Source organism: Vicia villosa, linkage group LG1 (assembly GCF_029867415.1).
Source record: "Vicia villosa cultivar HV-30 ecotype Madison, WI linkage group LG1, Vvil1.0, whole genome shotgun sequence".
NCBI classification, from domain to species: domain Eukaryota; kingdom Viridiplantae; phylum Streptophyta; class Magnoliopsida; order Fabales; family Fabaceae; genus Vicia; species Vicia villosa.
The window spans coordinates 213,398,026-213,470,114 of NC_081180.1; the positions used below are offsets into that span (position 1 = coordinate 213,398,026).

General features: G+C 34.3%; 1 protein-coding gene and 1 pseudogene across 1 annotated transcript; both read right to left on the reverse strand.

The window, feature by feature from the left end:
* Positions 1 to 7,952: 7,952 nt before the first annotated feature.
* Positions 7,953 to 22,138, reverse strand: LOC131594581 (uncharacterized; annotated as a pseudogene).
* Positions 22,139 to 40,362: 18,224 nt separating this feature from the next.
* Positions 40,363 to 41,454, reverse strand: LOC131594588 (zinc finger BED domain-containing protein RICESLEEPER 2-like). The gene has a single exon (XM_058866764.1). The coding sequence runs from the start codon at positions 41,452 to 41,454 to the stop codon at positions 40,363 to 40,365; it is 1,092 nt and encodes a 363-aa protein (XP_058722747.1).
* Positions 41,455 to 72,089: the final 30,635 nt, after the last annotated feature.

Consider the following 72,089-nt stretch of genomic DNA (forward strand, 5'->3'; position numbering starts at 1 on the left):
ATTCCAATTTTGGCCCAAATGTTACTAAACATTAATTCTAACTAATTAACACCAAAACATAATAATTACACACATGGAAAGTAATAAGTAAAATATTAGCATAATTAATATTCACCGATTGACTCGACTCAATAACGGTAAAATTTAGGAAAATGTAGCAAACATCACAATTAATCAGAAAAACACATTTACGGGCGTTACAAAAGACGCATTCCCAGCTTGTGGTCTCACAAGTAAATGGAGAGCCCAAACCAAATAGTCTTTATGCGGTAATATGTCATATTGGCTAGAGAAAAGTTTAAAACGTCAGAGATATTGCATGTCTGGATAAAGCAGAACACTCAAGAAGGTGTCTTGTCTAAGCTAGCCAACACCAGATCATCTGGGGTAAACAAACTCTTTCATTGAAGAAACTTTAAGAAGCCATAACATATATAACCAAAGGGTTGTGATGGTGGAAATAAGCGACATCGCACGACCACCTTGGATATCACCAATTGCAACATACATCGAGGAAGAAGTGCTTCTTGTTGGCTCAGCTAATGTCACCCTTATAAAAAGAAAAGTCGACTCGTACTCCTTAATCGAAGGAACATTGTACCAAAGAGAACCACCAACCCCACTATTGAAGTGCCTAGAAAAAGAAGAAGTTGCATACGCTTTTGGTGAAGTACATGAGGGAATAACTAGATAACACTTAGGTGCTCGAGATTTGGTCAAGAAATTCCTCAGAGTTGGGTACCATTGGCCGATCATGGTTCAAGATGTAAAAAAATATGTGAAAAGATGCGACCAATGCCAAAGACAAGAATATATTCACAACGCTCCCATCTGAATTACACATGCTGACGTCACCATGGCCTTTCTCATAGTAGGGGAATACCCTACTAAGAGCAGGTAGGCTGAAGAGGCAAACCGAGCACCCATAAGAGCGTTAAAGCAAAGACTTGAAGCAACTAAAGGAAATTACGTGTATGAGTTCCACGCGTCCTACGTGCTTACCTAACTATGCCTCATTCGACATACGATGAGACTCTCTCTTCGATTCACTTATAAAATTGAAGTTATCATCCACGTAAAAGTAGAAAAGTTAAGCTGAAGGGCCACACACCCTTATTATTAAAGATAACATTGAGGCAATCAGGGAAGTGGTGGATTTCCTAAAATAAAAGAGGACGACCATTACCCTGAAATGGAGAAAAGTTTAACAAGGAAGTTTGATTGTGAGAATTTAAGCCCGAAGACCTTATGTTGAGACGAGCCGACATTGGAGGGAAAGAACTTTAGAGATGGGAAACTCGCAACCAACTGGAAGGACCATACATGATCAAGACCAACACGAGAAGTGGGATATACATATTCACTTTTCAATATACACATCTTGAATCTTGAACTGATTTAAACATCAGTTTGTTAATTTATAAGTTCACCTCGTGCCACCATATCGAATATTAAAACTTCTAGTTCGAAGGTACTTATTTGTCAATTGTATTTAATTCGGGTTTCTGAACTGAAAACATGTAAAATAGTAAAAAAAATGACATATTTTAGCCCCTATAAAATATTTATGCATGCAGTTTTAGTCCATGCTATTTTTTAAAATTTTGAAAACTGTTTAATTACCCTTAGAAATTTAAATTTTTGAATAATTTTTTTCATACGTGTTTAGAATATTATAAAATATTTTTTTACCAAATTATATAATTTTTTAAAATGAGAAGAATTAAATATGAATTTTTTAAATTTCAAACATTAGTAATGTAAATCTTGTCTTAAAAATCAATTTTTGAAAATTTTTTTTCGAGGAACTTTTTCTTAAGTTCAAAACATATAATCATTCAAAAATACACATTAGTTTAACAGTAGGGATTAAAACTACGTGCATAATAATTTTGTGGAGACTAAAATATGTCATTTTTTAATAGAGACTAAAAATAAAGTTAAAAATATTTATAGGGACAAAAACATAGTTAAAGTTATTAATAAAATACGCTATTACAAAATCATCAAAACTTCTGTTTTTCATATAAAATTAAGTAATTATTTTTACTTATTTTAAAACGATCAAAACCACTTATTACTTGAATTCGAAATTGAGCGTAATCAACTACCTAACTAATAATAAGACATACCACTAAACACCCTAAAACACCCTTAATGCAAAATAAAATTTCCCTTAACAATGCCCTTTTTTGTAATTTGCTAAATCAAAGTTTTATTCCAACCAATCACATTTATCCATTCGTCCAAGTGGCACTCTCTTTTCATATTTCTATTGTATGCTTCTTAATATCTATTGGATTTCACATTTTAGTCTTTTAACCAGGCAAACAATTTCCTCTATTCACTTTATTCAAATTTCAATTACCCACTCTTTCCACATTTTCCCCAATTCTCTCTCCCGTTCTCTTTCTTCCCTCTCTTTCTCCTCTCAAACCCTAACACGTTGGTCATCCTCTTTCTCCTTCATATCTATGGCCACCACTACCTCCAATGAAAAACCTATTCCATATTCGTATTCCTCATCTCGTGGGTTTCTTAATGAACCGGTTAGATTTTTGTTTCGTATTGTTCTTTGTTTTATAAATTGAAACGCAAATGAGCTGGAACGGGAAGAAAACAATCGAAAAAAGCTTCTAAGGATCCTAACAAGCCCTCACGCCTTCTTTGTTTTCATGTATGATTTTTATTCTTCTCTGATTCTGGTTTCGTCGAAACTTAGTGGTTGTTTTAATGGTTTTTGATTTATGATTATGATTCAGGGATGGTTTCAAAGAACAGTACATGAAGGGTCATCCGACACAACAAATTTAATGTTGTTGTGAATAATTTATTTTTCATTTTGTATGAGTAAACTATCTTCAATGAACAAGTTTGCTAATATGATTTTTAATATGTTGCTTTTATGAATAATTTGTTGTTGTTGCTTAATTGGTTGTCTTTATCTAATGGTTTCAATTTTAATATTTTCTATCTTAGTTTGTTGAAAACTGTTTCCCATGTTGTTAGATAGAGTTTTAATAATTCAGGTTTTCCTTTTGCCGAAGAAGCTACGGTAGCAGTTGGAGTATGGATCAAAAGAGTACTCACATACTATTGGTGACAAACATCTTCAAAACTTAAGTTACTCAAATTGAGGAGATCAATCACTTTCATCAAATGTAGATTTTGGTGAAGTAACAACTCATAGGGGTGTTATTAGGCATGCTCCAATCTTAGGTAGATAGTGTTGTCGGAACTGATTCATACACAACTATGATAGATGGCTTGGATGTTGTTGGGTGGGGAGCTAGGGGAATTGAAGCTGAAGCTCTTGGGAAGGTAAAAATAATGTGTTACTGAGTTGTTTTCCAAATTAGAGAACTGAATTTATTCATTGCATTAGTATGTCTCTAGAACTTTTAAACTTTATTTTATGCTAATAAGTACTTTTAGAAATGCATTAGTTATTCATAATAATAAATTTAAATTTTTATAGTTTTGGCCTATTATTAGAAAGAGGTGTAGTCTCTTTTGTTCACTCAAAAAATATACTAGAAATAGTTTGCATAGGGTTGTTGCCAAGTTTGTAGAGTTTTATGGCAAATACTAATTTATGCATAATGACATATTCTTCTTTTGTAGCATCCCGCTCCAAGCTGGATAATCTCTCCTCAAATAATAAGTGTGTTTAACTTCCTTTGTACAGGGCAAGGCATGAGTGAATTATCTTTGGCAGATTATGCAACAATTGCAAATATGTCTACCACAAGTTCTTACACGCCTTTCTTGCAAGTTTCTATGATAGAATCTTATTTCTAAGGTAATAATATGTTTGTGGACTATAGTGAGGTATTCTATGCATGTATTGTTTTTGGATGGTTATATCTAAAACGACTGAAAGAACCTGGTCTCATGGAGAGTATGCCCCAAGTGGAGAGAGTGTACTCATCCTATTTTGAGCTCAATCTTGAAGATGTTGAACCATGTGTCTCAGGTCCAAAAAGGTAACGGGTCTTCATGTTTTCCAATTAAAAGTAAGAATGGAGAAAAATCGTCTCGTGCCTTTTATTTTGAACTACTAAGCATATATTCCCTTATTAAAATATTTTAATAAGATTATCACAGTTTAAGATTTTACTAAACCACCACTTTTCTTAAACAGAGAATTTAAATGGAGTGTATTGATATCTTTTGAAATCTTCACTTCCCTCTAAAACACTGAAACATCTAAGTTGATTGTTTTTTAGGGACTACTAATACGTAATTAAATATTTTTTATGACTTTTCATAATGAATTTGACTTTAATAGGGCAATGATTCAATGACCTTTCCCACGGATATCATGTTCTTTTCAAAATATATGAATGGAGTTGTCGGTTTTCAACTTGCTATCTTTCAAAGTTGAACCTATGTTCACAAGGTATCTTCATAACTCACTTTCATGCTTTTTGCACCTGTAAGGATTGTGTCTAACACATAAAGAACTCTACAATATATTATATGCATTTTTAATTGACTGCTTTAAACTACTACTCCTGCAAGGACTCAAAAAACTGCAATTCAACATAGACTGTTGAAATACAACCATGCGCACGATTTGAAAGTTATGTCAACATCAACACAACAACTCCTGGATACTTGTGTATGTAATGTCCTGTCTGCTTTACCTGATTTTTAATCCCAAGTAAAGTTACTTTTAAACTTTTCATACCAATGCTTTTGCAGAGTACAAATCTACATCAATATATCTAGCCAGCTTGCTCCTAAAATAGACTCTGTCAATCAACATTTAATGTATGTCAAACACTTAGTTCCATCTCAATTTTGATTCTCTTAGTTCAATCCAACTTACTATTATTACTAAATATTAAATATGAGTGAGATAATGTCATCAATGCAAATAATGTCTTTTAATTTATCTGCTTGCTTTTTATTTTCTTTTATTTGAGTTGAGATAATGTTAGAGTTGTCATTCAACAATTTGAGAAAACTTTATAAGCATGGTGATTTGGTTGAACTATATAGATAATATCTTTACTGTGTGGTTGTTATTTATCTTCGTATCATATAAATTGATGTTTGTGACTGTTTGTTGCAATATGTTGAGAAAATTTACGAGAATAACATTATTTAAATTTTCATGGCTTTCGGTTTCATGAGACATGTATATTTTTTTTGAGTTCTTTAACATCTGTTTCAATAACAGTTGACTTGGAATAATTTATTTTGAAGGATTGATGGTATAATAGTTTGTTATTATGTAAGATAGTTGTCTATTTCTATTTGTCCGTGACATAATCAATCATAAAAAACCCCATTCACATATTTGAAAGATAAACATAAATATAAGTGAGAATGATAAATATAATTATATAAAACATATTTGAAAGATACATAAATATAAGTGAGAACGATAAATATAATTATATAAAAACATATTATCTTAATACTACATGTGTTTGAGAAGCACATGCAACAAATGTAATTGCAAAAGGTGTTTTAAATTATGCATTAGAATTACTTGATGGCATCTAACGATAATTTTATCAGGTTAATCAATGCCTCTCCTACACATTAATATTTATTGTATTAAATTTTCAACACGAAATTGCGCATAGGCTTAAATGCACATTTGGTCCCTGTAAGTTAGCGAGTTTTTGATTTTCGTTCCTGTAAGTTTTTTTGTTGGTATGAGTCCCTATATCTTACTTTTTGCTTGCGGTTTAGTCCCTAAAGCCAAAATCCGCAGGAAAATCTGCAGGTTTTCCTGCGAATTTTCCTGCGAATTTTAATTTTAAGGACTAAAACAAACGCGAAAGTGAAATATAGGGACTCAGACCCAGAAAAAAAATTTACAAGGACGAAAATCAAAAATTCGCTAACTTACAGGGACCAAGGGTGCATTTAAGCCTTGCGCATAAATTTATATGTTTAATCAAAATTTTGACCAACAATATTTTATTGACAATTATTTTATTGACAATTATATCAAATTATTTAAACTATAAATTTATTTAACAAATACTTATGAAAATTTTGACCAACAATATATTTTCACATGATTCTCTTTTTACTATTGGTTATTTGGTTGAGTTTTTTCTTTGTTATTGTGAATTTTTTTATAATCTAATGAACACTTTTTAATTTTCTTATACCCCGATTTTACCAACTCCTATAATTTTTTTCCTAAAACTCACTATTTTATGGGTCACTGTCACCACAACTTTTACCAACTCCTGTGATTTTTATTACTGAAACTCACTATTTTCACGGGTCACTATCACCATATTATTTTTTTTATTCAATAAAATATTGTACATATTTATGTTTCACATTAACATTTCTAAGTATATTCTTAAGAACCATTAAAGTATATCATTGAAGTATATGTGCTCATTTTATTTGTACTATATTATTCACGTTATATCTCGTGCGGACGCACGGGTCTTCTACTAGTTATTAAAGGAATAAAAGTCACCTAAAAGATATGCATCCTTTATGTATTGTTATAGATGAAAATAACATAAAAAAAAAACAAATCACAGAATAATGAATGATAAATAAAGTTGTGGAAGAGGATAGTATGGAGAACAGCAATAGTAAAATAAACAAAAGAGTACACAGAATGAAAGCGTAATACTGGAAACCGGTTCGTCATTTTTCAATAACGGCGGTGGCGCCGCAGTTAAAATATTAAAACTAAACTGTCAAATATTACCAGCTACACGGGTCATCCGTACCCATTCTCCTTAATTTATTACTCTATAAATAAATATTCAAAACCCAAACAGTCATAAATCATACTAATAACCCATTCATTCCATTACTTGTTGACGAAACGGTTTTATTTTCCAATCGGATTCAAATTCAACCCGACCCGAATCAATTTCAGAGTGAGCGAAGATGATACTGGTGGCGATCATTGCGGAGGTGCTGGAGGAGTACACGGCGTTGTTAGCAAGGGTGGTGGAGCAGATGTTCCGTACTGCCCCTATCCCTCGACGGGTTCGTTTTCTGATCCTCCATAGTCTTCCATTTGTTTCTTCTCAACACAGGAGGATTCAAATTCATTCACATTAGCTTCAGTTATTGTTCATTTTCTTCTTCAGAATTTTATTTTTGTTTTGTGTGCCGTTGAGATTGTGACCTACCCCACCTGTAAAATATTGGGTTTTTTTTTTCTATAACAGAAGGATTGACTTAGCCTCTGACGAATTTTACATTTTTTTTCATTTTATTTTAAAATTGAGGTTTATGCAATGTAAATAGTACTACTGTGTAGGAGTGGCAAAATAGATGAATTGGATGGATATGGATTGGATTGTTAATGGATGGATGAAACCAATCCATTAATCCATTACAATCCACTAAAATCTCTTAATAAAAATCCAATCCAATCCATCCATTAAGAAATAAAATCCATTTAATCCATCCATTAACATATTTCAAATGGATGGATATCCATCCAAACAAATAATTAAAAAAATTCTTAATTGTTTTTTAAATTTCATAAAAAAATTAAATTTCACAAAAAAAAATATTGTTAATTAATTTTTAAATTTCATAAAAAAATATAATTTCACAAAAAAAAGTATTGTTAATTATTTTTTAAATTTCATAAAAAAATTAAATTTCACAAATAAAATATTGTTAATTATTTTTTTAATTTCATAAAAAAATTAAATTTCACAAAAAAAATATTGTTAATTAAATTTCATAAATAAAAATTAATATACCCATTATTTTTAAATCTCTTTCAAAAATTTAAATTTCACAAAAAATAATTTAAATATTCTTAATTGTAAAAAAACTCTCTCTCTCTCTCTATATATATATATATATATATATATATATATATATATATATATATATATATATATATATATATCTTTTAAGGTAATGTAAAAATTCATTGTTTAAGAAGTAAACTAGACATACACTAGTCTGAAATGACATAATTAATGTTAATAAGTTTAGAAAAAGTGATACAAAATTAGTACAAACCTTTCGATTTCAATTACATCAAGTTCTTGAATTACAAAAGAGAATTTCTAAGTGAAACAAGATTCAAATTCGAGATTACATACAGTACTAGACTACTAGCTACATATCCCAAGTTGAAACAAATTGAATTCGAGTTGTATAAAATCAAAGTCCTTAAGCTACAAGAGAATTCCAACTGATTTGAGCCACTCAATTTCTTCACCTTTCGACCTCTTCTTTGCATGCCATTCTCATCATTGCTCATCTTCAAGTTAAAGAACCTGTCATAAAGTAAAATGGTGAAAATAATCCATTAAGTTGAAATGAAGAGAGTAATGATGAAATTTCACATTTCATTCTTATCTCTTACTCCATTGTTCTCTCTACAAACCTGTTTTTCTTCATCATATTCCATTCTTATCTCAAACAAACCCAATTCATTTCACCATGCAAATTATACCTTACACACACTATATTATACTTCTTGTATCACTTCTTATCTTAAACAGACCCAAAGAAAAAGAAAAGCAAAATCTAAAGATAAAGTAAATTATCTCAGACAGTACCAACTTCTTTTCTGCTATATTCTATCGAATAACAAGAAACAATAACACAAGAGAGTATTCACATGAAATTGATATTATGAACAGAGCCATAAGTCTCAAATTTCTTTATCCAGTTCAATTGAAATTAGGCACATTCATTCAAAGTTGTATAAAATAATAGGGAGAAACTTACGTACCATATTTGTATAATGCTCTCCCAAGATAGATGACAACTTCCAGTAACCTCATGTTGTGGAAAAGAATGTTGAAAGGTCCTCAACAAAATCGGGTCCATCAATATCAAATGCAGCTATAAGAGAAAATCAAAGTAGAAAATAATTAAACATACATTAACTATAAAAGAAGATAAATGAAAAGAATATAAATGGAAATGTTGTAGATACTAACCTGGAATTTCACAAAGCCAATCACGTGTACACAACAATGCTTCAACATTATCAGATTTAAGAGCGCTTCGATACTTATCAAGTATACGTCCACCTATACTAAATGTTGATTCTGATGCAACTGTAGTGATTGGAATGCTCAAAAGGTCACGTGCCAATATAGCAAGTTTGGGATATTTACCCTCATTTGCTTTCCAATATTGCAAAACATCCAAATCAGCATATTGCTCATGATCAATTTTTTTTTCATTCAAATAAGCTTCCAAATCAGACTCATCTCTTGACGGTTCACACAATTTACTTGTGTAACTCCCAAAATCTTGCAAGTCATTTGAGGGAATGTTTGGACTACCTCTAATTGATCTTTGTGAAGATGAAGTGCTTTCTTCATTTGAGGACTTGAGATATTCTTGAAAAAAAACTTTCAACTTATCAAAGATCAACTTTGCAACTTGTACTCCCTCATCACCTAACAACCTCACATAGCACCACTCAACAAACTGCAACTTATATCTAGGATCCAAGATGACAGCAAATGATAGAACAACACTATAAGAATTCCAATATTTATCAAACTTTTTCCTCATTCTTCTAGCCATGCAACATAATTAATTTTGTTTTTCAAACTCACTATGAACAACACATGCAACTTCCTTGATTTTCATATGAATTCTCCACACACCACTAAAATAGAGGTTGGCGGTTGGATAAGAACTACCCGAAAATAACACTGTGATATCGTAAAATGGCTTCAAAAAATCAGCTATGGTTTTTACTTCATCCCACTCCTCGTTTGATAAGCAATAATCAAAATAGGGATCAATATCACTTAGGAGCATATAGGATTCTCGTTGACCTATAGCATTCTCAAGCATCAGATAAGTGGAATTCCACCTAGTAGGTAAGTCTTGACGAACTTGCTTAGAAGTCACATTTGAAAGTTGCTTTAAACAAGATGCAAACTTTATCTTTCGAGCTTCTGAGCCCCTTACATATTTCACACACAACCTAATCTTTTCTAAAGATTCATCTATAACCTTTAAACCATCATGAACTATTAAGTTCAAAATGTGTGCTCCACATCTAACATGAAAATATGCTCCCTCAGCTATCAATCCTAATCCTGATGATAAATGTTTTTTTAATATATTCACCATAACATCATTGTTAGATGCATTATCTAAAGTAATCGTGAATACTTTTTTCTCTATACCCCACTCCTTTAACAAACTTATTAACTTCTCAGCCAAATTAAAACCGCTATGAGGTGGTGGACAATGAAGGAAGGACAAAACTTTTTTCTCTAATTCCCAATTCCTATTAACAAAACGTGTCGTCAGAACCATATATTCATCAGTATTTATTGCAGATCATAGATCAGATGTTAAACAAATTTTTCCTGGAATTGACTGCAAATAGGATTTTAAGTTTTCTTTTTCTTTTCTAAACACCTTAAGAACATCAGACTTTGCAGTATTTCTAGTCATGGACTTAACATCAGGGTGCAAAAAACTAAGTAAGTTAACTATCCCTTCATGTTCAACAAAACTAAAAGGATAATTGTGTTTAACAATTACCTCAGAAATTCTTTCCCTATACATTTCTTGATTCAGTGGCGGATAAGATGATCCATTTCCTCTTCCAACACAAATCGCCGCATGTTTTTTCAAATTTGAAGTGCCACCACCATCTCTAGCCATGTAAATTTTATTACAATTTTTGCATTTGGCCTTTGGGAGTCCTTCATCATCAACAAACTTTTCAAAACATTCCCAAGCCGTAGAAGTTTTTGCTCTTTTCGAACTAGGGACTGAACTGTCAACTGAATCCTCAATTTGAATTACGGGTTCATCGTCTTCGATAGACATATTTCCTGCTTGCAAGTAAATAACTTGATCAAACATAGTTTCTTCATAAATCTACAGTTTCTTCACAAAATATACAATTTCTCTATAAATCTAAAAGCATGTTCTTTACAAGATTTCAGTTTCTCCAATTCAATAAATATATAAGGATCTATTAAACCGTTTCTTTTTCTACCATTCTATTACAAGAATTACTACTTCAAAATGAACATAGAAAATAGATTCATTCATAACAAGCAGTCTAAAGGTTCACAAATCATAAAACCTGTTCTAAAGATAATTGACATGAAAGTTCTACCGTAGAAGTATGTCTGACAATTACATAAATTAAAGTGGAGCTGATAGAAACCAACTTATAGAGAAAAGTAAATAGGGAAAATCACTTTGATCACAGAATGATAATTGCAGAACTTCGAGGGTCTGCACCTTCTCAATACCAAAATGACTTCTTTCCAATCAAGGCCCATATCTAACGGGAACCAATTCCAAAATAATTGACATGTTTTATTGGCGACTGTCATGACTCATGAATAACCCACTAAAAAACCCACCTGAGTAAACAATGTTTCTTTAACTAAATAAATTAATAAACAATGTTTACTAAACATTCACCTGAGTAAACAATGTTTCTTTAACTAAATAAATTAATAAACAATGTTTACTAAACATTGGATAATGATTATTATCCTATACATCATCCTTAACCTCAATTTGATAAGCACATTAATTTAAGATAAGAATAAGATGAAGCAATGGAACACTTTTTTTATTGTTATATTTTGTTGCAGTGAAGTCGTTATCCAAACTGGCATATATTAATCTCAGTTTTTTATAGCTTCATGTTTATAAACTATATGATGACATAAATACCTTGTAATTCAGAAGCCTTTGTATGTACTTTATTACCTCAGCATTTGGATAAAAGTTAAGTAGCCAAAAAAACAAAACCATCTAAAGGCAATGGAAGAATACACTTTAAAACAACTAAGAATAGAAAACAAAGTCAGCATCATCAGTCACTATAACAGTTTCCAATATTTCACAAATGCACAAACATTCTATGCTAAACTATTAATTACTTAACAAATCAGTCACTATAACAGAAGCAAATCAGTCACTAAGTAGTGCAGGTGCGAGTTCAAGCTAATGTCTAGCACTTGGGCCCTGTAGCGGTTGTTTCTTAAAACAGCAGCATCAAATGTAGCTCACTGTCCCAAGCCAGTGATCAAGTTGCTTATCTAATCCTACTAGTATGCCATGTGATGCAACCATGATGTATGTCTTCATAAAGTGATAAATGTAGTTCACTTTAATATTTGTTTTACTGATATATAGAAAAGTTGAATATAATATCACGATACAAATTAAGACATAAACCAATTATAATGGCTCTAACTATTTGCATATTTGAATGTCACAAGTTACTTTGAAGATATACATCATGGTTGCATCACATGGCACACTAGTAGGACATGAAGAAGGCATATGCAATTATTTAGCAAGGAACACTCTTAATTTCTAACAGCTACTTTGCTACACTAAATACTTGTTGTTATTGAACATCCATGTAGCCTAACCAATTAACTATTCTAACAGCTCACAAGGTCTGCCTCTCAACTAACAAGGCCTGACTAATTGGTTAAATGCTAAATAACTTCTATAAATTTTATTCATGCAAGTCAGCATTCAGTGCAAAGCAACAATAACATTCAGATGTGGCAATTGGTTTATTTTATACAATGTTGAACTACTATTAAAGACAGAATTGTTTGAGAAGACAAAAGACACCTATCTCAAGTTTAACATAGTTTGAATTTGTTTTTCGGCCCAATCATTTCAGATTCAAGGACAATAACAAATAGTTAAGAATATGTGTGACTAAATTAATTTTATTGAATCTATTTCCGAATCCAAAACAATGAGAGCAGAAACTCATCTGAATAAAGTTTGACTATAAGCTCACCATATAAACAACTCCTAAACCCAACCTATTAACAATTATCTAACACTATACAAGGCAAATAAAGTGATATAATCTAAAACAACAAAACAATTTAGTTGTGAACACAACATATAACACGGGAAATACCAATGATATCGAGTAAGAAGCCATACCAATGATGTATGTTGAAGCTCTCTTGATAAAACTTGATGATTTACACCTGAAGCCACAACCGAAAACCTTGATTCCACCTGAGCAAATCAGCCACAAGAACAACGTTGAAATACGAGTAACTATCAAATATTTTATAGTTGATTGCATACCTACTCATTCATGGGTTTTTCAGAAAATACTATATGTTTACCTTTGAAGTAGAAAACGCGAAAAATAGATCGACAGTCGTCGAAGAGAAATCTTGAAAAGCTAAAGAGAGAATATCCAGCAGAAGAGACAACGATTACGAGAATACGAAAAGTTGAGTTGCGATGCTGATTTGAATTTGCGATGTTGAGATGAATTGCGATTGTAGCACCGAAACGTTGAGTTGAATTGCAATTGTAGCACCAAAACGTTGAGTTGAATTGCTAGCTAAATGGTTTCATCAAGAAATTGGGGAAAAACGAAATTAGGGTTCATCTTTGGAGAGAACGTGATTCGTGAAATTTGGAAATTGAATCTGAAACGTTTTTCTAATTTTCAAATTTTTTTCTTCTTATTGTGTTTTAACTTTTAACAAAAGAAATTAAATGTAATATATTTTTATATTAAAATGTTTAATTTAATAAATGATAAAATAATATCCAATGGATTTATAAAATAAGGTGGATGGATTGAATCCATCCATATGATTTGATGGATGGATTGGATAAATCCATTAAATTATTTTTTTTGTTTAATGGATGGATCGGATGGATAAATTATAGGATGGATCGGATGGATATTGTGTTAATGGATTTTATTGCCACCCCTACTACTGTGTAGTAATTCACGGTGATTGTTGTGATTTATTGGTAGCGTGTAACGACCGATGAGTTGGGTCCGGAATCTTCTTGGTGATTGTTGAAGGATTTTTTTATTAAAAAACCTGTGCAATTCTTAAAATACCTTTAAAAATCGAAAATATATTTCTGGTGTGCACAATTTTTAGATTGTATTTACGTAAAAGGAAATATATTTCCGATTCGGGACAAAGATGTTTATATCACCTTGAAATTTTACCGCCCCACACCAAGAACACTAACCCAGACAGAAATATCAGGAAACCAACCGTATAAACTGGAAAAACTAGATTCAACGAATGATTGATCCAACAATAGAGTCAGAAACAATGAAGAAAGCTAAATGCAATTACTGTGGCTCCTTGATCAAGTATGATAAAGGAACAAGTGCCATGAGAGCTCATTATATCAGATGCAAGGATAAGGATGAACCAAAGAATGATGTTAACAAGAGGCAAAAGTCAGTTTTATACTCAACGGAAAATATGGAGGGAAATATTTGTACTTCTCCTTCAAAGTTCAAACCCCATGTTTGACTAAGAGGGAATCCAAAATGTAGTTGTGAAGATGTTCATAGATATGGATATTTCTCTTAGCGCGTGGAGCGTGCAGGTTTTCACAATTTTATTAGCTTTGTGCTATCAAGATTGTGCTTTTTGAAAGTGTGTTATATCGGAAGTATATTTTTGATTTTATATCAAAAGTATATTTTTGAAATAAATTTAACTTTAAAAGGGGCGAATTTCAAAAACTAATAAATTATATATTTGTGGATGCGTACCGGAAATATATTTTCGATTTTATGGACAATTTTAAAATTTTGCTTGGTGCAATGAAAAAATATGGGATGGAATAAGAAATCATCTTGTTGAAGAAGTGTAGTAGGTAGCGGTAAGAACAACTGTGTAGAAACTTCGTAAATGGGTTCTTTATATCAAAAATTGCATGATTTTCTCTCAAATTTCAATGTAGAAAACAGATTTGGATTCTCTGCAGTAAAAAAAACTGCAAAGTTAACCTAGGCCCTTGATATAAGTAAAGGAACTTCTTTTGATATGTTTTAAGCCATTGGATTATGCAGGAACGATCTAGATTTACCTGAATGCGTGAAAATTTGAATGCATAAAATCAGATTCAAAAGAAAACACGATATAGAATAATGTTTGAGATGCAACAATTGCCTACAAGTGTATTAATCTATTGGCTAAAAGTTAAACTTTTAATATAATTATTCGTATGATTTGTCAATATAATAATATGATTCGTGAATTAAAATATGATGGGTATTTATAATACAATTTTAATTCAAATATACCAATAGTATAAATTTTATTAATCTATTAAAAAAAATACTTTGGCGGGGCGCGGACTCGATTTTTATACTCATTTTTACTTGGCAAACTTGCGTGGCCCGCTCTTTTTTTAGCGGGCATAAGGCAGGGCGAAGCGGGCGGCCTGTTTTGTTACCCCTAATTTCATAAAGTATTTTTTAGTCTATCTAAAATAGAATAGAATATATCGTAGCATATTCCTTATATTATTAATATAATAAGTCGTAAAACTTATTATATAACATAATCTTCGTAGTGTTATACATACACATTGTTTTATTCAATTGCCTCTTATTCTCTCTTATTTCAACATGATATCCAGAGCCTGTTGAGAGACAACCTTTCACCGTGCTTTACCCCGTTGACTGATTGTATCCCAAAGGATTAAAAAAATAGGCAAACCGTGTCCCAACTCATGTTTACCTTCCTTTCACTGTCATGACTCTTTCCAGCATCGATTCCCCGTTCAACACCACACTATCGCCGCCACCACTGTGGTAGAAGACAATGAGCAAGAAATAAAAGGTTGTGATGAGAACTTATCCAACTCAATTGCTCCTCTTGCAAAAAGATTTGGTAAGGTAATGAGAAGACTTGACAAGCGATCAATGAATAATTTTATGAATAATGTGAATGGAAAAATTCATTACAACTCAAGAAGTTCCAACTCCCATCGCAAGTTCAAAGATTTTAACATAGAACAAAGGCAAAAAAAATACAATGTCATTAGTGTGAGGATTTTGGGCACATTCAAGTTGAATAAACCAATTACCTCATAAAATAAAAGAAGGGATACTTTGCCACTTTTTTAGATGAAGAAACTGAAGATGAGAGTGAGGATGAAATGACTAACAATGTAATTGCTTTCACTGCTCGCCTAGGTTACAAGACAAATGATCAACATTAAGATGAATTAAGTGATGAAAAATTTTCAGATGAAGACGTGGTATAAGAATACATGTTGTTGTATGTCAAGTGGAAAGAAGAATGCATGGAAAATGAGAAGCAAAGTCTCAGATAAATTCTTTTCTAAATATTTGATGAATTAATAGAATAAGTCACTCTTCTGAATTCTAAGCTAGAAGGCATGACCAAGTCAGTTAGTATGCTCAACTGTGGTTTAGATACCCTTGACGAAATCCTAGGTGTTGGAAAGATAGCTAAAAATATGAGGGGCATTGGATTTGACTACAGTTCTATGAATGAATGAATAAGAAAACAAATTTATTCCTCCTGAACAAAAAATGGAGTTCAAGATGTCAATTAACTCGTCAAAGAAACTTGCTCGAGTTTATTATCATCACAACAATTCTTTCCATCAAAAAAGCCCATTTATACAAATATGGAAAGTTAAGGAGGTAACGTCAAGCAATATTGATCACACCTTCCTAGGAGCTTTTGTGAAGAATAATATTTTTATGGTGGATGTCCCAGGCATATGACTGGAGAGAAGAATGATCTCAAATAAGTAAATCCATACACTAACATCTATGGTACATTTAGAGATGGTGCTATAGTTGGAAAAGGTAAACTTCTGTACCCAAGTCTTCCAAATCTAGAAGATATTTTTTTGGTTGAAGGACTCACTGCAAACCTTATCAGTATTAGTCAATTGTGTGCTCAGGATCTTTATGTGAATTTCACCAGATCTAAATGCATTTTCACAAACAAGAATTAGAAGGAAACCATGAAAGGGATGAGATCATCTAATAACTGCTACATGTGAAAATCTCATGATCAGCATGCAACTAGTATGCTAACTAAAAAAGATGAGACTAAGCTGTGGAACAAAAATCTTGGACATCTAAACCTAAGAAGCATGAGAAAAATTATTTCTACAAAGTCCATAAAGATTGAGGAAGGGAGAATTTGTGGTGGTTGGCATATTGGAAAAAAAAAACTAAAATACCGCACAAAAAGCTGTAACATCTTACCGCATCAAAGGTTACAAAGTTACTTCACATGGATCTCATGGGACCATGCAAGTTGAAAGCTTATGAGTAAGAAGATACGTGTTTGTGTGTGTTGATGATCACTCAAGATTCACCTGGATTGAGTTCCTTAGAAAAAAAATTTAATTCTCTATTTTATATAGATGGCATTATGTTTGGTAAAACTAACTTATGGGAACATGTTGAACAAGATGTTCTATCAACTTTAACTGAAGAATCATGTCGAGTAAGACGTCTTATGTAGGATTATCTGACACCGTGAGTGTATGCACAACTACATTTGTTGAAGTATGTTATTAAGTTACAGTTGCAGAATATTTTGGAATATTGTGCAATCTTATGTGGCGCTTGATTTAGGGATATAATATCCTCCCTTCTTTCAAGATGTATGATTAGTTTCTAAATATGGGGAATATTTAGGAAACTAATAATTAAGCCATATCTTTATGGAGGAGATTTTGGAGAATATTCAACAGTACCCTGCTGCAATTTGAAAGTCCAATCCAGTCTAGAAGATTGTTTTAAATATAAAGCAATAAACCTAGTTCGAGTACATAACTCATATTATATTTTGTGTTAGGGTTTGTGCAGTTGTGTCAATTGTGAGCCTATATAATATCATCTTGATAGAAAAGTAGGATTGTCTCTTTAGAGTTGTAAGTTTTGTGATCATTCATAAGTTTTTAAGCATCGAGTGATTGTGTGTCTTTGAAGTGTGTCTTCTAAAGTTTTTAAACAGATTATCATGGTTGTGATTGAGGGGGATTGAGAAGGGTCTCATACCTAGGTGAATCTTAGGTAGATGTATAACACGGGTAGTGATTAGATGAGAAGGCTGGAAACTGGAGGTTATTTGCATAGGACTTCAAACTAATACTATCATAGTAGATTTACCTCTGGCTTGGTAGCCCCCTATATTAGGTGTTGTTATACACCGAACTGGGTGAACAATTTCCTGTGTTTATTTAAGTTTCTACACAGTTTTTATTGTAAATCTTGTCATTGTGTGTTGTTAAGAGATCAGTGTCTCGACATCTCTTAGGACATCTAAGATCTTAAATACCAGAATTTCAAAAAATCAGACATAATTGTCACCTTTGAAAGACTATGTCAAAAACTACAACATGAAAAAGGAAGAGAAATCAGGAAAATTGTTAGGATTCGAAGTGTTAGTGGAAGAGAATTTGAAAATTCTAATTTATCGAATTAATGTTCCTCTAAATGAATTTCTCAGCCCTAATTACTCATCAACAAAATGGATTGGTTGAGCGGAAGAATATAACCCTTCAAGGAATGTCAAAGGTTTAGCTTCATGCAAAGAACCTACCCTGCTACATTTGGGATGATGCTATGAACACAACATGTCATATCCATAATCGAGTGACCATTCGTCCAGGCACAAACACTAGTCATTATGAACCATGGAAAGGAAGAAAACTAAATGTCAAACACTTCCATGTGTTTGGTAGTATACATTTCATCCTGTTGATGACATTGTTATCACTGTAGATGATTCAGAGGATATCCAGCATCTCAAAACTTATCTTTTCTAAACTCGTCATACAAAATACTTGGGTCCACTAAGATACTTCTTAGGAATTGAAGTTATCCCATCCTCGTCAGGCATTGCAATCAACCAACGCAACTATACATTATACATCCTCAGTGAAAAGGGTATTCTTGATTGTCGTCCCATTTATACTTCTATGGATCCTAGTGTCAAGCTTCTTTAGGGTCAGGGGGAGCCATTGAAAGACCCGAGAAGATATCGACGACTTGTGAGTAAACTCAACTATTTTACAATCACCATGTCAGACATTAGATTTGCGGAGAGCTAGTTTTTGAACACTTCTTGTGATAGTCATTGGGACGTAGTCATTCGAGTTTTTATATACATAAAAAATGCATCAAGAAGAGAACTATTATATGAAGATAAGGACAATGCTAAAATTATTTGTTATTCAGATGCAAGCTGGGTCAGTTCACCGTCAGACAGAAAATCCACGTCTGGATATTATTTTCTTATTGTAGGTTATATGATCTCATGAAGAAGAAGAAAGAAACAAAATACACTTGTATTATCTAGTGTTGAAGCTGAATATCGTGCTATGGCAGCAACCTTAAAGGAGCTTGCATGACTTAAAAATTTGCTCTCAGAGCTTAGGTTGGGAGATCTTCAAGCCACAAAACTCATATGCGACAATCAAGTGGCACTCCATATTGCATCTAATTTTGTTTTCCATGAACAAACCAAACACATAGAAATAAACTGTCATTATGTAAGGGACAAAGTACTTTAAGGATAAATCATCATAAATTTCTTCAAATCTGAAGACCAATTGACTGATATGTTCACTAAGTCTTTTACAGGTTCTCGATCCGATTACATTTGTAATAAGTTCGGCTCATGTGACATATATGATCCAGCTTGAGGGGGAGTTTTAAAATTCAACATTTGTATATAGAACATTTTTTTAACCTATCTAGAATAAAATAGAATATATTGTAACATGTAATTAATTAATACAATAAACCGTAAATCTCACTATATAATACAACTAGTGTGATTACCCGTGCGAGGCACGGGATAAAATTTATGTTATATTTTTTTTATAATTATTTATGGTTTACAAATAAAACTATGATAACAAAAAAAGAAATAGATAAGTTATTAGTAGTAGATATGAAATAAATAATTTAACTATTTAATAAGCTATGATTATATAATCTCTATTATAAAAAAAAACTTTATTGTATATAAAATACTTGAGTGTTTGAAAATAATGATGTACAATCTTTATTTACATTCATATAATATAAGTACTTTGTTATAAAAAGTATATTTAGTTTATTTTAAATTAGTAATTAAAAAATTAGTGAACGACTGAAAACCTAAATTAAATGTTACTTTATAAAAATAATATTAATTGAACACAGTTTAATATATGGTTAAAACGTAAAAAAATGAACTCTAAAAACTATGCCAATAATGTTAAAAAATTTAATAATTATTTTTAAGATGATTATTTTAATTTTTTCACTTATCACTCCATGTTGGTATTTTTAAGATGATTATTTTAATACACAAAAATATATTTTTTTTATCAAAATAATATATTAAACGGTCATAAATAATTGATAATTAAGATGAGTTATTTAAGTGTATTTAATATAAATAAATATTGTTGTCTAATAATGAATAAAATATATGCACAATTTAAGGAGTATAATGAATTTCGTATGAAAAAAAAGATTGAAATGACATCTAATTTTTAAGAAATCGTCATTTATTTATAACATTAAAAAATTTAAGTAAAAAGTGTAATAAATAGTAAAAACTAAAGAAAACATTGATATAAAACAACTTATAATTTAAAAAGTGTAATATAAAACTTTAATTAGTCACACATACATTCTAACATCTAAGTAAGAAAGAATATCTGAGTGAGGCATATATAATAGTAACCATATATAAAAGGAAAGGACATGAAAGTACAGTAACTATGAAAAGAACATTAAAAATAATAAAATAAATAAAACTCTTTAACTATTAGTTTTTGAAATAGCTTTCCATGTAGGTAACAAAAAGAGTGACATCTATACCACCAGAAGGTATGACGATATTATGAATTGTCTTTGCTATTAGTAGTAACACAGATAAATATAAATCAGTCATGATCGCTTAAAATTGCAATGGATCATGACACTTCTATTGTTCTCTTATCTTTTCATTTTTGATGCTTAAGATAGCAACAGAGTTATGAAAATTGTTATTGAAATTTTTAATTCTCTTATCTTTTCATCTCTGGTGTTCCTGTTAAAATAGGTAAAGTATATATTATTCTCAATTAAAAAATATGATTAGTTTATAGTAGACTAAAACTATATAGGCCACTAAATTGATGGATAAAAAATTATGCTATTTAGCTTTAAACTTTTAAAAAGTTTAATCCATTAAAGTTCAGTAAATTTCCAAATTTTCTAATCAACTTGGAAACCCTGTGGGATGCTTCCTGTGAACTCCATATTAGCAGCAAGTAATAAATCCCGCATAACTACAACAACTGCATCATAAAATTCTACCTAAAAAACGATGTGGATGGGTTTATATAAATCATTACAAATACTACTTGATTTCACCCATGACACAACAATACCAAAGCTAACCTAAGACACACACTAATTCCAATTTCTCTCTTTGACACAACAATACCAAAATCAGATAATATCTTTTTGTTCTTTTTTCTCCCTTTGTAGCAGTGTGTTCCAACAATAAAATCACACATAATTCATGTGTATGTTTTTTACCTGAGGATTAGAACTTTGTTGAAGATTTTCCTTAGCAGAAGAATCTCCACCCTTGCCATAGCCCTTGGTATCATCCTGAAACAAAAAAATTTGCTAAACCATTACAAAGATGTGCATACGAAACAAAAAATTTGCTGTAAAATAAAGGATTTGAAATTACCTCCATCTGCAACATTTCCAATTGACCGACGATAAATTAAAGAAAAAAATTACCATCAGTAAAAAGCACAACAACAATAAAACTTCAAAACAACTCTTTAAACATTATCAGAGGACCTGATACTCATTTATTCTCACCGGGGACCAAAAAAGCGTGTAAAGTAAAATCGCAAAAAATTGAAAAATAGTAAACTGAAATAGAATTGACCTCTTTGTATCTCGAAAGGTAAATCTTAAGAGGATCAATATAATCCTCGAAACCTAGCGTCGTCATCGCCCAAAGCAAATCATCACCGTTAATCGTATTCCTCCTCTCTCTCTCTCTGACACTTATCAGAAGCCCTGCACAATTTCAATACAACCAAATCAAAATCAAAATCACAATCAATTCACTGTACGAATCAAAGAGAAAAAGAAAATCAAACATACTCGTTGATGATGAAGCTGATGAACTTAGAGACACATTCCTAAACCGTCTCTTTAGCATCATTCGCGATTTTACCATTAGCAGTGAGAGTCTTCTTCATGATGCGAATGATATTCGCAATAGGAAGAAACCTATCCTACTTGTGGATGTTAGAGCATATACTCGTGGATGTTAGAGTGTGGACTGTGCTCACCGCTCTCGCGGCTTCCACCACCAGGAATCGTTGGAGCGTCAGTCATATCATCGAAACCCTAACAAACATAGAGAACTAAAACCCTAGAGAGAGTGTGTGTGTGTGTGTTGGGATATAATATTATTTTGATATGTTTTGTTGAAATTGCAGAAACATTTATGCATTGAAAACAAAATGAAACATTTGCATTGAGAGAGCACGGGAAACGAAACGTTTGCATTGAAAACAAATGTTACAATTAATATCCGCTCAAAAAATTAACTAATAGGGTTAACATTCTGCGGTACCTATTTTACCCCTAAAAAATAAGTAATTGATAAATCAGATAAAAGGGTTTTTTTAGATTTACAAAAACATAATTAATTAAATATTAAAAAACAATTAAAGATAATTATAGAAACCTTAATTCAAATAGCAATTTTATAAATATTAAAGAATCTAAAAAGCCGACACTTGGCAAACTTGTGAAAGTACTCATTGTAGCAGTGAAATTGGTGAGACTAAAGCCATGAGAAAGACTTAGCGCATTTGTTTTAAACAGAGTGGTCACCGCGCTTTATTGTTTCCAAAAAGGAATGAGAAAAAGAGTGAATAAAACTCACAAAAGTTTTTAAAATCAAAACTAATAAACTTATCAGAGATTTGGGTGAGGGGTTTGTTATACAAGAGAAAGGTTTTAAGCACCCCTCATATCCATGGTACTCCATGGGAACCTCTTTGAAAATGTTATTATTTTTGTGTACATATATTTTGAAAAGCATATGTGAACTTGTTTAAAAAGAGTGTGGGGATGAGAAAAGAAGTTTTTGAAAGTGAGATCGATAAGACATCGCATCTTAGGCCTACATACCGCTTTTAAAGAAAAGGGAAGTCAGAGCTTTTGTAGTTCCTCTTAAAAGGCAAAATGAAAGGGCCAAAGTGACCAAAATATTTTTGGGTGTTAAGCTTTAACAATACTCAACAAGTATTTTAATAAAAGGGACCAAGCTTTAACAATACAAGGTCAATGGACTAAGAGTAGTTTCACCGAGAATAATTCTCCTCTTAGTACCAAGGTTTTAAAACAAAGGGACCAAGCTTTAACAATACAAGGTCAATGGACTAAGAGTAGTTTCACCGGGAATAATTTTCTTCTTAGTACCAAGGTTTAAAAACAAAAGATTGGTTGAGTTTTAACAATACAAAACCAAGGGTGAATTTTAAAGGTTGAACTTTAACAATACAAAACCATTTTTAAACAAGTGAAAAGCTTTAACAATACTTTAACACAAAATAAAAGAGATTTGGAAAAGAGTTTGAGTACCTTGACAATTTTAGTCAATACCATTCTCATTCCTTCGGATTTTCAACAAACAACTTAAGAAATCAATCAATGGATACCTCAAGTGTGTGTGTGATGATATGTGTCACAAAAGATAAACAAGTGAGTATAACAATCATCAATGATAATGAGCAAGGGTGTGTATACCTTTAAATGGTTTCATATATGGATGAACGATGGATGATGAATGTGAAACTCATGCATGTGGGTTAGGTAAACAAAGTATATACAAATGATAATACAATGGGTAATAAGTATAAGAATACAATGATAAAAATCAACAAGTATATGTGTAACACCCCAAATCTACCCGATAAATTATACAGAAAATCCGAGTATAAATTTCAAACAAGTTCATTTGAGGTATCACATATTCGTCATCTCAAAAACATTTACGGCTTACTTTCCTTCATATAGATACATAGCACAAGAATTTAAAATGATAATCATATCATTACTAAAATTCACTTTGTTTAAATTCAATAATTAACTCGCAGCGGAATTAACAAACTTCATAACTATTCAAATCAAGTCGTAGCATCATTGCACGGTAACTTTAAGTTACAATTTAAACCAAAACCATATAAAAATTCAGCAAAAGAATTAATAATTAAAACAATCGTTTTATCCCCTCGAGTGCTACGTATCAGAGCAAGACACCAACTCGACTAACAGCAACTAAAGACCTCATAAAATCACTTCAAAACTTCCACCGCTATCTTGAGTACCTGTTCCTTTCCCACGGTAAGGGAAACATCATTCAGAAGGGGTGAGATATCGAAAAATATAAACAAAAGTATGATAATTAATATGTTAAAATTAAATCATACAAAATTATCACTTTACAGCTTTCAGACGACAACTATAACAACAATTTAAAACTGTACAGTTATAATAACAAAATCAACAACATAATAATAGTTATAACAACTATTTTTCATCTTCCAGACGATACCTGTCACAACAAGTCATTAGCATAACAACTTATAATTACAACTTCACATTATCACAATTCACTTCACATCGTCGTATTCAACAACAACTCAAGTCACATCACGTCACAATTAAATCACACTCATGCCACATATAATGAGACTCTACAATTGCACATGCATGTGGTACCCAGGGCTTCAGCCCCCATCGCCAATTTCCAGTTAACAAAGGCATCAAGGCATAAGCCTTCGTCATTAATTTGCCAATCCAGGCCGTCGCAAAAAATGCATATGTATATGAATGCAACAAACACACACAACAAACAACATCATCGTCATAAAGGCATAAGCCTACATCGTCGCTATACCAATAATTAGAGGTATACATTGTCAATGAAACATCCTTCAACTTCGCATAAAACAACAACAATTATCACCACAACATCAACTAATTTCATCGAATCAACACGACAGAATCACAACAAATAATTCATGGAAAAATTCATACACCTTAATCCCACATACAATCATCATATTCCTGGTTATATAATTTGAACCCCCACCCTTATCTTGGTAAATATGGACTCTTTCATCATAGCTATAAGTTTTTCTCCAAAAGAAATCCTTTCTAACATCAATTGGAGACACACCTAAACACCAGTTCGGGAATCAGCTTACCAGACAAACTTAAAACCCTCAAAATCAAAATCGCTCCGGTCAGAACTTACGTCTATGAGTCACGAACGTTGTGTCCACGTACCGTAACGACCCAACGGTTGGATTGAGAGATATGCCCTATTTACCAAGGTGACTCTATGCTGAAACTTGCTGCGAAAATTAAGGCTTCCTCCATAATTTTCTTCTTCTTTCAAGTGCTCCTCCCTTGTTTCTCTTTTCTCTTCTATTTTTCCTTTCTCCCCAAAAATGAGTTATGAGATTCCAACTCTAAAACCCTAATTTTTTACTCTTACTATCTCTTTTCTCTTAATGGGCTTAACCCATAATCCATCTATTATGTTTCTACTACTAAGGCTCAATTAACTATATCTCTCATACAACTTAATTAACCCAAATAACACAAACACACATATAATTAAATATTTCAAATAGTTATTATATCACATAATAACTAAATAAATAAATAATTATTAAAAATACCAAATAGTATAATTACTAATATAATTAATAAAAATATTAATAAAATTGGGATGTTACAATATGTACAAAGGATAATGGTTAAGATAAACAAATAAGTACAAAACACAAGGATTGAAATCAACAAGTATATGTACAAAGTAACAAGTTCATGGATAAGCAAAGATCAACATGTTCCTTTTTGGATTAGGGTTTTAAACCTAGGGTTTTTAAAATTAGGGTTTTAGAAATTAACACCTACACCTAATTAGTTTTAATGATTAAATACCAAATTCTAAAGGAGAATTGGTCTAGGGGTACATGAGAAATTAAAAGACATGATTTTTGGTTGATTCACAAAGCTACTTTGAAGAGATATTCAAAATAAAATGATTTTTGGTTGATTTTTTAATACATAAAAAGACATATTTTGATTAAATTTTAAATGATGAAATAACAAATATTTTTGAGTTTTTTTAAGCATGATATAAAAATACACAAGTTAAATAAACTACATAAGAAAGAACAAATTAAAAAAGTTAATTTTCCTATTTTAATGATTTTTCAAAGTTGAAAAAAAACTTGAAATAAATTAGTGATAAAAAAGTAGGTTTGGCCCTTGAAGGACTTGAACCCATGCACCTTGATTCAACTCTCAAAACAAATACTGGGCTAAGCGCTTGGCCAAGTCAGGAAGTGCACTCATGTTATGAAATATCAAAACCAGTTCATAAATGAAATAAAACACAAAAAATAAGATTTCTTGCAAAAGGTGGGGCTCGAACCCACACAATGGGGGGAAGAGGACTAAGGGCGCGCTGGTAACTAAGTGTACTGAAACGATGTAGTCGTTTAAGATACGCTTCCATTTTATTATATTTGAAACTTGATTTTTAAATTGAAGAATGGCACGAAGGCCATCTTCATCTTCTTCGTGAAGCAACAAGAACAACAACCATGGCTGATTTTTGAACTTTATCAAATCTTCATCAAATTAAAAAATGTAAGATACTGGATTGCTTAGAATTTTGTCACGATTTCAACTATGTATCTTTCAAGAATTAATTCAAATTAAAAACACATCAATTTCTGACAAAACCATATGAACCCTAAAACTTACTTTTTAAATTAAACTCTTAAAACGTGAAATCAAACCCTAAAACCTTAGGGCTATTGTTCCCTAAATTTTTGTGAATGGAATAGTGTCAAGCTTTTTTAAAAATGATGCTCAAACAAGAGAGTTCAAAGTTTGAGTTTTACCTCTTAAAGTTGGAGATTGAAACTTGTAATGGAGGTGTTACAAAAATGCTTGCTCAATTTGGATAGCTTGAGTACCTTCCAGAGATGCTATATGGGCACTTAGAATGGACTGATCTCCTTCAAAACCTTCTGTTCATAGTTACCTACAAGACAAGCAAGAAAAAATGGAACTTGAGGTTCCAAGTGTTACAGTCACAAATCAATGGTTCAGATAGCTTCTATATGATATATAGAAGGTATCCAAAATGATAGTTTGGTAGGTTTGTGTTTGGTTTGTAGTTTGGAAGGTTAAGGCTCTCTTTGGCTCTTTAATGGAGGTATGAGAGTGATTTTTGGGTAGGGGTGTTTGGGAAGTGTTTGGAGATGATCAACAGCTTCCAAATGATGTATGGAAGATGTTAGAAAGGTTGGTTTTCACCCAGAACTTCTCTAACTAAAAATTGCTATGAAAATGCAAATGACACAAAAAAGGATTTTGGAATGAAGAGTGACTTTGGGATTTCTTGTGTGCTTGATTCCAAGAGCAATGCTCTCTATTTATAGGCATAAATTAGGGTTTGTGGATGAAGGAATCTCAAAAATTTGAGCTCCCATGTGATAGTTGTACCCTTTTGCTTGTTTATGAAGAAATGTGAAAGTTATGGTTTCAGTGGAAGGTACAAGGCTTCAAGCATGCTTGTGTGACTTTGTTCTGAACATTATAGGTTTGCTTGTGGTGTGTAACTTACTTGTGCTGCAGAGGAGACATGGGAGGGGCTCAAGACAAGTTGACTTAGCATAAAGCAATGCTTTTCTAAAATAGAAGTGGTGACTTTTGTACACAAATGGCATAGAACTTGGATAATTCTTAGAACACATGGACCATAGCTCAAAAGAGAGTGTAATCTTCTGAGTTTGGTGCCTTGAACAAGTTAGAGGGGAGCCATATTGACAAAATCATATCTCCTAGCTCAAGCCATGAAATTTCATGCTATTGATCTCTTTGGAAAGCCCTTGCTACATACTTCAAGTCCCTTGTTAAAAAGTTTCCTCAAACTCTTTTGGGATCATGGAGAAAAATGGCCACAAAGTTAGGAAAAATTCAAGTGAAAACACTTTAAATTTTTTTAAGTTTTTTGAACATAATCTTCATAATTCCATATCTCTTAAAATAATCACTTTGATGAAACCATGAGTAGTGACAAATTTATTTATTTGATTAAGATCTACCACTTTCATGTTGTGAGATTTTTAAGTGTGTAGGTGAAATTTAAAGTTCCAAAATGAGGTCAAAATCACTTAAAAACCTTAATTTTGACTTTTGTTGACTTTTTGATTCTTGATGAATTTTCTTGATTTCTCTAGGTAAAATGTCTTCAATAGTCATATGATGATGATTTGAATCCTTAAAAGTTCATGGTTGACCATTTTTCTCAAAAGTCAAAGGTTGACCCACACGTACAGTTGACTTTTCCAAATGAACTGCAATTTTGTGGATTCCATATGAATCAAGGTCTCCTATTAAAATGAATGATATGAATGGATTATAATGTTGATTTGGATGCCCTTGAATAATAGTTTGAGTCTTGGAGCCATGTCCTGATTAAAAGTCAACCCTCTAGTGAAATTAGGTTAAAACCATAGTTTGGGGCCTCAGGTGATCTTGATTTGGGCCATCTTTGGACTTGGATATGGTTGGGAGAACCCTTTGAATCATAGGAGAAGGTTGATCTTCCTTGTGGGCCTCAAAACCCTAATTTGCTCAGTCTCCTCTCGATTAGTCTCCTGTCTTAGGACACAAGCAACAAACAACAATTTTTGTTGTATTTTTGGGTTAACAAATGATATATGCATGATGATAATGATGATGATGATCCTACTATTTTGGAATATGGTGGGATCTCAGTGGTAAAAAATTGAGGTACAACACTCATTTAGATTTATTATATTTTATGATATTCGGAGTGTTATTTAAACACACAATTTTATTCAAATGTCTCCCTTTCTTTCTTATTTTAATAAGTCCTAATAGTACACCATCAACACCTAATACTCTGTACACTTCTTCTTCTTCAAAATATTTTTTTTAAAAAAACTTCATTTAGGGACTGTTTGAAACTATTTTAAACAATTGTTTTAAAATTTTTAAAAATTGAAAAAAAATGGTTTGATAGAGTTATTTCTCAAAACTAATTCTAAAAACACTTTTAAAATTTAAAAAAAAAACTGAAACTATCAAAAATATGTTTTGATTTCCAATTTTGAGTTTTTTTTTCTTATCGCCACCGGTATAATTCAGTTTGGAGATCAATTCTGACATCAAATGGGTCCAAACCCTTCCTAATCGTTAAATTTATTTTAAATAAAACATGAAAAATAGACTCATTTCATTAACAACATTGTAGTAATTAATTTCAGTATCTTATATAACTATTATATTTTTAAGGGAAATGCTAATAAGGGGTCCAGACTCCTCCGGCCCTCCCAATCGTTAAGTTTATTTAAAATAAAATATGAAAAATAGACTCATTTCATTAAGTAATTGATTCTAGTATCTCATATAACTATTATATTTTTAAGGGAAATGCTAATCAGTGTCCTCATGGGCAATTGTTAAGATTTTAAAATAGTAAATTTATCTCGGTAATTTGCGTATTTAATGTCTTAAAAATTGAAATATTAAATTTTTTATAAAATATTTTTTTAATGCTTAACTATTGCCCCGAGGACACTGATTAGCAAGAACCTATTTTTAATTAGAAAAAAGGGATATGTACTAATAATGTAAAATTACACTGTCAACTAATAACAACTATGTATTCTGTCAAATTATACTGAAAATTTTAAATAACTTATATGATATGACATAATAATATATTTTTATTAGATGATAATGTACAACTATTTTATAAAGTCTGTGCATTTCTATTAAACCTTTTTAATTACTTGCTATTCACATTTTCTATAATTTTAATTTTGAGTTATTAATTTTTGCAGTAATTAAAAATTCTTCCTCTCTCTCAAAGAAGTGTGATTTAGGATCAATTTTGATCCAAAATCACCCATCCAAATCGTCTTTGTTTATCTATTACTTAAATAAGTGATTTTCACACCTTTTCTTTTGGTCTTTTTTTGTGATTTCGTGGGTCATCGTTTGTTTTGATTTCCCATATTTCTGTGGTGTATTTTAATTTCTCGTCTTTGTGCGGGTATTTTGTTTTTCCGGCTTTTGTGCGGTGTTCATTTGTTTCAGGTTGAAAGATTAGTTTCGATCTAGTGCAGATTCAATCAATGACTTTGGTGCCGTCAACGTTACAGATCCGGAAGCATGAATATTTCGGACATCTCAATACAGTCAATACATTAATATTTGTAGGCATATGCAATTTGCCGTTTTATGCTATTATCATGGATGCTGTGGATTTGTTCGCAGATTCATCCTTTTTGTTTTTGGCGATTTTGAATTTGTATTGCAACGATGTACTCTATCGATTTGAATGAATGAATATCATTTATTTTCTGTAAAAAAAAAAAAATTTGAGTTATTAAACCGCTAGTCCATTACCTCACCCCATCACTTTACTCATATGTTAATAAGGAAATTAATTATGCATTAAATATTGTTTTGTTATTATTAAAATTGTTTTTTTTTTAATTACTTTTTGTATACAATATTAAATAATTATTTTAAAAATTGTCAAAATATATTCACAAATTTAATTTCAAAAGATTACATTCGTGACTAATACATTTAAGAGATCTTATTGAAAATGGATTTTTCATTCCAATCTATTTTATCAAAACTAAGAGCTATAATTAGCCAGTGTCATAACTTCTGAATTACTAGTGTCTAATTCCCCTAAAAACAAGAGTGAAAAAAAAAACACTAAGAGCTAAGATATCTCTAGTAAATTTTCCGAAATAAATTCTATTTAATCAATCAAATATAACAATTATATTATTCAATCATTTTAAACATACCTAATATTAATGTAGAATTATACTATTAGTCAACACTCAAAGTGAATTGCAATTTTTATAAAAAAAATTGTGATTGGTTTTTTATAAAATTACATTCGTTTCTATACAAGTGTTTTTTCTAAATAAATTATATATTTCATTATTAATTATAAAATATTTCTAATGAACTTAAATTTATATTATTTGAATTATATAATTCCAAAAATTTATATCACAATTATTTTTACTTATTGTTATTTAATATAATAAAACAAATACTTAAAAATATATTATTAAACAAGCTAATTCTTGCTATTTCAAAAAACAGATTTTACAAATTATACTACCAAATATATTTTTTCAGTTCTTAATTTTTAAAACAGTTTACAAAAACTGAATTACCAAATGACTTTTTTCTCAAAAACAATTTTGTAAAATAGATTTGTAAATATATTTTAAAAACTAAAATTCAGAAGAGATTCAAATATACCCTTAATTTTTATATTTTTTAAAAACTATTTTATAAATCAATTTTAGAAAAGAGTTTTGAAGAAAAAAAATAAAAGAAAATATGTTTGATAGTTGTGCTTTTAAAATTTATTTTAAAATTTTAAATAGAAAACGCCTAGATTTTTTTATAAAACTTATGCTACTATGTATATTCAAATAAATTAATAAAAACAAACATTTAGTCTCATTGCATTTTTGATTCTCTAGTATATTTAAACATTAGTTGAATGACTTATCTCCATATATTCATATGGTGTAGACTTTTTAAGGAGGCTAATAGACTAATCAGACATTCAAAAAGGCCAATTTCATACCGAAAAGTAAACTTATGATATGATCTTCCAATTTTTCAAGTTAAAATAAAATATTTAGTTAGTCATTATCAATGTTTTGTTTGTAGGGATGACAATTTGGTCTACGGTACCCACAAAAAATTGCTTATAACAGGCCGGTTTTTATTAATTATTTTAATATTAATATATTGTTTAAAAAACTTAAAATTATATAATATTTTACAATTAATTAATTTAATAATTTAATCTTCCGCGGATAAACGCCCTGAGGTACCCATAGATTTTGGGTACAGAACATTGGTGTCCAATAGGGTCCTGTCCAACCCGTCTATTGTATACAACAATAAAAATTTTGTTAAAAATATTCTGTTATATTAAAAGAAGAAAAACAATGAATCCGGTCAAAAGTCTAGCATTAATATAAATATTGAAAATCCCAAACATAATTGCATACATGTTGAACGTACGGTCTCATATTCCATTCGGATTCAAATTAAACCCAACCCTATTAAATTTCAGTGACCGAACAGAGAACGAGAAAGATGATACTGGTGGCTCTCATGGCGGAGGCACTGACGAAATATACGGCGTTGCTGGCAAGGGTGGTAGAGCAGTTGTTCCGTTCCGCCCCTATCCCTCCACGGCTTCGCACTCTCATCCTCCGTAGTCTTCCCTTTGTTTCTTCTCGACCTAGGAGGAATCGATTTCGATTCCAGTAGTTTCCAATTTTGTCCTTTTTGTTTCTTCCATTTGTTTTTATTTAGAATCATGTTTTTGTTTTTTGCGACGTTGGACCCGACCCCACCTGTAAATTTTAGGTGTTTTGTTTTTTCTCTAACAGCAGATTTGACGTATTCTATCAGAAATTTTATGATTTTATAACTTTCTTCTTTATTTGTATTTTTATTGTTGTGAATTTGATGTTTCTGCAATGTAAATAGTATTACTCTTCGTTGTTTCTCGGTTGCGTTATAGAAACTGCAGAAAATAGAAGATGAAATTATGGATTGAATTTGATTTTGTTGAGAACTTGAGATGCAACAATTGAGGGACTTTCAGTGAAGAGAATATATTTTTAGAAACGATAATTATTTACTTTAATTGCTAAAATGAAATTTGTGATATAATTGTTCGCTATGATTTTTTAATTATTAATCGTTTCATTAAATAATGATGAGCTTTGATGAGGAATAATCATGATCGACTGGCAAGTTTTTTTTTGTTTTATTTAAATGATTTTTACTATGTTACATAATTTTGTCTAAAAATAATTTATAATTTTTTTTAATAAAAGTTTCAAATAAAAATTTGATTAGAATAGTTATTTTTAAATATTATTTTAAATATTTTATTGACTTAAATGCACTTTTAGTCCCCTATTTTAGTGTTTTTAACATTTTAGTCCCCAAACTAAAAAAGCCAAGTTTCAGGTCCCCATTTTCAATTTTGGTGAATATTTGAAGGTCCCCCATCACTTAAGTGCAAATTTAATGACATGGCAACTAATATTTGGTCCAGTCACTTGCCACATCACTATTTTTATTTTAAATTCAATTTTTATTTATTAACTTAATATTTAATATTTTCAATTATAATTTTATGTTATTTTATGGATTAAATTGGGTCTTAAATATTAGGTTGTCTTCTTCATCCTTTTCAACGCAAGAGTTCACAAATTTAGGGCAAAGTCTCCATCTTCATCAAGCGTACATGAACTAGGGCGAAATCTTCTTCTTCTATTTCCTTCTTCGCGTTTTCATCTTCTTTCGTTTTCGTTTTCCAGGGATGTCTCAATGCACGAAGGCGAGTAGTATCGGGGCTACACGTTCATGTCAGTTTCGTAGCCAGTGCAGGTGTGGGCTTGAAGCTCCATTGATGACCTCATGGACTGATTCGAACCCAGGCAGACGTTTTTTTGGGTGTGGGATGTACAAGGTAATGTTATGGTTGTTGTATCTGAAAGTTTACATTTTTAGCTCATATGTATGTATCAGAACGAATTGGTGATTATATATATATATATATATATATATATATATGTTGTTTGCAGGTACAGGGCCATAAAAGGTGTAGCCACTTTGTTTGGCACGACGATGAACTCTCATAAAGGGCCAAGGAAATTATTTATTCACTGTAGAAAAAATTGGAGCAAGAAAGGGCTAGATTGGATGAAGCTAATACTAAAGTAGCAGAAGTGAAGATGAAGTTGAATGCAATGAACTTATTGATGAAATTCTCAGTTTCAATGACAATTGTTATGACAGTAGGACTTGTGATGCTAAATGTACTTAAGTAGGATTTATGTGAGTTTAGGGCATCTGATTTTACTTGTGTTGTTAGTTCAGTTCAGTTGTAGCTTGTTATTTGATGTCAATTGTAATGGATTATGCCCCCTTGAAATTTAATGTAAACTTGTGTTTTAATTGAAGTTGTGTTTCATAGAATTGACTTGATTTGAAAGGTTCTGCTATACAATTGAATTGACATAATTTGGCAGCACAAGATAGCACAACAAATTAAACATAGCAGAAACATTGGCCATAACAGAAAGTTGTTCATGACTATTTCATAACAAGATAACAATTTCAAACCATACATATAATTTATTCATGACAGTAACTTGTTCAAGACATAACAGACACTTGTTCATGACCTTGCCAAAGCATACATAACAAAATAGCTTAACAAAATAGACATAACAGACACTTGTTCTTGAACTTGCCAAAATAGCTTAATCAAAATAGCTTAATCAAAACAAACATCACATAAACTTTGAATCCTATAACTATTCTTGAGTGGGCTGTGTTGCAGGTGGACCCTGGGATGATGAAGCAATCTCAGCTTCATTTGTCTTAGTCTTTGCAACCTTAGTAGCACCCTTAGCCTTTGCAGCACCCTTAATCTTTGCAGCACCCTTAGCCTTTGTAGTAGCCTTTCCTTTAGCCTTTGTAGTCTTTGCCTTCTTGTTCCCACCAACAGGTATGGATCTACCTGCAGCTCTTTTACCCTTGCAACTTCTTATGTTATGTCCAACAGCTCCACATTTCCTACATGAGACTGTTGACAAAGTCCTTGGCAGCACATTAGGGTTTCTTGGCTCATCATTTGACTTGTTCCTCATCTTTTTTGGGCGCCCAATAGCCCTTCTTATCAAGGGTGGGTTGACTGCAACTTCTCCATCCATAACAGGCCACAATTGTGGTCCATTAGTTGGATATATTATGTTGCCATAACACTCCAAATATTTAGCAGTCCTACAAATGACAGCCATAACACTTGATTAATATCAAACATTTAAAACTTGGGCAGTCCTACAAATTACATATAGCTACAAATTATATATTCCTACATCCAAATATTTAGCAGTCCTACAAATTACATATTGCTAATAACAGCTATATCAAACATTTAAAACTCTTACTTGTAATAATCATCAACATAATCTTCTGGAGATTTCTTCATTTTCCACAAACATGAGATTGCATGGCTGCAAGGAATCCCATTCAACATCCATTTCCTGCATGAACATGTTCTTTCTTTGAGATTGATACAGAAATTGTCTCTCCCATTAGTTACTCCAAATATTGTCATGTCATCATCACCATGCCAAGTAGGAGTCCAGCCATGAGCATTATTCTTGTTCTTTTCAATAATAACTTGGATATTAGGGCATATCACTCCACTGTACTTTTGCATCATTTCCTTATGACTTGTAATCCTCTTGGTGATGTAATGTTTAATTCCCTCTAACAAGCTTATAATTGGTTTGTCCCTGTGTTCCAATATAGCTCTGTTAAATGCCTCACACCAATTATTAACTTGAAGATCACACTTAACATTTGTCTTGAAGTGTGATCTAGACCAAAATTTTGCAGGTATTTCCGTAATATCTTTCCAAGCCTCTTCATTCAATGCTTAAAGCCTAATCATTGCTCTCTCCCATTCTGAGATGGTAGTAGCCCTTGCTGCACTCCAAAAGACCTCCTTCAAAACATACCCTGAAAATTTCTTCTTCCAATTTCCATATAAATGCTTACACTCAACCTTTGCTCAACATGTTCACTTATTCCTTGAACAACTGGTACAAGTCCTTGAAAATGCATAAATCAAAGCCATAGTTAAAAGACCATAATTAACATAAGTTAAATAGATATGCATACAATATTTACCTTCTGTTGATCCGAGATAAAGGCATATGAAACCTTGTTAACTGACTGCAAGTCTTCAAGGAGAAGATTTATGAACCATTCCCAAGAATCCTTAGTCTCAGCTTCTATAACAGCATATGCAATGGGAAATATTTGGTTATTCCCATCACTCCCAACTGCTGCCATCAATTGTCCACCATAGTCACCTTTCAAAAAGCATGCATCCAGACCTATTAAAGGTCTACAGAATTTTGCAAATGCAACTTTACATGCATTCAAACAGACATAGTCTCTTTCAAATACAGGCCCATTAGGAGAATCACTGCACTTTAAAATAACATTGTTGTTGGGGTTAGAATTCAAGAGTTCTTGTGCATAGCTCCTTAGATGTGTGAAGTGATCCCTCCCAGCACCTTGTAACAATTCCACAGCTTTTCTCTTAGCTCTATATGCCTGGTCTGTTGACAGCTTCACACCCCATCTTTTAACTGATATAGCTATCAACCCAGCTGGTTTCATATTAGGAGTATGTCTAAGAATGTGGACAAACTGCTTTGCCAACCATCCAGTCTTTGATTGCCTGTTATAGGCAGTCCTAGCACAAGCATGTTCTTCATACAAGGAGGTGATTTGCCAAAACTGATTTCCAGCCCTCCTACTAAACCTCAAATGATAATTGCAGCCTTCTTCACAATTGACAACCATCCTTTTTGCATCATTTTTTTTGAAGTACACATTTTTGTTGTTAACCATTGCATACTCCTTGACCGCATCCTTAATGATATCCTTGTTGTTAAACACCAACCCTAACTTGAACTTTTTATTTTCACAACTTTGGAAATTTGGAAAATGTTCATACTCTTCTTCATCTTCACTACCAGGTGGAGTGTATAGCTGATCTGAGTCCTCATCCACAACATTTTCAGTTGGCATTGCTGATGTATCTGTAGGTAACACTGTAGTCCAATCCAATTCTATAGACTCTTCATCAGAATCAGGGGCAAAGTCATCATCATCATCTGTACCACCATCAATATTGTTATCAACATCATTCATGTTATCACCCTCAGCATTATCCTCTACCCCAACATCATCCTCACCATCAGCATTATCCTCTACCCCAACATCATCCTCACCATCAGCATTATCCTCTACCTCAGCATTTGTAGCACCATCAGTATTTTCCACTCCTTCACCATTTTTCTCACCCTTAACAGTTACATTAGTACCATCCTCATCAACTATTTCTACACCCTCATCCATTTCTACACCCTCATCAACTATTTCAGGTATATCAATGGCATGCTCAACATATACATTCACAATATCAAATCCCTCAACATCCTTGATAAACCTTAGTACATCCCTATCATTTTCTATAGCTGTCAGACCCCTAGCAAAACTAAACCTAGGATTCACATACCAAATACACTTCAGACTGGTATATCCCACCTCACGAATCAATTTCTCTAGTTCTATGTATGATATATAATCAACATCCCATGACCAATTCAATTCTGTTACAATCCCATCTAGGTACCATTTAACAGGGCTGTGCACAAGTTTACCACGATGGTGAATCCTTAGCCTAACTTTTTGGGCAATAGCTGGCCTGAATAAGACAAATTTTAGGGTTAGGGTTTTAGATTAAACAACATTTCGTTTTCAGTCGTAGGGACCACAATCAAATCAATACAAACATATAAAATTAGGGTTTCGAATAGTTGGGACCACAGACAGTATAAAACACATTGGGACCACATACAAAGATGTAGAAATACGTAGCTGAAGCAAAACTTTTCATCTTCTTTCAACTTTGAAGAAAGTGGAACTGGGAACTCTTCTGACATTGCAATGAAGTGCAAATCGAAGGTGGATGCACAACGGAGCTTAACTACGAGAACGAGTTCAACGTGGATGCAGAAGTTGGTAATCTGAAAAAATGAGGAAGACGAAGTTTTACGAAGGAAGATGAGGATAGGGCAGCTGATTCCAAATTAATCCATAAAATAACATAAAATTATAATTGAAAATATTAAATATTAATTTAATAAATAAAAATTGAATTTAAAATAAAAATAGTGATGTGGCAAGTGACTGGACCAAATATTAGTTGCCATGTCATTAAAATTGCACTTAAGTGATGGGGGGCCTTCAAATATTTACCAAAATTGAAAATGGGGACCTGAAACTTGGCTTTTTTAGTTTGGGGACTAAAAAGTTAAGAACATCAAAATAGGGGGACTAAAAGTGCATTTAAGCCTATTTTATTTTTTTGAATTTTTTTTTAATATTAAAATTTTAAAAAATCACTTAATTTTGAAGGTATTTTAAATAGATTTTAAAAATCATTTTTGAAATACTATTTTTTTAAAAAAAAAATTATTTTGACTATGTTTTAGTCTTTAATAATATTTATTTATGTTATACGATGTCAAAAGTAACGTTTCAATTAAAAAAAACGAACATAATTTTTTTTAATATTTTAAAAATAATTTTATAAAATTTATTTTAGAAAATATCAAAAAAAAATCTATTTTTCAAAAATGAAACAAAACCGACTCATAATATTTCATGAACTACTTTAACTTTTTGGAGTTTTTTAAGGTTGGTTAAAAATTTTTTTTCATGAAGAGTAATAATAATAACCTATATTTACGTGGTCCAGTACAATATTTCTTGAACTAATTTAGCTTTCATAGAGGTTTTTTGTAGGGTTTGTTTAAATATATTTTAAAGGTATACTTAGTTGGGGATCATACCGGTGTTTACTGAGGATCATACCGGTGTTTATTGGTTCGAGCAAATTCGAACTAAACTGGAATCCAAATCAAATTATGGTGTTTGAGTCGGATTTTTTTAGTTCGGCCAAAAACCAAAATAAACCAATGAAATTTGATGTTAATTAATTCAAACAACGAATTTTCAAAATTCTATTCGCGACTCCGTCAACCCGAATCAACCATAATTAATTCGTATAGTATATATTATCATTATCATGGAAACTAGTATAAGGTATTCAACTTCAAAAAAAAAATTATACGCCATTTGTGACATTCACAATTAGGGCTGAAAATGAGTCGAGTTGAGTCGACCTCGTCTTAGCTCGACTCAACTCGATAAGAATATGTTCAGCTCGAAACTCGACTCGAGTTCGATACAAACTTTATTTTACACTCAAACTCGACTCGTTTAAAGTTTACGAACTACTCGATTCGGCTCGTTAGGTTCAGTTCATTAGGTTTAGTTCGTTTGTTTCATGAACTTAAAAGTAATTTTTTTTAATTTTTTTATATTTGGCATTTTAAGTTAATAATTTTTAAAATAAAAATATTGAATTAAAATAAAAGTTATGAAATTAGATTTAAATTTGCATCCAAAGATCTACAACTACAACATAAAAAACTATGAAATACCAATCTTTCAAAAGATACATTTAAAACTCTAATTCATAAACTATTCAATTGGAATTTAACTTTGTCCTATAATTTTATCTAAGTCTTTAGGAACCTTAGAACTTTTAATAAGATATTATAACATTCACACCATAGAATATAAAATGATGGGTTAATGAACTTTTTCGTCCCTTTAAATATTTCAAATTTCGTTTTTAGTCCCTCCAAAATTTTCCTTCAAGAAATCGTCCCTTCAAAATTTTTCTTCCGAACTATTGGTCCCTAACATCAAATTTCGTAGCTAATCAGTGGCTAAAATCGTAGCTAATCTCTAGCAATTTTGACGTTAGGGACCAATAGTTAAGATGAAAATTTTTGAAGGGACGATTTCTTGAAGGATAATTTTATAGGGACTAAAAACGAAATCTGCAATATTTAGAGGGACCAAAAAGTTCATTAACCCTAAAATGATTACACCACCCAGTCTTCATTAGCAAATTCTGCTATGTCTTCAACAAAAAAAAACTTTAAATGCTATTGTGAAAGCTTTACTGCCATGGTGCCATAGTTACTACAAAAGAAACCACCTGCAAAATGAAAGATGCCATAGTTACTACAAAAGAGACAACCTGTAAAATAAAAGATGATATTTTTCTAACCAATTAAATTTATATATTGCAACACTAACACAAAATTATCATGTCATGCTATTCTATTCCACCATAGTTTTCATCATCATGATAAAATGAATCATTTGCAAATTGCAATGGTTTCCTTTGTTACACACTATACAAACTTTTCATTTACCTTAATTCCAGTCAAATAAAATTAGACATTAGACACCTATAAATATGACAGTTGCAAAACAAAACATCCAAAAATAAATTAAAAGCATAATCACCTAAATTAAAGTAATTATAACTTCAAGGGAGTAATGTAATTTCTGTTTGCACTTGCTCCACCTATCAATGAAAAGAATAAGTTATAAGTCAGTTTTAATAAATTATCAGTACTATTTTTAAGAGTTTATATTATACTTAATAATCAAAAGAGAGCATATTACCTTAGGTTTGTTCCTAATTCCATGCAATATTCGAAGCCAATCACCACCACAAATTAAAGCTTCGACAGTAGTTGAATTCAAAGAAGCTCGAAAAGAATCAATAACCCTCCCTCCGACACTAAAAGTTGACTTCGAAGCCACCGTAGATATTGGAATGGCAAGAACATCTGCTTCCATACGGGACAACATTCTATATTTTCCACTATTCAATTTCCACCATTCCAAGGCACAAAATGACATGTGACCATTATCTTTAGGTTTGTAAGTTGGTTCATTCAAGTACTCTTCGTTTCAGATTTTACAGCAGGAATTGCTTGTTGCTCTTCAACATAATTCATTAACAATGACCACCCTGAGGATTTTTGTGGCTCCAAAATAAGCCCATTTTGATCAACAAGAGTTCTACCAGATCCTTCTTCACTGTGCTCACTAGGTAGATCAACATACTCTTTATACATATCATCAAGAGCAATATGCACATTTTCTATATTTTTTCTAGCTTCATCTTTCGGATAAATTAAGGGAAAACACATGTTAACACCCATCATTTTGATCCTAGGGTCCAAAACAGAAGCAAGGGACATTACAAGATTACATTGACTCCAATATTTGTCAAATTTTTCCTTCAACGCTTTTGCCATTTCTTTCATAAAATCAGATTCATCATCGATAGCTTGATCTAAAACTAGCTTGATTCGAAACACCTCAGCAAGATATAAGTTAGCAATTGGATATTCACTACCAGAAATAATATTTGTAACAACATTAAATACCTCTAGCAACTTGGAAACTTTTTCAACCTTTTCCCAATCATCATCATCTGTAAGAGTTGTATAGCTTGGTTCTCGATCTTGAAAACGAGGGAAGACTTCTTTGAACTGCATGGCAACTGACAACATTTGATAAGTGGAGTTCCAACGAGTAGGGCAATCAAGAATTAATTTTTTACCACTAAGCTTTAGTTGTTGAACTATTTGTGAGAATGTTTGCAACCTTGCTTCAGACTGATTGATGAACTTCACACTTTCACGCACGTTTTCAACTATTTTTCCTATTTTCCCAATACCATCTTGAACAAGCAAGTTTAGTATATGTGCACAACAACGCACATGAAATAAATTTCCATTTGACACTAACTTTCGGTGCCTTAAAATCAAAACTTTTAACTCTTTCAAACATATATCATTGTAGAGTGCATTATCCACTGACACACTAAATATTTTATTTTCAATGCCCCAATCTTTAAGACATTTGAAGATTGCATCAGTAATATCAACACCACGCCGAGGAGGAGGAACATGAACAAAAGTAAGAATGCATTTCTGCAAAACCCAGTCAGCATCAATGAAATGGCCAGTTAACACCATGTATTCTATCTTCTAATTTTTTGAATTCCATAAATCTGTGGTCAAGAAAATCTTATTTACTTTCCTCAAAGTAGACTTCAACTTTTTTCTTTAAGCTTTATAAACAGCAATGCAATCATTCTTCAATGTTTTTCGACTAATTTTCTCATATGAAATAATAGAACATTTCATCATAAAAAGAAAACCTTCTTCTTCAACAATACTAAATGCATGTTCATGCATCATAATCCAATGTGCAGTGGCTTCTCATTGTCTTTCATGGTCATATTTAGCCCCTGTGTTCATAAGTAGCGGTACAGAAAGCTTCTCATCAATCATGCTTTTTGATGGCTGAAAATTTAATTTTTTTTGTTGTGCTGCTAGCTTCTTGTAAACATGACAAATTTGTTTTAAATGCCTCATCAAATGACTAGTTGGTCCACTAGAAACAACAACATAATTCTTTTTACAGTGTATACATTGCCATTTTTTTCCATTCTTTGATTTCACTTTTTTGAAGTGATCCCAAACTAGAGAAGTTTTCTTCCTCTTGGACTCTTGAATAATAATGTCACTACTCTCAACATTTTCTTCATTCACAACTTCATTTGCTATTGCTGGTGTTGATTCATTTGTTAGTAGTTCTTGATTTGTATTTGCATCTAAATCAATGATAGGATTCAATAAATTTTGGCATTCTTCTCCATCTTTTGGTGGTGAACCTCCAAATGATTCAAGTGAGGTACTATATGACATCTCTACGATAAAAAAAATAAAGCCACAAGTTCCATTAAAAAATTATTAAAATTTTCAAATAGAAAATCCTCAAAACATAGTTATCTATTTAGTTCATTCCAAAAAAAAGATTCTGGAAGAACAGATACAGAACAAAGTAAAAGAATAAAATGTTCATAACAGAGCTATAGTTTATTCTACGAAGAACATAATCGGAACACAGTAAAAAAAGGGATAAAGCTACTAAACACAATCAGATGAGGAAATAATATTTACCTCTATTAACAAACGTTGTTGAATCTGGATGATAGGTAATGTAGAGATGAAATTTTGATGATATTAGAAACAAATTAGATGTGTATTATTTTGAATGGAATCTAGAAAAGGGACTGAGATTTTTTCCTAGAATAGAGAATAAAGACTGAAGAGTTAGAGAACGAATGATAAAGAAATTCTCTAAAACCTAAAAAGAAGACTAAGAGTGTGTTTGGATGGAACATTTTAACGAGGGAAAGTAATGTTTTGAGGGAGTTTAAAATGATTTGACCAAAATCCATTGTTTGGATACAAAAATGAAGAATTGTTAAAATAATGGAAATTTATGGAGTATTTCATCTAAGTTAAATTTAATCATTTTGAAATGACACCAAAAACCAAAGAATTTGAAATTCCTCTCATGTTCCATAGAATGTATTTGTTATTATTACTTCTTCAAATTTTACAAATTGGTCCTCATATTTTCCAAAATTATAAAATTGACCCCAAAATTTTTTAAAAAATTGCAAATTGGTCCTTGATAATTTTTAAAATTTACAATTTGGTCCTTTAAATTTTTAAAAATTACAATTTGGTCCCTACTTTTCAATTTTTTAATTTGGTCCAAAAAATTTATATTTTATAAAAAATGACCCAAAAAATCTAACAATGAATTACCTTAATACTTCATCCAAACAAAACAATTTAAAATGAATGGATTTCAATTAAATCATTTGAATTGCTTTGAATTTTAAATTCTCTTAAAATTTCCAATTACCTCATCCAAACACACTCTAAAAGGTTTTGATTTTGGAAAATGGAACATTAGCAAATGTGCATATTTAAAAACTTAAAAATATAGTTAATGATGATAAAGTCAAAATAGAATATAAAAAGATATAAATTAAACTATAGGTAAATGCTACAATATTTAAAAAGCGTTATTTTTTAAGTGGTAGTTTTAAAAAAAATTTAAAATGGTATGTTAAAAGTCACATGTACGTGTTGTTTTACTAAATTAGAATAGAAGTGTTTTTTTGTGTGTAAAAAAAAGTTAGAAGTATTTTTTAAAATATTTAATTTGATAAGTTAAAGGGTTAAAATCTATACATTAATATTTTTAAATGATACTGTTAAGATATATAAATTAAAAACATAATATATAACCGAGTTGACTCATGAACCTAACGAGTCGAACTATACGTAGTTCAAGTTCAGCTCATTTAATTAACTAACTTAGTTTTTTGCTCATACTCAGCTCATTTGGTTCATGAACCAAGTTCAACGATTTAGTTACCAAATCGAGTTTCGAACTATGTTCGAGATGGTTTGGTTCGTTGTCAGCCCTATTCACAACCTATATGAAGTAAAAAAATTAGGGATTTATATTAGTATTAAATATGTTTAGGGTCCTCCTAAAAAATTTCATCCACAATTCTGACCCCTCCTACAAAAATCGTCGCTAAATAGTAAACAGTCGCTAAATTGTAAAAATGGCCGCTAAATTGCAGGAGGAACAAAAAATTTGGATGAAAATTTTTAGAAGGGCCAATTTTAAAGAAAATTTTTTGAAGGACTAAAAATGAAATATGAGATATTTATGAGGACCACAAACATATTTAACCTTTTATATTATTATGCAAAATTAGTCGATGTAAATTAGATATTCTTTGAAAATATTTTTGCACATTTATTTATAATGTATCTGATCAATCAAACCTAAATCAATCCGTTATTTCTCACTTTGGTTCAGTTTGGCCTTTATCGCAAAAATATGCAAATTCAATCCAAACCAATTCATATATTTTTGATTGATTTAGACATCAGATTCTCTCGAAACCAAACCAAACCGGTCCGCGAACACTTCTAGAGGATCGCCCACTAACCCAAGTCAATTTAATTTATTGATTATTCAAACTAATTTTTAGAGAATTATTTAAGGCATCCTAAGTATTGTTTTTCTATCTTAGTGAAAAATCAAAACTACCCTTAAAATCTGAAAAATGCATCTTCGGATGCACCCCCAATCACATTCATTTTTTATCCAGACTCTATGGTTATGTCAAAAAATATTATGGAAATTCATCTCCCTAAATCTTATAGAGATGCATCTCTGGACGTTGTTTTAATAAAAAACGCGCCATACCTTTCTCTTTCCTCCCTTCTCAAAATACTCTTTCAAAACATAAACTCTCAAAATCTCTCAACTCTCAAACTCTCTCAACTCACATTCTCTCAAACCCACTCAATGTTTCTACCATCAATATTTGATCGATCAAAGAGCTCACTCAATATTAAACTAAACTCACATTTGGTAAGTATTTTGTTTTTTATACTTTTTTATTTATATATACATTTGTGGAAATTGAGCATTAGGTAATGCAATAAGTAGGCAAAACACCCTTTTTGGTCATTTAACTTCACCTCTGAGTCCATTGTGGTCTCTCAATTTTAAAAGCGGCCAATTTAGTCGTTCAAATAACGCCACATTAGTCCTTTCTGTTTTCTCCGTTAGTTAAAGTCAAAATAGAAGACCTCCTGGCATACATTTGGCTCTGATGTGGCATATGCTCATTGTAACACTTCCTTAACCCCACAGAAAATATATTGCATAATAAAAGTAAAACCATGCATATCAAAGAGGGTGTCACATGTATTTCAAAATACCAAACAAAACAAAACAACATAAATGCATCTACTCATATTCATCACACGCATTTGAATATCATGTTTCATATGCACATCACAACGGAATAATAAAATGATGCCATTACTAGAATCCCATAATAGCAAATCAAGCATACAAGCATTAGGCACTAAGGGCTACCGTCTTATAGTCTCAAATATACCGACATATAAAGAGAGCATAAGAACATCTCTCAAAACATAAACAATAAACATGAGTCAAATGATCCGCGTGTTACAAAATTAGAGTATGGACTCTCTACCTATTAATACGATAAACAAAGGAATAGATCAACGACTATATCCTTGTAAGCGAGCATCTGTACTCCTCGGTACCTGAGCGATGTCATACAAAACATCATTCCAACAAAAGGGTGAGATTTCATATCATTATAAAAATATATGATAATAAGCAATGTATAACAACATACAACAAAGAATTCCACACATTTCATACATACATATATTCAACACTTTATAAATACATATCATATATTTACACGTACGACATAACTCAATAGACTCAATATACCAAGAAATCAAATCACGATTATCGCCAAAGTACCATTCACACAATTATCACATAATCACCCAAAAACACATTTCACATCGGCACATGTGACACCAATGCGACTCAATGAAAGTGCATGTGGTACCAATTGTTATCCTTAGCGAATTCCCTGCGTCCATCCCTCGGACAAATAACTACCAAATAAGCTCGTCCACTAAGTTTCAAACCCATCTGATAGAGACTTAGATGAAGAAGTTGGGCTTGACTTTGGGCCTAAGCCAAAAGTATGGAGGGTTTATACTAGAAGACGTGGCAAAGGAATAAAGGAATAGAGGGAATAATTATAGGAGTTAGTTACTATAATTATGGGAGTCTATTATTATAATTATAGGAGTTTGTTATTATAATTATATTGTTACGATAAATTAGGGAAGAGAGAGAGAAAATAATCAGCTAAGTTTGTGTCTATAAAATAGGGAAGGAATAGAGCGAAGAGGGTATCTAGGGATTCTATTAGGATTACATATCACCATCTTGGTGAGGGAAGCACTGCGTGCTTAAGGGCTGATAGTTATTAACTATCAGTTTGTTATCTTCATTGCCACTATTTCTCTGTAATTGATCATCCATAATAATACAATTACAGAATTCTTTTCCTATTCTATTCATATATTCTCTATTCATCCATATATTCATATAAGAACCCATCACCATCCCTCAGGTTTGGGACAAGTCAATAGTTCCCACGAAATTATTGAACATTGCCTCTTGACAATAAATTATGCATGTGCAATCTCAAAAAATATACGCAATTAAGATCATCTCTCAATCTTAATTATATAAGCATACATCACATAATTTAACATATTTGAATTATCTCATCATTGCACAATTATACACATCACATGTCATCCTTCACATATAGTGCTGTGGTGGTCGTTTTCTTTACCTCCCCGTTTCACTTGGGAGGACGGCACGCTAAACCCTTCACGCGAAATTTGGAAGGAGAATGCGCCCGTGGTGGGATGAATTTTATTTCAGTTCTTCCTACGATATCACACGAACTTTCTTATTTGTCCTACGAGTAGGAAAGGGGAAAAAAGATCTCAACTAAACCCTAGGAGTTTGCTAAGTGTGGGGATTTCACCTAGACTAGAAATTCTGGAGTCCGGGGGGTCGGTTATACATAGGGAAGTGTTTAAACACCCTACATATCTATAGTACTCTACAGGAACCTTCTCTGTGTCATTTGTGATTGTGTTTGCTGCTAATGATTGGGAAAGTTTCTCCTTTGTGTTAGGGGAAGGAATTGATTTGATTTGAAAAGACAGACAGATAGACAGACTGACTATTTTTGGTATTTTATTAGCTCGCTGAGATTCCTTGTGAACCTCATGCCTACATATCCCTAGTGGAAGTCAGAGCTTAATGTAGTTCGGGGAACTAACTAGGGAAATTAATTGTTTTTTTTGTGCCTTGCTTGAAGCTCAAGGTTGAAGCTTGGAATTAAATCTCTGTTTACAGTAAAGAGACATGAAATCATCTTTACAGAGAGGTATTTGTGAAGGATAGAAAAACACTTAGAAAGGGGGGGTTTGAATAAGTGTAGCTTTAAAAACTTGACAGATAAAAATAAATTGCACAGTTATTTTTATCCTGGTTCGCTGTTAACTAAATTACTCCAGTCCACCCCCGCAGAGATGATTTACCTCAACTGAGGATTTAATCCACTAATCGCACGGATTACAATGGTTCTCCACTTAGTCAGCAACTAAGTCTTCCAGAGTCTTCTGATCACACACTGATCACTCCAGGAACAACTGCTTAGATACCCTCTAAGACTTTTCTAGAGTATTCTGATCCACACGATCACTCTAGTTACAACCTGCTTAGATAACCTCTAAGACTTTCTAGAGTATTCTGATCCACACGATCACTCTAGTTCCTTACAACTTAATGTAATCAATTCTAAGAGTATTACAATTGCTTCTTAAAAGCTATAATCACAAACTGTGATATTTCTCTTAACGTTTAAGCTTAATCTCACTAATATATTACAACAGCAATGTAGTGAGCTTTGATGAAGATGAAGATTCTGAGCTTTGAATAGAACAGAGTTTCAGCAAGTTAATGTGAGTTGTTTTGTTCAGGATCGTTAGAATCATTTTTTCTTGCTTCTCATCAGAACTTCATATTTATAGGCGTTGGAGAAGATGACCGTTGAGTGCATTTAATGCTTTGCGTGTTCCGTACAGCATCACATTTAATGTTATACGCTTTTGTCAACTACCTCGAGCCTTGTTCACGCTGTGTCTACTGACGTAGCCTATAATAGCTTTTAACGTTCCTTTTGTCAGTCAGCGTAGCTTGCCACTTGTACTTCCTTCTGATCTGATGTTTGTGAATACAACGTTTGAATATCATCAGAGTCAAACAGCTTGGTGCAAAGCATCTTCTGATCTTCTGACCTTGAAGTGCTTCTGAGCGTGATACCATCAGAACTTCAGTGCTTCTGATCTCATGTTCTTCTGATGCTTCCATAGACCCATGTTCTGATTCTGCTTCGACCATCTTCTGATGTCTTGCCAGACCATGTTCTGATGTTGCATGCTGAACCCTTTGAGACAAAGCTTCTGAGCGCTGAATTATGCATACTCTTTATATATTTCCTGAAAAGGAAATTGCATTGGATTAGAGTACCATATTATCTTAAGCAAAATTCATATTATTGTTATCATCAAAACTAAGATAATTGATCAGAACAAATCTTGTTCTAACAATCTCCCCCTTTTTGATGATGACAAAAACATATATAAATGATATGAATTTGCGATCAGAAAGAGCAGACGGCAAAAGACAAATTACACAGCTATAGCATAAGCATACGAATATGTCTCCCCCTGAGATTAACAATCTCCCCCTGAGATAAATAATCTCCCCCTGAAATAAATACTCGAAGAACTTTAATAAAAGACTTCCCTGATTATTTCGGTAGAGACGATCACATAAGCTTCTGTCTTTAGAAAATTCATAGCTTCTGACTTTTGCTTCCATTGGACAGCTTCAGAACTAGAATTTCTTTAGATCCCTAGAACACTCACAGCTTCTGATTCCTGCTTCCATCTAGGACAGCTTCAGAACTTGAATTTCTTTGATCTTCTGAACATTCACAGCTTCTGACTTCTGCTTCCATCTAGGACAGCTTCAGAACTTGAATTTCTTTGATCTTCTGAACATTCACAGCTTCTGATTTCTGCTTCCATTTAGGACAGCTTCAGAACTTGAGTTTTCTGGATCTTTAGAACATTCACAGCTTCTGATTTCTGCTTCCCTCGGATAGCTTCAGAGCTTTGAATTTTTACCAACATCACTTCATGCTAGATTTGTATCAGAACATTGTTGAATGTACCAGAGCATCATCAGAGCATCTCTACATCCTGAAATGTTACAGAACAAAAACTAAACGACAAAAGTCAGCATGAACGAGTCAGAACATAAAATGTATATTAGAACACATGATATGTATCAGAGCCATATAGGCTAAAATAATGTATCAGAGCAAATAGAATTTTGTCAAAGCAAATAGACAAATATGGATCAAATTCTATTATCAGTGCTTCTGATTCATTCTTCTTTCTTGCTTCTGATTTCTGAAGCTTGACAGCACTCAGCTTGCTTCAGTTTCCATGAGCTTATTCTTTTTACAGAATAACACTTCTTATGGTTTTGCTTCTTGTGTTTGCTTTGAAGATTCTCTTCACTTCTTTATATCTGCAAAACACTTAAACCATATAGAACTTGCAGTTCTTGTTAGTAAATGCAACTGATTAAATCAAATCATTTATCTCATATTTCTCCCCCTTTTTGTCATATCATCAAAAAGCAAAAAAGATTCAGAGACAAACAAAACGAAACACACGGAGGAAGAAGATGATTTCATTGAAGTTCAAACAGCAGGTACAGAAGTACATGAAGATGAGTAAGATCAGATGCACAAAAAACAGATGCAACGAAAAAGAAAGAAACAACACAGACTCAATCTAAGATGGCCCTAGTCTTGACAAGATCTTGGCCAGCATCTCTTGAACCTCATTGTTGTTTCCATCTTGCCTCACCATGAAAGCTCTATACTCAGCATTGAGTGAGCTTTGCTCATCCTGTCTCCTCTGAATTTCTTCCAGAGTCCTTGCAAGATGAGAAGATTCATCAGAAGAAGCTTCAACGCTTTCAACCACAGGAATAGCAACTTGATCTATAGCTTCCATGGATAGATCATTTGCAGGGATTTCCTCAACAGGATCTGATTCAGCAACATGATCTTCAGCATCTGCTTCTTGCATGGAAGCATCTCCATATTCTGCAGCAGGAATTTCCGAGTCTCCATTCTCAAGTGCTTGAAGAATGGCAGCTAGATTCCTGGGAGCAGAAGGACCTTCGACTTCTGGTGGGTCAACAACTTCTGGAATGACCAAGCTTGGGTCTTTCTCAGACGGGTTTTCCCTCAGATAGTCAAAGAGAGTCTTGAAGTCTCCTAGCAGAACAGGATAATCAGGAATAAAGATAACAATATCCCTGCATGGATTTGCTTCCATTTCAGCAGCCAGCCTTAATTGTTCCATCTCATCCAAGAAGGCCTTCTCTTCCAACAGATGTCTTCCTTTGAGACTAGCAAACCAGAAGTCTTCATAATTCCTCAGAATTCCACGAGGCCGTGGGGCAGCAGCTACACAGGCTTCCTGAAGTTCTAAAAACAGAGCATCTGATTCTCTGCGAAAGATCCTCCAGAAGTTCCGCATAGCAACATCATTCAATCCAGAACTTTCAGCAATTCTGAGAGTATCAAAGGTACTTCTGAGATTCCTCTTTATGTTTTCAAAAACTACACCAATAGGATATACAGGGCGGAATTTTATTTGGGTTTTTGAAAAGGCAGGGTTGGAAGTGAAGTACGGATGAGGTTCTCTATCCAACCTATAAGAAGATTCTGCTTCAGTATCAGAATCTAACACTACCACTTCAGCTTCAGGACGAGGCTTGGGAGTGTAGTTGCAATCACGGAGCAGCTGCTCATGTGATGCAGAGGTTGGAAGAGGAGAATCACAAGGATTGTTTTGAGAGGTGGAGGGAGTATGTTCAAGGGTGGCATTGAGAGAAGGTTGAGATGGAAAGAGAGTTTGAAGGGGTGGTATATCCAGAACAGGATTTATGGTAGGTGGAGAGGAAGGAATGGTTATAGGAGAAGATGGAGGTGTAAGAACATGGACAAAGACAGGAGATTTTGATGTGGCTTTTTCTGGTTCAGGTGTAGGGACAACCTCTATTGGTGCAACTTCTGAACGAACAGCAGGAACAGAATCAGGTTCAGAAATGCATATACCTTTGGAACCTCTCAGAAAAGCTTTGGCCACATCCTCAGTCTTCTTCTGCTTCTTACTCTTCGGCTCTTCAATAATCTTTGCTTTGCCGCTAGCGATTTCTTTCCTTCTGACATATGCCAGAACTTCTGGTTGATTCTCAGCCTCTTGAGAGACATTTTCTTCATCAGACTCTTGAAGAATCATCTTCCTTTTTCTTGTTTTCTTCTTCTCAACAGCTTCTTTCCCTTTCTTCTCAAACTCATCAGAGACAGACTTAGCAACCTTTGCAATGACCTCTTTAGAAGCATCTTGTTTCTTAGAGACAGCAGAAGGATAATCGTGCTTTCTTTTAGTCCTTTCTTCCTTCTTCCTATTTATTTTCATTGGAGCACCCTTCTCTTGATTTTTGAGATATTTATTTTCTTCTTGTGATAACAGATACCTAGTTTTGACTACAGGTACCTCACAGTTGAAGAAAGTTTCAAACTCAGCAAGAACAGGTGCTCTTCTGATTCTTGTATCAGTAAGAGGTTGAGGAGTCTTACTGATAGTCTTAATTACTTTCATCTTCTTCAAAGTGAATGCATTCAGACAAGCCCCAGATGTGACAGCAAGGTCTTTCACAATACCTTCAGATTCCAAGCTTTCAACAATCTTTGAATGCACTAAAAGATTTGAAATAATCCTTCCAAAAGGAATGATTGTTCCACCTTTTTCTCTGAAAGCGTTTCTGGAATCCTTTACTGCTTTCCATAAGTGGTTGAAGATGATGTAGATCGCATCAACCTTCTTCCCAGTGGCAATGCAATAAAGAATATACTTTTGCTCATTACTGATGAAATCCGAAGCATGTGTTGCTTTCCTATGGTAGAAACACCCAAGAATGATCTTTGTCCAGATTTTGTAGATATCTCTCAAATCCTTGACGTGTTTTGTTTTCTTGACATTTGGATAGAGAGTGGATAGAACATCTTCCCAAATTTCCCTTTTATCGATTTCAAAAGCTCCTTCAGCGTTTTTCAGATCAAACATCACTCTTAGGATGTTTTCAGTAATAACAACAAACTTTCCATGAACGAAAGAAAGTATTGATTTTGGAGCAACCACAGCATGTGCCCAGAACTCCTTGACAAGATCCGGATAAACTGGGCCAACGAACTCAGCAAACAACGAGGTCCATCCTTGAAAGATGATGTCTTCTTTAAGATGAAATCCATGTTTTTCAAGGTTGTCAAAATCAACAATAAGTTCACATAGAACTTCTAATTTGTCCTTGGGAATAGAGCATGCAACAACAGGAGTAAGTTGCAAAGTTTCTTCTTGGAGATGATGAGGAACAGATGACTCAGCATTTTGGGATGAGAAGGCAGCCATGGATGCAGAATGAACAAAAACGAGCAAGAGAAGCGAACTGGGTTTTCGATTAGGGTTTTAGAAAACGGCTAAGAACTTTTCAAACGAGAGAATGCAAGAAGAAAGAGAGACAAGGGAGCGAAAAAGATGTATGATATGATTTGAAAAGAATATAAGGGGACAAATATAAACTAGAAAATGAAAAAGAATAAATAAACAAATTGAATAGTTTCAGAATCAAAAGAAATCATTTTCATTAAATGACGAGTGACGTGAGGAGAGAGATCGTGGAAAAAGAAATGATTTGAAACAGTTACCTAGGTCGGCGTCTTTTCAACTGCACGCTTCGTACTAACCGCACAGACACGTGTTCACCATCAGATAATGGATGACAGCTGTGAAATATTCAATAGGCTTTACGCCTTCTGATCACTGCTTCTAAATTGATCACGTTTCTCTTCTGGAGACACTCCTTCTGAAGTGTGCTGATATAAATCTGAATGATCTTCTGATCCATTGCTTCTGAGACTGCCAACTTCTGGTATATCAATATCCCAATCTGCAAAATTATCAAACTGCTTTGGTTTTTCAGAACCAAGCTTATCATCAAACCTGATATTGATTGATTCTTCTACAATCAATGTTTCAGTATTGTATACTCTGTAGCCTTTTGAGCGTTCAGAATATCCAAGAAGGAAACATTTTTGTGCTTTGGAATCAAACTTACCAAGATGATCTTTAGTATTCAGAATAAAGCATACACATCCAAAAGGATGGAAATATGAAATGTTAGGCTTTCTATTCTTCCACAATTCATAAGGAGTCTTATTTAGAATAGGTCTGATAGAGATTCTATTCTGAATATAGCATGCAGTGTTTATTGCTTTTGCCCAGAAATGCTTAGCCATATTGGTTTCATTGATCATGGTTCTGGCCATTTCTTGCAGAGTCCTATTCTTTCGTTCTACAACTCCATTTTGCTGTGGAGTTCTAGGACAAGAGAAATCATGGGCAATACCATTTTCTTTGAAGAATTCTTCAAAGGATCTGTTCTCAAATTCACCACCATGATCACTTCTGACCTTTATGATTTTACACTCTTTTTCAGATTGAATCTGAATGCAGAAATCAAAGAACACTGAATGAGACTCATCCTTGTGTTTCAAGAATTTTACCCATGTCCAGCGGCTATAATCATCTACGATGACTAATCCATATTTCTTCCCTCTGACAGATGCTGTTTTGACTGGGTCAAACAGATCAATGTGCAAGAGTTCTAATGGCCTTGAGGTAGAAACAACATTCTTGGACTTGAATGTAGGTTTGGAGAACTTGCCCTTCTGACATGCTTCACAAAGAGCATCTGATTTGAATTTCAGATTAGGGAGTCCTCTGACAAGATCCAGTTTGTTAATCTGAGAAATCTTTCTCAAACTAGCATGACCTAATCTTCTGTGCCAGACCCACTGCTCGTCAGAAACAGACATAAGACAAGTCACCTTCTGACTCATAAGATCTTGCAGATCTGTCTTATAAATGTTGTTCTTCCTCTTGCCTGTAAATAGGATTGAGTCATCCTTCTGATTTACAGCCTTGCAAGACTCTTGATTAAAGATTATATCATAACCATTTTCACTCAATTGACTAATAGATAAGAGGTTATGTGTTAATCCTTCTACAAGAAGTACATTAGAAATGGAGGGAGAGTTACCAGACTTTATAGTTCCAGAGCCAATTATCTTGCCCTTCTGATCTCCTCCAAACTTGACTTCTCCTCCAGACTTAAGCACCAGGTCTTGGAACATAGACCTTCTTCCTGTCATGTGTCGTGAGCATCCAGAGTCCAGGTACCACGACATGTTGTGCTTTGTCCTTTTTGCAGCCAAGGATATCTGCAATAGGAATAATCTTATCCTTAGGTACCCAGATCTTTTTGGGTCCTTTCTTGTTAGATTTTCTCAAGTTCTGATTGAACTTGGGTTTAACATTGTAAGCAATAGGAGGAACAGCATGATAATTTTTAATGTGAGTTTCATGATATTTCCTAGGTTGTGTCACATGCTTTTTGGTGTGTGTTATGTGAAAACTTTGAGCATGTGAAGTGTGCCTAATATCATGGGAGTGGCCATACTTGAACTGATCATACAATGGCTTGTATGTGAATTTCATTTCATCAACAGGTTCAAGTTTGTATGGGGTTTCACCCTCAAAACCAATGCCGACTCTTTTGTTTCCAGACACAGCATATATCATAGAAGCTAGCTGACTTCTGCCAATACTTCTAGATAAGAACTTCCTGAAACTTAAATCATATTCTTTCAGAATATGGTTTTGGACATTCATTCTTGAAGTGTCCAGGCTCATTGCATTCATAGCACATGACCTTCTTCTTGTTAAATCTTCTATCATCAGAAGATTCTCAACGTTCAAATTTCTTTGAACTTCTGACGCCTCTGAACTTCCTTTGCTTGTTCTTCCAGAGTTGATTCAGCCTTCTGGAGATCAAGGACAGTTCATCATCTTCTTCAGATTCTGATTCTTCAGGATCTTCTTCTCTAGCCTGAAAAGCGTTAGTGCATTTCTTGATATTGGATTTTAATGCAATAGACTTACCTTTCTTTTGAGGCTCATTTGCGTCCAGCTCTATTTCATGACTTCTCAAGGCACTGATAAGCTCTTCCAGAGAAACTTCATTCAGATTCTTTGCAATCTTGAATGCAGTCACCATAGGACCCCATCTTCTGGGTAAGCTTCTGATGATCTTCTTTACGTGATCAGCCTTGGTGTATCCCTTGTCAAGAACTCTCAATCCAGCAGTAAGAGTTTGAAATCTTGAAAACATCTTTTCAATGTCTTCATCATCCTCCATCTTGAAGGCTTCATACTTCTGGATTAAAGCTAGAGCTTTAGTCTCCTTGACTTGAGCATTTCCTTCATGAGTCATTTTCAAAGACTCATATATGTCATAGGCCGTTTCCCTGTTAGATATCTTCTCATACTCAGCATGAGAGATAGCATTCAGCAAAACAGTTCTGCATTTATGATGATTCCTGAAAAGCTTCTTCTGATCATCATTCATTTCTTGCCTTGTCAGCTTTACGCCACTGGCATTTACTGGATGTTTGTAACCATCCATCAGAAGATCCCATAGATCACCATCTAGACCAAGAAAGTAACTTTCCAGTTTATCTTTCCAGTATTCAAAGTTTTCACCATCAAATACCGGCGGTCTAGTATAACCATTGTTACTGTTGTGTTGCTCAGCAGAGCCAGATGTAGATGCAGGTGTAGACTTTTCACTTTCATCAACCATCTTTTACTGAAGCGTTTTTCTCTTCCTGAATCTTTTCTAAACACGGTTAAGTGCTTGCACCTTAGAACCGGCGCTCTGATGCCAATTGAAGGATAGAAAAACACTTAGAAAGGGGGGGTTTGAATAAGTGTAGCTTTAAAAACTTGACAGATAAAAATAAATTGCACAGTTATTTTTATCCTGGTTCGTTGTTAACTAAACTACTCCAGTCCACCCCCGCAGAGATGATTTACCTCAACTGAGGATTTAATCCACTAATCGCACGGATTACAATGGTTCTCCACTTAGTCAGCAACTAAGTCTTCTAGAGTCTTCTGATCACACACTGATCACTCCAGGAACAACTGCTTAGATACCCTCTAAGACTTTTCTAGAGTATTCTGATCCACACGATCACTCTAGTTACAACCTGCTTAGATAACCTCCAAGACTTTCTAGAGTATTCTGATCCACACGATCACTCTAGTTCCTTACAACTTAATGTAATCAATTCTAAGAGTATTACAATTGCTTCTTAAAAGCTATAATCACAAACTGTGATATTTCTCTTAACGTTTAAGCTTAATCTCACTAATATATTACAACAGCAATGTAGTGAGCTTTGATGAAGATGAAGATTCTGAGCTTTGAATAGAACAGAGTTTCAGCAAGTTAATGTGAGTTGTTTTGTTCAGGATCGTTAGAATCATTTTTTCTTGCTTCTCATCAGAACTTCATATTTATAGGCGTTGGAGAAGATGACCGTTGAGTGCATTTAATGCTTTGCGTGTTCCGTACAGCATCGCATTTAATGTTATACGCTTTTGTCAACTACCTCGAGCCTTGTTCACGCTGTGTCTACTGACGTAGCCTATAATAGCTTTTAACGTTCCTTTTGTCAGTCAGCGTAGCTTGCCACTTGTACTTCCTTCTGATCTGATGTTTGTGAATACAACGTTTGAATATCATCAGAGTCAAACAGCTTGGTGCAAAGCATCTTCTGATCTTCTGACCTTGAAGTGCTTCTGAGCGTGATACCATCAGAACTTCAGTGCTTCTGATCTCATGTTCTTCTGATGCTTCCATAGACCCATGTTCTGATTCTGCTTCGACCATCTTCTGATGTCTTGCCAGACCATGTTCTGATGTTGCATGCTGAACCCTTTGAGACAAAGCTTCTGAGCGCTGAATTATGCATACTCTTTATATATTTCCTGAAAAGGAAATTGCATTGGATTAGAGTACCATATTATCTTAAGCAAAATTCATATTATTGTTATCATCAAAACTAAGATAATTGATCAGAACAAATCTTGTTCTAACAATTTGTACTATTCTACCACAAACATTTAAAGGAGTGACAGAATAACTGGATTCATTTCATTCAAGAGGGGAGTCTACTTGGTTGATCAAGTATGACAGCCATCGTGCCTCTAAAATGAAAGAAAGATGCTCATCCAAATTAGGGAAAGTGTACAAGTCTGGGGATGTGCCAGAGCATGTCTTTCAGAGTCCTAAATGGGAGACTTTGATTGAAATTGAAATTGAAATGTTTGTTTGTTTGAATGTGGTAGAGTAGTAAAAATATCTCTCTATAGAGATAAGCTATGTCTATCTACTGTATAAAAGATTTGACTTTAGCTGGCTTGTATGAGGCCCAAGCTTGAGGCTTTTTGATTGATTAATTAATATTATTGACTCTGGGAGATGACTCCACTGGGAATTAATTACAGGGTATTTTTGTGTTCTGTACAAAGCCCAGAATTGAGGCTGACTCTTATTTAGGGATACTCTATTTGTGTGCCTTGTACAAAGCCCAAGGTTGTGGCTAACTGTTGAGGATAATTGAATGAATGACTCTATTTTATGTGCCTTGTACAAAGCCCAAGGTTGTGGCTAACTCTAGCTAGGGAAAACATTATTTTCTGCCTTGTACAAAGCCCAAGGTTGTGGCAGACTCTTAAATAAATGAATTGAGTATGGATGACTCTAAGGGGAAAAGATCCTAGGTGTTAGGAATCTTTGACACATGAAAGTATGGTTTATCTGCCTTGTACAAAGCCCAAGGTTGTGGCTACTGAATGATGAAGGACTCACTGGGGAGACTCTATTATTTGCCTTGTACAATGCCCAAGGTTGAGGCTGACTCTTGACAGGGGAGTTTTATTGTTTGGGTGCCTTGTATGAAGCCCAAGGTTGAGGCTAACTGTTTTTGTTGGTTTTGACTCTACTGAGGAGATTTTATTTATTAAAAGACTGTTTTTCTTTGGAAGCTAACCCTTTCCAGGGATTTTGACTCAGCTGGTGAATTTGTCTGTTAAAAGACTGACTTTATCATGTTTTTGGAGGCTGACCCTTTCCAGGGGTTTTGACTCTTTTGGGGAAATTATCTCCTAAGAGAAATGAATCTTTATTTTTTTGACATTTTTTATTAATTGACTTTGGAGGCTAACCCTTTCCAGGGGTTATTATTGAAATGATAGATTGATTTTGGAGGCTAACCCTTTCCAGGGGTTTTTGTTAAAATGACAGATTGTGTGGAAGCTAACCCTTTCCAGGGATTTATATTAAAAATGAAAGAATGTGTGGAAGCTAACCCTTTCCAGGGATTTATTGAAATGGAGGTTGATTTTAATTGACTTTGGAGGCTAACCCTTTCCAGGGGTTTTGTTGAAAATGAATGGTAGAAAGATTATCTAATGGAGACTTCTTGTTTAAAGCCCAAGATGAAGGCTGACTCAATGCTGAGGATGACCCAAAGCATGGATCCTAGACTCTGCTAAGGAAGATTGATGAAGATAAGGGTGACAGAGACTGTCCATGTCTCTCATTCCAAAAGGTGTACTCAATGCAAAATTGAGACAAACTTAGCTTGTTTAAAGTCTAGTTTAAATTGGAAGAAACTCACCAGGGTAGGCTAAAAGGTGACTAAAGACCTGTTCCTATGTTTATAAGAAACCTGATGGGTCCTTGTATACAAGCTCAAGAGGAAGCTGGAAATGCTTTTAAGAAGCCTGTGGGTCCTTGTACAAAGCCCAAGAGGAGGCTAATCGAGGGTCCTTGTTATAGCACAAGAGAAAGCTATGTAGTTTTGAACTTATCTTGGCTCTAAGCAAATGGGTAAGAGGTTTCACCGGGAATAATTCCTCTTTGGGTGGATGTGTCCTATTATTTGGATTCTAAGGTTTTTACCAAGATGTTTCACCGGGAATAATTCATCTTGGGGGTTTGAACTACAGATCTCTAATTAGGAAAGAGCCTTCACCGGGAAGACATTCTCAATCCTAGGTCATATTCCTATAATATATATATAGTTTAACTGTCCTAGAGTTTATACTCAAACGTAGTTCTAAACTAATATATGCACAGTTTATATTTGACAGTAATTTAAATAAAGACTGTAAATTGAAAGCTTGTAAAGCCTAACCTGGATGGAGTGGAGGCCATTGAAGAAGTATGTACAGAGCCTCAACAGTAATTTTTGTTGTTTTGTTGATAACAGTTGAATATATATATATGATAAACAGTTAATGGTTTTTGAAAACAGAAGAAGTGAAGATGGACAAAGGTCACATAGGTATCTGAAGAGTTTCACCGGGAATAATGCCCTTCAAATACCAGAAGAATGTTTTGAAAACAGAAAGAAGATTTTGAAAATACAGTTTTGAAAACAAGCTAAGAAGAGAAGGTTTTTGGGACTTACACTCTATTAGAGGCCCAGTACTTTACAGTACTGGTGTAAAAGCAATTGAAAATGATTTTGAATGATACAAGGTTTTGTTGTTTGAAAACCCTAATCATTTGATTTATTCGGAGATTGAAAACAGTTTTGAAAATTGACAAAAGTCAACTTAATTAAGGTAAAAATAAAGATTTTTAACTAATTAAGACCTAAACAATTAGGGTTTTATCATAAACTTATTTACAAAGTGATTAGGTTAAAATAAAGTGACAATATATATTTAAAGTATTTAAGAAAACACTTAAAAACATACTATTTTAAACCTAATTAAAATACATGAAATAAATAATATTTTTATGATTTTTTTGATTATTCACAAAATAGATATGTTAAATAAAAAGTGTGTGAAAAATGAAGTGAAAATGATTTAATTTGATAAGTGAATTAATTATGTGAAGTTGTGAAGAAAATGAAAAGGAAAAGTGATAAAAAAATATTTTGGCCTCACCATGGTTTGAACCCACGCCCTTGAAGCCAACAATCAAAACACACACCAACCAGCCAACGCGCGCATGGTGTTATAGAGGGCATTTCATTGCAATATGTGTGTTGTCTAGTGCATAGAGTGGAAAAAAGAAAATAAAATCAAAAGGTCTGAGGCGAGGGGGATTCGAACCCCAGACCTTGGGCATGAGGAGACTAAGAGCGCATGTGTGGCCACTAGGGCAAGTTATTCATTCGTTAAGGAAACGCCTATCATTAAAAATAAAACAAACTTCGCTCAGAGATTTGAAAAATGGCGCCACCCTCCATCTTCGTCTTCAACCTCAAGCTCCATCAATTCAAATTTCTGAACTCTCTCAACTCTCAACCATTTGCAATGATGTAAACATGAAACTTGCTCTAAATTCACTCACGATTCTAAATATGTAACTAACATGAATTAATATTAACTACATCTAACTAATTTACCAGAAATCGTGAAGAACCCTAAAATTTCAAAATCAAATTAAATGACTATACTGAAAGATAAATGGATGATGATAGAGGGTTTTCAATCCTCTGATGATGCTGAACAAGATAGAATCGAGCTATTTCACAAAGAGTACTTAAATTAGAGAAGTGAGGTTCAGAAACTTACCTCTGAAAATGGAGGTCGTGAGGATGATAGAGACCACCTGGGCTTGAATGAATGATCTCAATAGCTTCCCTGAGACTCAATGATGCTAACTGGATGCTTATTGTAGCCTGAATCCTTCTGAATTGTTCTATGGACCTCCCTCGATTTGAGCTTCAAGTGGACATGGAGGTTGTTGAATTTGGAGTTACAGACGAGCTGCAGCCATCTGGTTAGCTTCACTATGACCTGAGGAGTGTGCCTGGATGATTGGCTTGGCTTGAAACCTCCTGAATTACTCTATGGACCTCCAACTGCAACAGCTCCAAGTGAGAGGTGAAGATGATGATTCTTCACTTACAAAAGTGTTTCAGAGGTCTGGATCACCTCTAAATGACTTCCCTAATGTGTTTGAATACTTAATTCCAAAGGAAGAGCTTTGGTTTGAAGAATCCGAGTCTTCTTGCCAAAGAACCTTTGAAAACCTTAAGTATGAAGAAAGAAGAGAGAAAGCAAGAATTTTGTTGCTTTGGTGTGTTTTCTGAATGAGAATGAGGCCTCTATTTATAGGCAAATGGATGCAGATCAATTGGCTGTGGTGAGCTTGCTTAGTGTAGTGAGTTTGGTTTCTTAGCCATGAAGAAATTCAAAGAATCTCCAAAATGCAATGATGCATTTTCGGGCTAGCTTCCCCTATCCATTGATCTTGCAGGATCTTAGGGAACATTTCTGATATGTAGCAAGTTTCTATTGGCTTAGGAGAAGATTCCAATTGGTGAATCATTGCTTATCATAAATTCTCAAAAGTAATGATTACATAATCACATGTTCTTGCTTTTGGGAATCTTCTTCAATCTTCATGCCATGGTGAAAATGAATGCATGGTATTGTTTCAGACATGTTATGGGTCGTGTAGCATCCATTCATGAAGCAAAATGCACAAAATTGCAAAGTTCCAACTTGCACATGACCTATAATTTTACTTCATGAGGCCAACTTTGAACAAGCATAACTCCTAGCTCAAATTGAATTTGGAGAAGGTTGAACACAATTTGGAAAGCCCTAAACATCTACTTCAAATCATTAGTTTATGTCTTCTTCAGAATCATTTGGGAAATTTGTGAAAAATGAGCCCAAAGTTGGATGAAAACTAGGTTAAAACACTTAGAAAAATTTCTAAGTGTTTATGACCTAAACTTCAAAATTTCCAAAACTTCATAAATGGTTGATCTTTTGAAAAAAGTTCCCTTGTAAGATGTTGTTTTATTTTGCAAGATCTACAACTTTCATGTTGGAAGTTTTTTTGAGTTGTGTAGGTGAAAATTTGAGTTCTCACCATGCCTTCAAAAACCCTAATTCCCGACTTTTTGTTCCTTGATGAATTTATTTGAATTTCTTTGGTCAAATGACTTTGACATCCATATATTGATGATATTGATCTTTGAAAATCATTATTTGACCAAAAACCTTAAAAGTCAATGATGATCCTTCACAGTTGACTTTTCCCTGACAAAGTGAATTTTTGGGCTTTTGTGTAGAAACAAGATCTTCTCCTCAAATGAATGATGTAAATGGATTATATTGAGGTAGTAGAGATTTTTGAATCATGTCTTGATTTTTGGATTCATGCCCTGATTAAAAGTCCACTATCTTGGTGAATTAGGTCAAAACCCTAATTTGTCGACCATGTGAAAATAATGACTGTAGACTTTGAATTGAAGTGTGATGTCCGGTGGATCTTGTAATATGAGATCTTTGAAGATGATTGATGTCTTTGAATGATCCCCTGAGGTTTTTTAGGGCTTCCCAAATGTGATCCCTGATTTCAGTCCTTGATAGGCTCAAAACCCTAGTTTGGTGACCTGAGTAAACCTGTAATCAGATGACTGGATGTCTAATCAATCATAGATGAGAAAAATGAAGTCCTTGAGCCCCATGATTGTATTAGGGACTAATCCTTGTATTGATTGATCCTTTGCCTGAGCTTTCTTGTCTTTGAGCATCCTCGATTAGATACCAGATGGAGAAGTAACTGCTTTGGGAACTTGTCTTGACCTGATGAAAAATCCTGAAGATATGCCATCTCAGGGGGGTCAAAAATTAGGGTATGACAGATGCCCCTATTTAAGTTTCTTTTATCTGGAGGGAGAGAGATTGATATCTCGATCTTTCCGGCGTAAAAGAGACTTAAATATCGAGGAATGCCCGAATTTTGGGCGCTCCTGAGATGTTGTAATTGATAAAAATCTTTGCATGACTTGATCCCGTTGTCGCACTTGGCGGGGGATGAGGAGACAAACTCCTGCAGAAATACTTGATGTGGATTCTGGCGAATGGATGGCAGTATAGGATGCGCAATCCATCTTCTTTAACTAAGTGTTGATACTTAGAAAAAGGTAAACAACCTCCTCTCGTTCCGGATGTCCAAATCTCGAAACTGGTCTCAGTTGCGTTTGGACAATATCTCAGATAAAGAGAAAATCTCCAAAGGTCTGTTTCCTCATCAAACTTCTTACCAGCGCTTGGAGGTAAGATGCCATTTGACGGCTGTAGAGAAACTTCAAAGGTTTGTTTCCTCGTCAAACTTCTTATCAGCGCTTGGAGATAAGATGCCATTTGACGGTAGTAAAGAAACTTCAAAGGTTTGCTTCCTCGTCAAACTTCTCACCAGCGCTTGGAGGTAAGATGCCATTTGACGGCTGTAGAGAAACTTCAAAGGTTTGTTTCCTCGTCAAACTTCTTATCAGCGCTTGGAGATAAGATGCCATTTGACGGCTGTAGAGAAACTTCACCATCTTCCCTTTTGACTTGACGTCTTTGAAAGAATGTCATATGGCCTCATGATCTTTTGAGGGGCTAATGACTTTGTTTGAAGGCGGACGAACTGTTTTCGGGGTGAAAACTGCCATTCGTCAACTGATGCCTGGGGAATCAACGAACTGTTTTCCTAAGAGGAAAACTGCCATTCATCGACTCTGTGGGGAGTTAAACATCCCAGAAACAGACAAACTGTTCGAAGAAACTGCCATTTGTCGATCTCTTGAGTATTTAACAGACAAACTGTCTTTTCTTGGGAAAAGACTGCCATTTGTCGACCCTGTCATGAAAGAAAGTGAGCAAACTGTCTTCTGCTGAAAGAGACTGCCATTTGCTGACTTTGTCATGAAGGAAAGTGAGCAAATTGTCTTCTACTGAAAGAGACTGCCATTTGCTGACTTTGTTATGATAGAAAGTGAGCAAACTGTCTTCTGCTGAAAGAGACTGCCATTTGCTGACTTTGTTAGGGAATCTGAACTATCTTCTGGACGAAGACTACCATTCGCTGACTCTGCTGGGGAATCATTTGTCGATCTGCTGGGAGATTCTGAATTTTTCTTTGACAAGAAGTGGCACCTCTTGACCCTGCTGGGGAAATACCAAACCTGTAGGGAATTCCAAAATGTGAAGCAGACCATCTTATCTGAAGAAGGCTGTCGAATGTCGCTCTGCAGGAGATTCTCGGCTGAGGAATTCCAAAAGTGAACAAACTATCTCTTTGAGGGAGACTACCATCTGTTGACTTGCTTGGTGAGATCCTTGTGTATGAACTGTTGTTTCGAAGGAAAAAGTTTCTCCGGAACTTGCAGGGGAAACTTGAGTTCATGCCTAAATGACTTAGGCATTCACAGGATCAAAGCCTGATTCGGCTATGCAATTATGATGTAATGTATGCATGAATATTATGACAATGATAAAATGTAAAGTGAATGTGAATAGAATTGTCGCGGATGGAAAATCCTAAGATACGACTTGAATTCTTGTTGATCAGAAGATGTCCTCTTCTTGGAGTTCGAACTCTGTTGGGAATATCTGGTTATCAGTTGTCCGCTGTCCGAAGTAAGTAATATGAATTGAAGTAAAGATCCGTCATCGGGAGATGTTCGCAAAGCGACCTCATGGGGAAATATTGGTTCCCGGAGTCTCAACCGTTCTCGGAGCAACTGTTTGCATTCTTCCTATTGTTTGTAAACCTTAGAAAGAAATTTCACCTTTATTTTTGCAAGTAAATTCATTTTTATTTTATGAAAACATTTGTTTCAAGAAAATGACTGTTTAAACTTAAAATGCATTTCAAGAAACTGAATAAGACTAGATTGCAAAGGAAAAGCACAAGGCTCAAATTATTATATATGGAATGGTAATCAGCCAAATGCTTGATTCCATGGAGTATTTACAAAGTTGGAAATTGGTAATTTTCGGGAAAAGGGCTACGATGAAACGTGACGACCGTTATCTTTCCCTTCCACTCCGAGTTGCGCTGTATTCGTGCTTCGAAGAAGATGACCTACTGCTGATGAATACTCCGCTATGGATTTTGAATGATCAAGTTTGTCCTGAACACAGTTACTTGCCATATATCCCTAACTTTTGCGTAAACTACCCCTTTCGGGTTTTAAGTCTACCGGGATTGATTAATATATATTTTTTTTATGTCTCTAATTTTTGCCTGAATCGCCCTTTCGGGTTTTCGATTCACCGAGACGCTCTTTTTTGCCTAAGTCGCTCTTTGCGAGTTTTCAACTTAGCGAGCTGTTCTTTTGTTTATTTAGGCGAAGTATTTCTTGACTGCGTCGACGTTCACAGGACGGGTGAATTCTTCTCCATCCATAGTCGTGAGTATTAAGGCTCCTCCTGAGAAAGCTCTCTTGACCACGTAGGGGCCGTCATAATTGGGAGTCCATTTCCCTCTCGAATCTGTGAGAAAAGATTGAATCTTTTTGAGTACAAGGTCGCCTTCTTTGATTGTGCGAGGTCGAACCTTTTTGTTGAAAGCTTTCTTCATTCTTTGTTGATATAGCTGTCCGTGGCATAAAGCTGTCATGCGCTTTTCTTCGATTAAGTTTAATTCATCGAATCTGCTTTGACACCACTCAGCTTCTGTTAATTTTTCCTCCATCAAGACTCTCATTGATGGAATCTCAACCTCTAGAGGTAGGACTGCCTCCATGCCATATACAAGGGAGAAAGGAGTTGCTCCAGTCGAAGTACGTACTGATGTACGGTAACCATGAAGAGCATACGGGAGCATTTCATGCCAATCTTTGTAAGTGATGACCATCTTCTGAATGATTTTCTTGATGTTTTTGTTAGCTGCTTCTACAGCTCCATTCATCTTTGGTCTGTAAGGAGATGAGTTGTGATGTTCGTTGGACGCTTTTGGTTCGATCATTCCAATCATGTCGATTCCCCACATGGAGAAAGGCCAAGGGGAAGAGAGTATGTTGAGAAGAGATGGTGGCACATGAATTTTATCGGCGTAGATCTGACATTTGTGACACCTCTTTGCGTAGTGGTAGCAATCTGACTCCATCGTCAGCCAATAATATCCTGCTCTCAGTATTTTCCTTGTCATGGTATGTCCATTGGTGTGAGTACCAAAGGAACCTTCATGTATTTCTCTCATGAGTATTTCTGCTTCTTTTCTGTCAACGCATCTGAGCAGAACCATGTCGAAGTTTCTCTTGTACAGAACATCTTTATTCAAGAAGAATCTACAAGCTAACTTTCTCAAAGTCTTTCTATCTTTCTTTGATGCCCCAAGAGGGTACTCTTGCTTTTGAAGAAAGTTCTTGATGTCGTGATACCACAGTTTGTCGTCGATGATTGCTTCTACTGTGAAAACATGAGCGGGCCTATCCAGGCGCATAACATCGATCCGAGGAATGTCATTCCAATGATTTATCCTAATCATGGAAGAGAGTGTGGCTAATGCATCAGCCAAATTGTTTTCTTCACGAGGAATGTGATGAAAATCTACCCTGTCGAAGAATGGTAACAATCTTCTCGCGTAGTCTTTGTAAGGAATTAGCCCTGGTTAGCGTGTTTCCCATTCTCCTTTGATTTGATTGATGACCAAAGCAGAATCTCCGTATACATCCAAGTGTTTGATTCTTAGATCCATGGCTTCTTCGAGACCCATGATGCAGGCTTCATATTTGGCCTCATTGTTTGTGCATTTGAAAGTTAATCTGGCAGTAAACGGAATATGGGTACCCTGAGGTGTAACAATGATTGCCCCAATTCCTCGTCCATAAGCATTGACAGCTCCGTCAAAGATTAAGCCCCACTGGGATCCTATCTCAGGTCCTTCGTCTGGTAGTGGCTCGTCGTAATCTTTCATCTTGAGGTACATGACGTCCTCGTCCGGAAAGTCGAAACTGGTTGATTCATGACCATTGAGTGGATGGTGAGCCAGGTGCTCAGCTAGAATGCTTCCTTTCACGGCTTTCTGTGCGTGATACTCAATGTCATATTCTGATAACAACATCTGCCAACGGGCAATTCTCCCGGTTAAGGCAGGCTTCTCAAAGATGTACTTGATTGGATCCATATGAGAGATCAAACAAGTAGTATGTCGAATCATGTACTGGCGGAGACGCTTGGCAGCCCAGGCCAAAGCACAACACGTCTTCTCGAGCATGGAGTAGCGGGATTCACAGTCAGTGAATTTTTTGCTTAGGTAGTAAATGGCATGCTCTTTTCTCTTCGTCTCGTCTTGCTGTCCAAGGACACAACCCATGGAATCTTCTAAGACGGTTAAGTACATTATCAAAGGTCTTCCTTCCACTGGAGGAGATAAGATGGGTGGTTCGAGCAGATATTCCTTAATGCTGTCGAACGCTTTTTGACAATCGTCTGTCCAGACGCAACTTTGATTTTTCCGTAGAAGTTTGAAAATAGGAGCGCAAGTTGCAGTCATGAGATATATGAATCTCGAGATGTAATTCAAACGTCCAAGAAATCCTCTAACTTGTTTCTCGGTTCTGGGCGAAGGCATTTCTTGAATTGCCTTGACCTTGTCTGGATCTACTTCAATTCCTCGTTTGCTGACAATGAAACCAAGGAGTTTTCCTGAATAGACACCAAAGGTGCACTTGTTGGGGTTCAGGCGAAGCTGAAACTTTCGTAAGCGTTGAAATAACTTTGTCAGATTCTGTATGTGATCTTCTTCATTTTCTGATTTGGCAATCATGTCGTCCACATAGACTTCCACTTCTTTATGCATCATGTCGTGGAAAAGCGTAGTCATGGCCCTTTGATAAGTTGCCCTTGCGTTCTTTAGTCCAAAAGGCATAACACGGTAGCAGAACGTGCCCCAGGGGGTGATGAAAGCTGTTTTTTCCATGTCCTCAGGTGCCATTTTGATTTGGTTGTATCCTGAAAATCCGTCCATGAATGAGAAAACTTTGGATTTTGCTGTACTGTCTACCAACATATCAATATGTGGTAAAGGAAAATCATCCTTAGGGCTAGCTTTGTTCAAATCTCTGTAGTCGACGCACATGCGGACTTTTCCGTCTTTCTTAGGAACGGGAACAATGTTAGCTAACCACTGAGGGTATTCTGAAGTGACGAGGAAATCTGCGTTGATCTGCTTTTGAACTTCCTCTTTGATTTTCATGGCCATCTCCGGATGAGTTCTTCTTAATTTTTGCTTGACCGGAGGGCATTCTGCTTTTAATGGCAAGTGATGCTCCACTATACTGGTATCCAACCCTGGCATATCTTGATAAGACCAAGCGAAGATATCTAAGAATTCTTTGAGCAGCTGTATCAAACTCTCTCTGATCTCTGAACTGAGCGAAGCTCCAATCTTAACCTCTTTTTTGTTTCCATCGGAACCAAGGTTAATGATCTCTAGAGGCTCATTGTATGGCTGAATGGCCTCTTCCTTTTGTTGAAGTAATCGTGAAATTTCCTTTGATATTTCTTCGTCTTCTTCTTCCTCTGCCTCGAATACAGGAAACTCAAAGCTTGGAGAAGTCATACGGTCGCACGTTTCAACGGGGTATTTTATGATTAATCTTCATATGTGTGATAAGTTTTATTTAGACAACGAGGGAAGACTCGGTGTATGCAGTTAATGGAATATTTGATGTTTTTTAAGGTGTTTTTTAGGATTACCAATTTCCGAAAAAAAGAAAAGGGAAAACTAAACGAAGGAACAGAATGACATTTTTATTTATGGACAGTCATTTCTTGAAACAAAGACCCTATAAAACAAAACTCTATTGCTTTGGGCGAAGCAAAGAGGGACATTTTCCTAAGAAATAGTAAAATGCAAAGCCCTATGAAACATCTCTTCACCCTGGGCTATGGTGAGAGGACAAAATAACGGTGAAAGTTCCTACTTAGGAGTGCGAACAACAGTTGAAACTTCAACAGCTGTCCAGTAGTGGCGAACCCCATTGTGCACTAAGTAATCTGGAACCTTAGGCTTAAGCTGGCCTGTGGTAGGTCTTGATTTACCAACCACTGTCTTTGCAACACTCAGACGATCTTTTTCTACTTCAGCAGACTGAGCGGTGTGAGCATACCCCTTTCCAAGTGGAGTATGTCGAACTTTCTTTTGAGGAAACTTCCAATCTTCTGAATGGAGAGACTCGTTGTCGGAGACACTTTCGAGATCGTCCTCTTCTGTATTTTGGTCTTGCTCTTCTCCCAAGATGGCATTGACTAGATATGTGAACTCTAGATCCGTAGCCTCGGAAGGTGACTTGGGGATATAATCCTCAATGATGATTTCACCAGTAGATGATGATGAATAGCAAGGGTTATACATCTCTTTTGGCTGAGAGAGGTACTCATAATCAATGTTCCATCCAGTTGGAACAATATCTTCAAGAGAGATTCTTGAACTTTCAGGAGCGGAGTATTTCACCATGTAGTCGAATTTTCCGCTTGGTTCTCCTAATGTATCCCAAGTCTCTTCGGGGATAGGAGGAACTTCTTCTGATGAACCATGATTTCTGGTGGTGAAGCTGTCAGTAACTTCATCCCTGCTTGGTTGAGTCTTACTTTCAGATCCTTTAGTCGGATAATAGCAAGGTGATTCAGACTCTAGTAGGGAGATGTATCCTGCTTTGTTAAGATAGGATAACCATTCCTCTTCATCGGTGTTTTCCGTACCGATGGTATTGACTGTTTGTTGAACAGGTTGAAGAAAACCTCCACTGCAGAAAGCTTCTTGAATGGGGAGAACTACCTCAATCCCTGGGATAGCTTTCGATGATGTTGGAAAGAATCCAATTCCTGTTCTGTTCTTGTTGTTGGTAGGAATATTAATGTGCCCCCAACCACTGGTAGTGCCATCCTTTATAACTTGGATTGCATCTTTGTATGAAGAGATAGACGCTGCTTTCTCCTTTCCTTTGTCTAAGGAAAGTGCTTGGAATTTAGTTCCAACAACTTCTTTTGGTTCTATGTCAGAGAATGATGACAGGTTGCTGACGATCAGAGCTCGTTCTCCACATACGGTTACCAATTTGTCATTTCTTATGAACTTCAGTTTCTGATGAAGTGTTGAAGTAATTGCCCCAGCCTCATGAATCCATGGGCGACCTAGCAAACAACTGTATTGTGCTGGAATGTCCATAACTTGGAAAGTGATTTTGAACGTCTGAGGTCCAATAGTTATGGGAAGATCCACTTCTCCGAAAACTGACTTTCTTGATCCATCAAATGCTTTGACGATGACATGACTTTTTCTTAGAGGGTAATCTTCGAAAGATAATCTTGATAATGTTGATTTGGGCATGACGTTGAGAGAGGATCCATTGTCTATTAGGACTCCTGTGAGTGTATTACCCATGCAGCCAACTGAGATGTGAAGTGGAAGATTGTGGTCCACTCCTTCTTCAGGAAGATCTTCGTCACAGAAACTTAGGCTAGTTCCCGCGGAGATGTTGGCAACGATGTTGTTGAATTGGCTTATTGTGACGCTAGGTTCTACAAAAGCTTGTTCCAAAACTTTCTGTAGAGCTTCCCTATGAGCTTCAGAACTCAATAGCAGGGAAAGAACAGAAATCCTAGACGGAGTATGTAGTAATTGGTCTACAATGTTGTATTCACTCCTCTGGATTAACTTCAAGATCTCATCATTTTCTTTCGCTTGAACAGCATTGGTCGGATGATTGTCTTGCCTATGTGGTACTTCCTCCGAAGGTTTCTCCACATTTTCTGTTGTTCTGTTGAAGACTCGTCCACTTCTGGTGACTCGACTAACATCAGCAATGTTGACAACAGACGGTAATGGTATTTCCTTACCATTTTCAATGAATGTAGCGTTGTACTTGTATGGTATAGCCTTGCTGGACTCATACGGTACAGGACCTGGTAAGTAGATGACTAGTGGTGCAACTGCTGTCTTCCTGCTATCATACTTAACTTGCATAGGTTCATCTTGATTAATTTGAGGAGATACGGTAAAGACTTCATCATCTTCTCTGTTGGCAAGAACAGTAATGGTATTGTCATCCATCAGCTTTTGAATGTCGTTGCGAACACGCAAACATCCTCGTGAATTTCTTCGACAGATTTCGCATCTACTGTAAGCGTGGAAATCTGTTCCAAAGTAGGCAAGTCCATTTAAAGTTTTATGGAACCTGACTACCGATCCTTCAAGATCTTCAACTTTGTAGATTTTGTATTCTCCTGGACATCCTTGAACCATGTTGATGTCATGTTTAGTTCTGACTCGGATATGTTGAATCCATCCTAAGTCCATTTGTTCTTGTAATGCAGCTTGAACTACGGCACATCCTTGAGTATTCTTTGGACAAATTTCACATGTGAAGTAGTTGTGAGGTGGTACATGACCGTACCCAGCTTGTCTAGCGTGCATCTTGACAAGATTTTCCCCTATCTGACGAATGTCGTAGATTTGAATGACGTTGGGGTGTTGATCTATCAGATTTACTGAAGCTTCTTTATGCTGCGGCAAAGGATTTGCTTGGACGTTTGGATTAGTATCTTTGAAGGATAGCATTCCGCTCTTCACTAATCGTTGGACGTCAATCTTGAAAGATAAACAGTTCTCAATATTGTGACCTGGTGCCCCCTGATGATAGGGACAAGATTGGTCAGCCTTATACCATGGTGAGGAACTATTTGTAGGATTTGGAGGACTCCTTGTCTGAATGAGTCCTTTTGCCAGTAATGTTGGAAACAATTCTGCATACGACATTGGTACGGGGTCAAAGGCAGGATACCTTGGAGCCCGATTGTTGTAATTTGGAGGTCGAACCTGCTGCTGAGGTTGCTGCGACCTTTGTTGAATTTGTTGTTGCGAGACCTGAGGTTGATAAGCTGGCGCTGAGTTAACAACCGGAGTTATTGTTGCAACTTGAGGTTGGAATTTCTTCTTGATTTTGTGCAAGACATTGCTGACATCTTGATCCTTTTTCTTCTGGAAAGAACTTCCATACTTCCTTGGACCAATAGAAGATTCTGATTCTTTGTTCAAGCGTCCTTCTCGAACTGCTTCTTCTAAACGCACACCCATGTTTACCATCTCGGTAAAGTCACTTGGTGCACTTGCAACCATTCGTCCGTAGTAAAATGGACTCAAAGTTTTGAGATAGATTTTTGTCATTTCTTTCTCTTCAAGTGGTGGACAAATTTGAGCAGCAACTTCACGCCATCTCTGAGCGTATTCCTTGAAGCTTTCTCTATCCTTTTGAGTCATGGCCCGGAGTTGATCTCTGTCGGGAGCCATATCCAGATTGTACTTATACTGTTTGACGAAGGCCTCTCCGAGGTCTCGAAAAGTACGAATCTCTGAACTATCCAAGTTCATGTACCATTTGAGTGCAGCACCAGTCAGGCTGTCTTGAAAATAATGAATGAGC

Coding starts and splice junctions, on each gene's coding strand:
- LOC131594588 (XM_058866764.1), bottom strand. CDS start 41,454: ATGGTGTTAACTGGCCATTTCATTGATGCTGACTGGGTTTTGCAGAAA.